Genomic DNA, 72,089 nt, shown 5'->3' with positions numbered 1-72,089 from the left:
TGATTAATTGAAATGGACAAGGTTCTAGGTGAAATGCGACATATTTCCTGTTACATAGATGTTATTCCCTCAAAGATAATCTTTGAGAACAAAAGATTGTTCTTGCCATTTCTGGTGCGATTTGTTAATGCATATTTCTCTCACAAATATGTTTGGATGCGATAAAAGACGTTTCGGCCACCCATTCATTGAAAAAAGCAGGGTTGAATCCAAATGATGCCAAGAACCTTAGGCTAATAACTAATACCTTTTCCCTGTTGAAAATAATAAACAGGGCCAGCTCCAAGAGCATCTTGATTCTGCCTGCATACTACACACTAGGCAATCTGGTTTTCGACCGAGTCACAGTTAATGTTAATGTTAAAGGACATTTGTACTGCGCACTATCACCACCGGAGTGGTCCCCTGGCGCTCTGCCGGCTCTGAAAGTGGAAGGGAGGGGGGGTTAGTGGAAGGAAGCTGGTAAAGTGCGAGAGAGCAGTGATGTGCTGTTGGCAGCCTCAGCCCGGTGGGTCCGTTGGCTGGGCTTGGGGTGTTTGCGGCCGGTAGTCGTTGTGTACTGTTGTGCGAGTCTATGTGTGTTTTTGTTTTGTTGTTGCAATGTAGTGAAGTTTGAGCGGTTTGTTGTGCTGTAGGTTTGTGGTTGTGTTTGGTTTAGAATTTGAGAGGTGTATGCAGAGGGGGAAATTGTTAGTGCAATTGGTTAGTTGGCATCTTTATCCTGAATTCAGGCGCGGGGCTTCTGTAATCTCCCCAGGTGGGGTTCGGGTGCACCCTTGTGCCTCTGTCCTGATCTCGGCCGAAATTGATTTGCTAGATCTTCAGACACAGATGCTTAACATCCTGGCTAAAGGTACATCGGGGCTTTTGGTGTTCCTGGACTTATCAGCGGCCTTCGATCTCTTAGATCACAAGCAGTTCCTGAATACCCTTGTATCAGTGGGCAATTGCTCACAGAACACTGTGTGATGGATCCACTCGTTCCTAAGTGATCGAAGGACTTTGGTTCTCTGGTGTGACGCCACCTTTGACTCAGCCCTTATTTCCTGCAGAGTACCTTAGGGTGTCTCTCTATCACCTACACTATTTAATTTCTATATACAACCTTTATGTGATCTTCGAACTGAGACTGGAGTGTACCTAACCAACTACACTGATGACACACAGCTGGTCCTCGAGCTCGTTGGAGACTAGCAACTGATGTAGTCAATTTGCACTGTATCTATAAAACTGGCAAAGCTTGTGTCACGATCACACAGTTCCCTGGGGCAGGAGTGAATTTAACCAACCATCCCGCAGTGGTTTTGCAACCATTCGTGACCAGAGCTGGGAAGGAGGGTTAGGGTCTCATTGGTTGGATGGGTATGAGGGAGTTAGGGTAGCCGGAAACAGCGATAGGTAGAGACTATGGGTAGGACTGGGGAATTTAAAAGAAGATTCGATTCTTGCGCACCTTTTTACCACCTGCCAATCATGGTGGTTCTAACATTCCTTATGTACTACTACATTTCATAGAATTGCAACAAAAACAGAATTTGTTCACAAATGCTATACCAACAGAAATCTGGGCAAAATGCACTTAGCGCCAGTTAACACTCCACTGGCATTACTCATAATATGCATGTATACTTAGCTCTTGAGTAGTCCTAGTCCAATGATGTGGTCCCTGACCGTCTCCAGTCGAGGGCTGTCAGTCTTGTGCCATGTCGTTTGCATTATGAACAGGGTCCAAACTACAAAAGAAAAGTACAGAATTACTGTGTGCTCATAAAGTTTGTGGTCATTCTTCCTTCATGCCACACTCGTACACGCACACACACTCTCTTGGAATTACTATTAACGTGCGCTGCCGCAGGTGCTCTTTTACCCCAGTTTAATTTATCACCATGCGGGCCATTGTCCCTAGACCCATGCTGGCTTAATGCTGCTCAACAATGTCTGCACAAGCGTCCCTGTGCATGGCTTGCAGCACGTGTTTTGCCATTCTGTGCCGTTGGGGCTTGCGTTCATACAAGGCAGATAATACACGTGTCTACGTGTGTCTTAAAAAGTATCAGCTATAGTGCGGAACATACACCAAGCACACAACTGGTGCTCCGCCAAACGCGCAGCTACTTAGCTTTGCATGCAGGTGCAGGGGCTATTGAACAGGCAAACTTTGCCCCCCCCCGTGCTTCCCCAGCACCCCACTGCGATGCTGCAGCACTTATCTGTAGCGAACGAGGGGCCGGATTGCTGGTCTGGTGTGGTGGGGCCCCTCGCATGTGTTTTCGCCAGAGCTGCTCTGTGTGCATCCTTTCACCTTGGATTCTCTTCTTCTTCTTCTTCTTAATTATCGAACGCGTGGGCGGACCCACGCAGGCGCTTCCCCATCCTAAAGGTTGATGTGCACCATCCCCACCAATCAACACACAGGCCACACTTCCACACAAACCACCCGCAACCCCACCGCAAACAACCACACCCCACCAATCCAACACCAGCCACCCGCAATTCCACCGCAAACAACCACACCCCACCAATCCACACCAACAGACACAACACCCCAAACTCACACCACCCAGCGAGCCCAGAGACCAGCGCGCAGACCCGCGAGACCCCAGCCCGTACGCCTACACATGTGCTTCAGGCGAGGCACCGCGCGCTGCCGCTCACTCACCGCGACCAACCCGAGCAACACCCACACTACCACAAGAACCCCCAACCACCAAACCACAAACAACCACTACCCCCAATTCAACACCAGCCACCCGCAACCCCACCGCAAAACAACCACACCCCACCAATCCACACCAACAGACACAACACCCCAAACACACACCACCCAGCGAGCCCGGAGACCGGCACGCAGACCCGTGAGACCCCAGCCCGTACGCCTACACATGCGCTTCAGGCGAGGCACCGCGCGCTGCTGCCCACCCACCGCGACCAACCCGAGCGACACCCACACGAACCTCTAGCCACCAAACCACAAACAACCACTACCCCCAAATCAACACTAGCCACCTGCAACCCCACCGCAAACAACCACACCCCACCAATCCAACACCAGCCACCCGCAACCCCACCGCAAATAACCACACCCCGCCAACCCACACCAACAGACACAACACCCCAAACACTCACCACCCAGCGAGCCCGGAGACCGGCGCACAGACCCGCGAGACCCCAGCCCATACGCCTACACATGCACTTCAGGCGAGGCACTGCGCGCTGCCGCCCACCCACCGCGACCAACTCGAGCGACACCCACACTACCACACGCACCTCCAGCCACCAAACCACAAACAACCACCACCCCCAATCCAACACCACCAGCCACCCTACCACAAACCACACCCAACCAATCCACACCTACAGCTACCCTACCACAAACAAACGCCCCCCACCAACTCACACCCCGACCCCAGCTCCGCTACTCCCGCCACTACCAATCGCATCCGCCATCCGCGCAACACCTCTCAACAGCCCAACCACCGACCCGAAACATGCCGACCGCACTTCAACGTTCAGTCTCCAATCCCCCAGGGGCTCGCACTCCGTCTGCCGCCTCCGAAACCCAAGGCCTCGAAGCGCCACGGACTGCGTGCCTCTCTCCTCCCAAAACCTGGCGCCAGTGTCCGAGCAGAGGGGTCAGATGACTTAGCGCCCCCTTGGATTCTCGAGCACAAGTCCCGTGCCTCGGGACTTGCGCATGTGCGATAGCGCGCCCCAACCTTTCTGCTTCCTGATTGGCTGCTAACGCCCAAAGCATGCTGGGCATTGTAATTTCGGTGTGCTTTAAGCCTACAGAGAGAACAAAGCAGTCTCCTGTAAGGCAGTACGTCCTTCAACATAGGTTTCAAGACCTTAGCAGTGTTTTTGGTAAAAGCATGACTCAAAGTTCCTACAAATACTTTGCCTTTTACTGGTTTTAGATGTTTTTGTCCATTTCCTTTGCCCCTTTCCTGGTCCGCCCGTGACAACTTGGATGTCTGTACACTGGATGTGTGTGCATTGCTCCAAAACAGAGCTCCTAATATTTGGCTCTTCTTAAGCACATGCCAAATTAGATCCCAGGCACACTAGCTGGACCATCGGGGGCCACAACCTACAAACGCTCTCTAAGGTGAAAACCCTAGGTGCCCACTTGAAATCTTCTCTTGGGGCATAGGCACACAACAGTCAAATAGTCCAAAACTGTCAGTACCACCTCAGACTCCTCCGGCACAACTGACCTTTTCTGTCTGAGAGGAACTGTACCACAATTGCCCAAGCAATCATTCTACCAAGGATTGACTATTGCAATGCACTTTTGACTGGGCAAATAAAGACTGCATACATATACTGCAGGTCCTACAAAATGACACCATCCGCCTTGGGAATAATGTTCCCTACAGACCCCACATTTCCAACATTAGGAACGTTATCCACTGGCTGCAGGTGGATGCCTGAATACAATTTAAGGTGGCCGATCCGGTGCAAAAATATCTTCAAGGCAAAACCCCTCTTTATCTTCCGGAAAAGCTGGTCAAATTACGAGCCAGTAAGGGCCTTGCAATCCTGCAATACTAGACTCTTGTGCTGTCCCAGATTTAAACGGACCAAAGGAAAAGGTAGATCCTTCCCAATCTAGGCAGGCATAGTCTGGAATACAATCACACAATCAGGGAGTAATACCCCAAAATGATTGTTAAAAATTGTAACAAATAAATTCACGCTGTTCTAATGGAGACCCTCGGGAGTGAATTGATACAGAACAGAGCAGGGGTTACCCCAACTAACAGCTTGCAAGGCAATCGAAGGGAGACAAATAGAGCAAAAGTCTAACTAGCCCTACCAAGTGACCCTCTAGAACTAGGTTGCGCTGGTGTATCGCTTGTCTAAAAGTAGACAGGATACAGAATGGAAAGAAACCACAATTCTTAATATGCAGCTGATAATTCTTTGGAGAAGCTGGGGCAGCCTTCTGCTGGAGATAGGCGTCAGACACACTGCATAAGGCATGCAATGTGTGACATCATCAGCAATGTAAAACACACACACTTGGTTGGTCTACTTATGGCAACAACTACATTTTTAACAACCCGTAGGCCCAAACCGGTGTTTACTAGTGAATCTAAAAGAAGAACAAATAGATGGTCAGTCCTTCTAGGCAAAAATCAGCGTCTGCACTAACCCAAAACTTGCTGTATTTAGAACATTTGGCTTGTTCACACTGACATTTAAGTGATAAAAATTATGGGGAAGACGTAGAGTTGCTATCTCACACTCAAGGGAACCTCAAAGATAAGGTACTCAGGCACTGTGGAGAGCAGGAACCTGTAATTTCTGTTAGTTCGTGGTCTACCGGTTTCAGTGATTTATTAAGTAAATTTACCCACTTTCTTCAGGACAGTCTTCGTGTCACTATGAATGTGTTAGAGGATGTGGCATGGACAGGTGTCATGGTACTTCAGCCCTCCTCGCCACTCTTGCCATCAACTACATGAACATGTAGCTGATCCTCTGTTTGTCGACATGCAGGGGTTGACAGGACTTGGCTGCAACACTGGTTCATATTCGCATTGTAGTCTACGGAGTATGTAAATGATCCTGCTACGGTGCTGCATAAGGTAGGTAGTGGCTTGCGGGCGGGCTCTAGTGTGAGCAATCCCTGCCACGTCAGGGTCGAATCTCGTTGACCGCAGCACTCGCTGAACTAATTCGAGTTAGGCATTACCTCCAAACATAAGGCAGGAGGAAAATGTCTCCTCCTTCCGTACATTGCTGAAAACTGCACTTTTAAACTAATCCCTGCTATCCGTCACTCACAATGGGGCCTCTTCCTCTCCTTTGTCTTGTTTTTGATGTTTTTGCCTCATATGTTTTTGTGCCCCCTGATGCCTGCAGGCTATCGGCACGTTATGATTATATAAAAATGTTTTTTAAATGGAGTGCATTAAGCCAAGCATGGATATAGGAAAAAGAACACATTTTTCGAGTTCCAAGCAAAGGAGTTTTTGCCCTCCACGCTTTCAATCCCTCCTTCACAAGCTGAGTCGGGAGCTTCTGAAGAAGCCAAGTCCACTTGTCTCCAGTTATGTAAGAGCCTTAAAAAAGAAGCCATCCAGCAGGTCAGGGACTTTCTGACCAGGATTCCAACTCTGTTTAAGGTTTCCTCTCCTAGAACATCACTGAACTCCAGTAAAAGTCCAATTCCTAAGGTGGGTAAATAACAGCAAGGGTATGCAGTGTATTCTCAAAAACTGCTGCCCCCTACACAAGGCTCCAGCCACTCATTGCCTACTGATCCAACTTTGTTGTGCTCACACTCCAACATCACGTTCAAACTTGTGTTACAAACTTTGGTCAGACTATAAGATATTATTAGGTTGGAATCGAGAGAGCACTCACACCTATTGGAACAAATACTGTAAATTTTGAGTCTTAAGAGAGCAGTTGGACATACTAACGCAAAATCCTTACCTACGTCAATAGGCTCCTTGCGAGATGTCTGTGCTGAACGGGTTTCTTGATTGTGTAGTGCCTTCTGAGTAATCAGTTCAATGTGTAGATCTTTCAGATGGTTTATAGTCATAATCCCGAATTTAGAAATCCCGAAAAAAAAAATCTCGAATAAAAAAGGCCGAAAAAAAAAATATCGAATTTTTTTTAATTACATTTTTTGTTCGAAATGGGGGGGTTGGGGTTCCCCCCCCAACCCCCCTTTTTTTTTGTTTTTGTTTTGTTTTTACTTATTTTAATTATATAACTAGAGCCAAAAAAAAATATATGAAAATTCGATATTTTTTTTTTCGGCCTTTTTTATTCGAGATTTTTTTTTTCGGGATTCTGAATTCGGGTTTATGACTGACCACCCTTTCAGATTCATAGTAGGCAGATTCTGAGGTGACCCATTTGCCAAATAACCTTCTTCAGGGTTCTATTCAGTACCCTCCAGTAAGCTTATCTAAAGAGTTCTAAGTCGACATCACAAAAACAGAAGTCAAAAAAGTCTGTCCAGATATGAAGCTGAAAAAATAAGCTCTTGTAAATGTTTAAGATCTTTGGACCCTAAATAAAATTGCATACGTATTATTGCCAGGAGAAGACAATCACGACAAATTGGAGAAATCTATGAGTTCTAATAGAGTAAAGGAAAAACATAATTAAAAAAGGCAACAAAAAATATCAAGCACTCTCCAACCTTATAAATAATGCAAACATTGAGTTATCTAAAGAACCATATGTTTGTAGTATTTTACCCTTTTTGATTCATTTGAAGTGAAAGCGAAAGAATAAGTCAGTAACCTATCAGGGTCCTGCAGCCACGGCCCTAGCAGATGTCTCGTCAAGGGCATAATGTACTGGCAACACCATTGGAGATGGGAATGGCAGCAAAGATATCTCAATTGAAACAGATTCAGTGATAGATGTATGTTCTCCACCTTGGAGTTATCCAGCCAACATTCGAGGGGCAAACTCTTCAATGTCCAATATTATATAATTGAAATGTTGTTGTCGCCATATTTGCGGGAAAACATACTCCTGAGGAACAAACTGAAATCCATTCCTGAAAGACTTAGGATTCTATTCGAACAGATGGTTAAGGAAATTTCCCTAAATCGCTCTACCCATTTATCTGTATTTTCTATGTTTCCAATTTTGGAACGTCTTGAAGCTCAGGACTTCGGGCAGGTCAAATGTATTGAAGAGACTTGTTTGGATTTGGTACTCGATCATGTGCACCCTGAGGCCTATGGTTATTGGGCGATTAATGAGAAATAAAATAAATTTGTTAATAAATGTGAAGTCGAAACTTATCTTAATCTCGTTTTAAGTGAAACTGATGGATTCCTTTCTTTAGGCTTTGATGTTTTCCATTTAGATAGTTTGTGAATGTTGGTAAAGCAAGGGGGATTACAACAGCACACACAAGAGCATAGAATGTATCCAGTAGCTCTGTGGGACTCGCACATATTGGTAAGCTACAATGTATGATTGAAATCAGGGGTTTCCATAAGGTACACAAATCTAACCGTACTGCTATTCGTGGAGAAAGGGGACTGGTTTTGCTTACCGGCTTTGTTGAAGTCTAAAGACACATGTGTTTCAAAGCCTCACCATCTTTGATAGCAAGGCTATCAGCCTTATCTATCTCCAGGAAGCCAAAAGGTCATTGCAGTTTCCTATACTTTCATTCTGAATTTTCGGATCTTTGAAATGTTGGTATTTTTGTGTTACAAGAGGTATGCTGATTGGCACTCCTCAATTAGACGGTTGTATAATCTTTATAAAAAGAGCGATCAAATTCTCTAAAGGTCATCCTTCCAGCAGTCTAATCATTGGAATGGAATTGATAATGCTGTGGGACTCATTAAAAGAATGGAATTTAGGGGCTGAATATATTATAGCAGTGAGCCTAAGCTGGAATAATGGCATTGAGAGTAATAAGCATCAGTTATTGCTGATTATTATAGTTAATATATAGTGGAAGCCAATTAGAGTACATGAGGAGGTACTCCATTTTATCAATGGTGATCTCCTCTCCACATGGTATAATCTAATAAATTCAGATTATATTATTACAGATGTGGTCCTAAAATTGTTAATGTCCAAATGTTTCACAAATGGATGAAATGCAAACAAATGAGGGAAGTCTCTTAAAACAGAGAGGATCACGTTGGGTAGAACTTAATGAACTGCCGGCAATTGCATACATTGCAAGGTAACATAAAAGGTGCCATTCCGAGTCATCCCACCTGGCAGTGTCAGTCCAACTCAACTATTAATGATATCCTCTGTTCTACTCCCTGTGGGAATCAGAGGGTGAGACAATGTTATAGTGAAAATAAAAGGTGTCCTTTAATTTCAGGAAAACAGCTTTTCAGGTCAGTTTAGACAACAACAAAAAAACAGAATCAAAATGTGTTTAATTGTTTTCCTCCAGGAAGTTAAGTCCTCCTGAGACCATAGGGTCTCACTCTCCTTCTCCTGATGTGTTCTGGGTAGTCCCGAATAGGCTCAATGAAATTCTCTCTTCCATCTCTCTGTGCATGTCCTGCAGGTAGCAGAAACAGAATGACACATTTTATCTACTTTGCCATGGTTTATAGTGAGTGCTTCCCCTGTTGTCCAATCAGTTTTGGGAAGGCACGTACATTCAGAACGTAAAGAGTGTTTAGCCCCAACCCCCCTGGTTTGGACTCCTGGTCCATGGCCACCATAGCTCTGGCTAGTTGCCATCCTGTTCCCCTCTGAAGACCTCCTGTGGTACACCTGCGCCTCGCAGAGCACCAGAGGACTGCTCCTGCTAGTAAGAGGCAGTGTGGCATTCGAGCCGTCCAAAGTCCTGACCCCCTCTCGGTTTTAGGGAATCGTGACAGGTCTGGGGTCCTCTGTTGGAGGTCGACACCGCTGCATCCGTGCATGTCTCTGCGGCCGTCAACCAAGCTGCCATCCGAACCGCGCCCCAGCCCCCAGAAGTGCTACTGGTTCCCATAGCTGCAACTCCATCTCTCCCTGCAGAGCCTCCCGGGGGCCCCAGGCAGCTCCCTGCATTCTGGCCGCCATTGCCGGTCCTGCTGTCGCGGCAATACAGTAAGTCAAGGTGCTTGGTTCGCTGCTGCTGGGACATACTCCCACACTGCCACATCAAAATATGAACATTAGAATTTTAAAGTATGTGGAATGAAAGTTAAGTGAGCACGCCTGTTTGCTCTCAACTATAGAATTGCTCATATTCAAATTACCAATAGCCATGGGGCTTTCCTCCCTTCAATCTTATAATGCTGCTAGCCAAATATTTTGATCTTTGTATAACTTGGCTACAAATAATGACTTTATGCAGAAATATCTAAAGTAGATCTGTGGTTACGGTATATTTGAGAATCTCTCAATTTCCAAATTTAAGGAGTTGACTGATCAAGTTGTTGATATTAGTACACCTCATATATTAAACTCCAATAAAGGGAATTTATTAAATCGCATGCTTTTGATCCTTAAGCAAAACTGAGTATTGTACGTGTGCAGAACTAAGGGTCGGACACAAAGGTGGCATGATTTTGGTTATACGACTTTATTAACCAGGAAAAGGATTGGGAAAACGGACTCTATGATCCTAAAGCTAAGAGGGGTTTCCCTGCCACAGAGAAATCTAAGGAAAGCATCTGTTGTGTCCCAAAACCCTACTTATAAACCTAACACTAATAACCTAAATATAATATGCAAGAGGGATTTCTTCCCAACATAAAGTGATAATTACATGTCTTGTCAACAGAAAAGTTCCCAATGTCTGGGGTGCTCAAAATAACAAAGGAAATGCTCAACAAGGTATTGCTCCAATGATTGGGGGTTTGCTCCTTTCCCCTGGATTCTTTCTGGTTCTGCTTTAGGAGTTTGTCTCCTCCTTATTTAGTTTCTGTTCCTTCTCTTAACTCCTTCTGTTCCAGACTCCTTACCTTCTTAAATTAACTTCACTGTATTCTTAGATTTTCATATGGGTGCAAGCCCCAGACTCGCATTGCTTTGTTATGCCAGCTTGGTGTACTCTCCTGTCAAGCACAGGTTTTCGTCCAATCTTCTAATCAATCTCTTTTTGCTTTCTGGGTCCCAGGCCCTCTTATTCTCATGTGAGAATGTGGGTGCGGGTCCCAGACTCGCAATGCGTGGTTGCAATAACCTGTTTTACTCTACTGCCAAGTATATAGCCTTCTTTCGTACTGTCTGTGTTTCTCTAAGGGCCCCAGACCCTCTTGTTCTCTGGCTTTTATATGGGTGTGGATCCCAGACCCACAATGCACTTCTGGTTTACTCTACTGCCAGGCATATGCTTCTTTCTACACTGTCTCTGTTTCTCTCAGGGTCCCAGACCCTCTTATATTGGGTCTCATATCGGTGCAGGTCCCTGACCCTCTTATTTTGTGGTCTGTTGCTGTTCTCCACTTACTTCCAGACCTCCAGCACCTGTTGGCCTGTCCGCGTACCTCTTCCGAGCACCGATGCTTCCCTCTGAGGCTACGGCAGCGTTCATGCGTTCTCTGCCGTCAGCGGCATTCCTGCCGGTCAACGTTCAGTTACTCTTCTCGTTGGCAGTCGCTCCACCAGTCTCTGCTCACTTCTTGGGATGGAATTATGCTTTCGAGCGGCTTGCCGGACTTAGGGGCACACAGAGGTTTTTTCAGGCAGTGAGCAAAGTATCTCCTTTTCCTTGGCCTACCTTCTCACTTCGGTACCCCTCTGTGCTCAGCGTCTCCCGCTGTGCTCCCCTGTTCACTGGGGCGGCGCCTCCCAGCTTCCTCGTCAGAGAATGGATCTCTCCATGTTGGTATCGCTCTGATGTTTTGTATTTCCTTGAACCAATGAAATGCTTGGTTCTCCAGAGTGATCTGCTGTTAGGCTCACCTGGCTCCCACAGGGGCGTCGATCGGACCCGGAGAGCTGCGACCTCCTCCAACGTGAAGCGCAGTGCAGAGATGACAGACTGGACTGGACCGCCTAATCTTTTCTGCTTGACCCGTAGAAGTATTCTCCTGCAAGTGGAGAAAGGGATTTAGCCACCCGTGGATTCTAGTAATGGCACCCCACTGTTCTCCCCACTAATCACCACCGATATTCACTTTCAGTAAGCTAACCCTATGTTTTTAAATGATGAGCTCTCCATCCTGCGTGGAACGCAGGGGCGCGTAGATACCAGTTACTTCACTGGTTTGAAGGCGTTGGAAGAGTTCCGGATGAATATTGACTCCGAGGTTCCAGGCGAGAACCCGTAAGTATAAAGTTCAAAGAGTTCAATATGTCCGATGTTCACTCTTGTACATTCCTTTCTTGTGTTGCAGCTGGATCCAAGGGAAGATTGTCTTGTGGCAGCTGATGGTGTTCAGGTAAGAGTCTGTATTACCCAACACTGTCCGGTAAAAGATGTGTGTATTTAAATTGCTGGTTTCTCTCTCCTTACAGGTGCGGGGTAAGAAGTTGTGGTTTGTTACAGAATAATGCTTCCGGTTGTTAATCAGGTAAGTCTATGGTGGAGAGGTTGTATTTCTTGGCTCTCTCGGCTCACCTTATGTTTCTTTTGTCCCCTAGATGGTGGAATTCGGCGAAGAAAATGATGGAGGCTGCGCCGGATCGAAAAATGCTGTGAGGACTGGTGAGTATGGTGCGGAGCTGCAGCTGGTGATGCGACGCTTGTAAAATAATGTCCTTTTCAAGTTCGAAGACGTGATGGATCCGGAATTCAGATAAGGATTGAAATAATATCTGTATTCTAACCTTTCCTTCTTCTTTCTTCTATTGCTAGGAGCTCTGAATTCGAGACGGGCGTGGCTGAAGACTGGATGCTGACTGCAGGCACGGTGAGTGTTATGCTGCTGGATGCAGAATAACACGAAGCATGTGCTGCTGTTCGGGCGTGGTTTAAATAGCCTCCAAAGTAGTTCTAGGTAAGAAGTCCCTAGAACCACACCCGAGTAAAAAATAGTCCCTGTAGTAAAATAGTCCCATCCCGGTCTCACGTTGGCTTGGATTCATTTGCAGCATGGTCTGCATGAGGTAAGTAAAGTCTATGAGCCTGGCGCCTATGGCGCCAGGACTGATTTCTATTATGAGCCTGGCGCCTAAGGTGCCAGGACTGAAGCCAGACAGCCCCCAGCCGGGGCTGCTGGGATTTTATTAAATATCTGGATGCCTGCTCCCAGCGCTGATGGGCTTGATCCGGATGCCCGGGGGTAGGCATCATGACATCTGCATACTCATGGTGATTTTTTTCTTCACGGTACTTGTAGTGGAGCTATATGAAAGGCGATTTGTATTTTTAGGGTCACTAGTCTGGTCTAACATATTAGGTTGATTAATGTTACAATAGCAGACATTGGCACTGGTGGACAAGAGGCAAGAAGAATTTGGCTTGGGGAAAGATGGAGGGTTTAACAAGGCGGTGGTATACTGCATTCACTGGGAGTGGTCGTCCCTAATCCCATGAGGGGCCTCCTCTCCCATGCTATCCTCCCTCGGTGCCCCAAGCCCATGGGGATTATTGTACCGTGGATGCACCGCCCTGGCCCCATGGGAAAGGTCTCTCCTTAGGGGAGAAGGGACGGCATCCAAAGATTCGTCACTGTATTGGAAACCTATCAGGATGGTAATGAAGGAGCCAGAATGTCCAAAATTGGATATTGCCAATGAGAATCAGAAGCTAAAACAAACATATAAAAATTGCATTAGATCCCACATTACAGTCGACTTATGCCGAGAAATGTTTGGAATTGTATTTATAATCTTGAAAATCCTTAAAAAGAACTTTCTGACATATCCATTCTCGAAAGCAACCTGGAAGAGACATTTTTCTCAAAAATGTATTACATCTTTGAATAATGTAAGTTCTGTCAAATTTGAGAATCTCCCACTGTGGAAGGGTTGGTCTTTTTAGAGTCGACATGGAGCAAAAAATCTTACAATCAAAAAGGTCTAGAGCAGGGTTGTCCAACTCTATGGCTCGAAGGCCGGAAACATGTCAGATTTTCAGGATACCCCTCATTAATATTCATACGTAAAATTTGCATACAATAATTCTAAATGTATGCAAATTGTTTTTCATGAATATTAATGAGATATATCCTGAAAATTCATCAGGATGCCGGCCCTCGATGCCTGGAGTTGGACAACCCTGCTCTAGAACTACACGCACAGATGGTCTGCCTAATCTAGTGATGAAAGATAATCCTTCACTATGGGCAAAACTATGTATTGCAAAACTGTTTGAAGAAGTAATAAATAGATGTGTTTTACTTGTTACCTGACTCCAAAGTCACGTTCTTCTAATATACAATAAAGAGACCATACTGACCCACACAATTATCTCCCGATTGCACTTTTGGATTCCACAAGGAAAATATTTGCCTCCTTCCTGCTTGATTAATTAGAACAGTGGGCCATTTTGTCAGGGTGATTGGCAAAGTACCAAACAGATTTTAGAAAAAGTATTAGGTCTGTTGTTTATGGCTTCCACAGTCAATACAGTCACAGGCTTGGATGATTAGAATGCCCCACTCTATCCAGCTTGTGTGGAGTTAACCTCTGCCTTTTACTGGGTAGATCAGCAAAGGCTGAAGAATAAATTATGGTTATGGGGCATCCCAAAATGCCTCTCGAAGCTGATAATAGAACTACATAGGAACACTACCATTCAGGTGAGAATGTACTGGGGTCCTTATCTGTGGACACAAAAATATATACAGTTCTATGTCAGGGTTGCTTTTTGGCACTTTGCCTCCTTAACCTATATTTGCCTGATCTACATGACGAAATTGGAAAACTAAAATGTGTCCTCTTCTAGCGAATTACTAACCTTTGCAGATTATATTATTTTATTTGATAATGCACAGATGTGCCTCCAGTTTCCTTGGCTGGGATGAAATCCTACATTGAGGCAAAAACCTCAAAAATGAACCTTACAAAAATATGCTATCTTAATTTCCAAAAGTGACAAGAAAGCATGTAAATATAATTGGTTCATTGAAGGTGAATGTTTAAGTGTAACCCAACATCTAATATAACTAGGATTTCAATTGTATAATACGCCTAGAAAAACAAATATATTCTCTGAGTTAAAAATTAAGGTTACCCCCTTTGGGAATGAAATAACCAGGATATGTTTTTTGTACACTTTATTTCGGCAAACATGTGCCATAAAAGCCATTGCAATTACGCAACAAATTAAAACATTACATTCACTGAGGTTAAAACAGATACAATAAAAGAAATAACATAGAGACACAACAAAAAAGCATTCAGTCAAAGGCCTGAACCAACAATGGGCCTCATTACGAGTATGGAGGCAGCCATGCCCTTATTATGGGTATGGCTGACTCCATACCGGGCTCCAGTACCAGGTTCCTCCAATGAGTACTCACCTGGCTATTCCAACCATGGAGGACCTGGTAAATCCTCATTGGAAAAACCCATCCCCATTCCCATTTGAGCCCCATGGGGCTCAATGGGAATGAGGAGGAAGCTAATAACGGGCCCGTTAATAACACACCCGTTATTAGCTTCTTGGTCCCCTCGCGGGACACGGAAAGGACGTCTGGTTTTACCAAACGTCTGTTCGGGGTCCCGCAAGGGAACCTCGTAATAGGGCATCCCGTAATGAAGGGTGCCGGTCCCGTACCGGCACCCTTCATTACGGGAGGGCCTATATTGTAATGATGCCCAAAATGTGCAAACAGTACTTGATCACTAATACAGAAACGATGGGCCTCATTACAAGTACGGCTGTAGGGGGTTAACGGCACCGGTAAGGATGCCGGTGCCTTTAACCCCCTACCGCCACATTCCGAGCTCCCTTAGCGGGAGCCGCTAAGGGACCAGGGAGCTAATAACGGGCACGCTATTTGCAGGCCCGTTATTAGCGCCTTCCCCATTCCCATTGAGCCCTATGGGGGCTCGAATGGGAATGGGGAATTGTTTTCAGAATGGGGACTTACCGGGTCCTCCAAGGTCGGAATGACCCGGTAAATCCCCATTCTGACTACCCGGACCCGGACACGGATTTGGAGGCAGCCATGGCGCTAATAGCACCATGGCTACCTCCAAACTCGCAATGAGGCCCGATGAGTCCACGTTAAGGTGCAAATTGCATAGTTCTTAGATGAATATCATTAAAAACAGCTAGTTTCTCGATCATTATACCAGCAAACACAGTGAACACAGAATAATAGCCAATCCCTAAACAAAATGCATGTAAAACATCACATCCAGACAACTCATACACAGAAAATCACCACACTCTCCTTTTTAAGCCTTAGGTATAGGAACTATATAGCAGCTCCTTAGGTTCCAAGCTCCCTTTAAAAAGGAAACCAATGCCCATGCCACATAGTGGTTATCTGCCTTTAAAAGGAAAATTAAGTCTGGCCGAAATTGCACAAAATTCATCCGTCGCGAAAAACTGGAAGGATTGTGCATTGCCTAATAAACAAAGAAAGAGTAAAACACATTACGAAGTGTAAAATGTCCTCTGTTGGATACCCACACAGAGGACATCTAGAGGTATCTGTATAGCCCTCCCAGTTTGCAGTAACTGTTCTCAGCAACAGCAATCTGAACAGGCTCTAGTTAGTGCCCAGCGATCATGGCTGGATGATATCTACCGAGCTAATCATAGCCAACCTCCTGTTAGCAGGGATGAGCAATGCACTGGCTTCACAATGTTCTTTAATGTTATTCGTGAAAGGTTTTTTCAGATTAGATGCCTGTTCAGTGCTTGCCAGGTTCATAGGCGGAAACAGTGAAGGAACATTGGACTGAAGCAACAAACCATTTAAGTACTTGATCCAATTAATTTTCTTCCAGCCTTCGACCCCCATAATGGCCATGAGAATATGCTGCACCTGGGCAGCCCTTGGGTTAGACCATACCCTTAGCCAAAAAGAAATGAGAGCCAAAACCAGTCATCCTCCAAAAACCCAAGCCCCAGTTCAGCAGGAATGGAATACATAGGGGCTGAGCTGGGTAATCCCAAGAACTCACTCAGAAATGTCTTCTCTCGCATTTGAAGAGCGGTAATCCTCTCAAAGCACCATAGGCACGCACCGTAGTTAGTAGCAGCCTGGGTTTGGGGATTTATATAACTTCAAGATCATATGCAAAGGCTGCCCAGTACACATGGCTTTGAAACGAGAAACCGCTTCCATAGATGGACCCATACGACCTACATGGCCTTTTCCAGTAACAGAAAAAGAGAAATGAATAACCGAGTAGTCAAATTCGTTCACTTTCGGGTTTACCAAACCATTGCTCAACACTGGGTGTATCTTTAAAGACTTCCTACCTGGGCCACATGCCATGACTGCTAATTTTGCTGTGTTACTCTTTAAGTCAAGAGAGTTGATAAATACTGTATATTCCAAGATCAGCCTCGGGAGTGCATTCGGGGCGTGGGCTATCAGAACATTGTCATCAGCATAGGCCAATACAGGCGATGCCGTACTGCCCACTGTCAGAAAGTTGCATCCCGTTGCCACCAAGGCATTATGCAATCTGTTGATGTACAACGTAACCAAAACAGGGGCCAGTACACAACCCTGATGCTCACCCACATTTACTTAAAAAAGGGGGCGTCGCTCCCCAAACCGAACACATTCTCTATTGCTCAAATGTATGCGTCTAAGAATAGTTATGATCTCCATGGAACAATTCATGGACCCGATCACTGTCCACAACATCGCTTCATTGACCTTGTCAAAGGTGGTGCACAGAACCATGAAAGCCAAAAAGACAATCTCCCTGTCACAAAAACTGACTTGGCCAGTAGTACAAACACATTTATGGCCTGTTCCGCAGTGCCCCCTCCAGGTCTAAGGCCCAACTGGATGTCCAACAAAATATTATTTGATGAGATCCACTGCTCAAGGTGAACTAGCAGGACTTGCCCAAAGATCTTAAAGCACGTTTCCACTCATGGTATCAGTTTAAAAGCCATTGGATAAGCCCAATTACCCTCTTTAAAAATGGGAAAAATAATAGCCAGTCTCGAAGAGGGGAAGGTTCCCAATTGCCAACATTGCATACAACTCTGGGTAAACAATAATGCTCACAGCTCATCGCATGCTTGGAAAAAGTCTGCAGGAAGAGCTTAAGGACCAGGAGCACGATTATGAGATTGATTACAAACAGCTGTCAGCTCCTCCTTCCAAGAAAAGGAACGGGGAGTACATAGGGAATGGGTTTCCTCAGACTTTGAGGGACCATAATACAAAGAAGAAAAGTGCTCAACCGAGGCAGCGGCCTGTACATGGCACTCGATTCCTTTTCTTATGAACTTATATTTTGGCCCTGGACTACAAAATCTCAGAAGTCCCTGACATAATTTGCCTCTACAGACCTCAACAGGGAATTCCAGGCCTCTTCTTCTAGTTCCCTCTTCCTAAGCTCAAGAGCCAACCGATACTCTGAAAGAGACTTTATAACTACACCTTTAGACCTTTCTGCAGAATACAAAATCGATAAGAGAGCTCCCTTGCAAGCTCTTCCGCGTTCGTTAAACCAACCTTTACGTGTCTGCCCCTTATCAATAAATTGACTCTGAAAGGAGTTTGGCACCATGGCCATAAACTCAAGAAAGTTTGCTACTAGCTCGGACGGAATAGTGTCTGCCTTCAATATGTTCAACATCCGTGCAGAACACAGAGGACCCAAACTTTTGTAGAAAGTGCCAGGATACATTTTCTCCCATTTAACCTTGTATTTTTGGTGTGAGTTGATCGATACACCCTCAATATTTTTAAGTCTTATGGCGGGAGTAGAGTCAAACTGACAGAGGATTTTCAGGCAAATCGGAAAATGGTCACTATGGGGCTCTGAGAGTACTTCAAAATCGTGTATCAGGTACCAATGGTTAACCTCCATGTGATCATAATCAATTCTGGAAGAACCTAGGTGATTGCTGAACGTTCTCTTACCCAGGACATCCAGACACACACAGGCATTTACAGCGCCGAGACCCCACCTTATGAGCCAAGATCCTAGCTGTAATCCTCTGGGACAAGTAGGGGGGTCCAACATTCTTGAGGGAAGAATCCCTAAGACCTCATCTTCCGTCCAAGATAAATACATAATAATGCAATTTCATCACGTTTCCCTTTCTACAACAGAGAACTTATACCATCCTTTGTATACAGTCTAGAGGTAGTACACCTCCCCGGATTGGGATACAATTAATTTTACTGAAGGACTCATGTGGAAGAAAGTCCCAAACGTACCCCTTTCCTTAACCATAGCCATGATAGGACTTGAACTGGGTGTACAATCTATACGCTCTATTATTTCTTGCAAAAGAATTAATGCCATTTCATAAATTCTGAATTCTCCCAAATCATTGTTATATCACTGTTATATCAAGATCTCAATTAAATCTTAAGGGGAAGCACGTCTAAAATCCTGGATGAATGTTTTGCAGGAGGCAATGATATACTAAATGAAATTAGTTGTAGTCAATTGATCTTGCAAGAAAATCCGGGAAAGGTAAGAATTAAAAAAGGGAAGCATGATAGGTATCTACAACATACACTGATTTATAAATATCTATTACATTTTGAATTTACAACAATCCTAAGGTGTTACAATAGATCTGTGTGAATTAATCTAGGCGGAAAATAACATAGCATAAAAGTGCAAAGTGAAAAGCTTTGAAATGCCAACAATTTCGAGTTGTGTTTTTTCAAATGATGACGATGTTATATTAAAAGGACTGCTTACATTTATTAAAATAATGATTGTTTTGAAAGAAAGAAATTGTAAAATGAGTATATGCATATACCCTTACTTTAGAAATGGTGTTCTTTGGGTTACTTTCGTTTTGCCAAATCTTGCAACAGATCGCGCGGGAACAGAAAAAGTAAGTGAAATAAATATAGCTTCTTATTTTTACTCAATAAATTGAAATCGGTTTCCATTGCGCAGCAATTAATGAATTAATGTGCGAGTATACACATGAATATGAAAAAGAATGTTGTTTCCATGACTGAAATAGACAATAATTGCACAAGGAATCACCTGCAGTAAAACTGCTAATGAGAGGGCACTAAAGAAAAAAAATAAAAGGGCGCGAACATGTAGGGAAGGTTGATAAAGAATTGAATGAGCAAAATACTGAACGTTCGATATTATCTGATACAGCATTTTAGTAGGGGCTTAATTCGAAAAAAAAGTCCATTCCTTTTTTTTTATTCAACATTTTCGTTACATATTTGCTTACATATTTATTCTCTTTTCCATATGGGAAATAGTCGATTCAGGGAAATAATGTGCGCCGAAAATTCCCGCTCAGAGGTGCCAAAACGTGCGAATCGCAGTGCAAGTGCGAAAATCGCAGTGCAAGTGTGAAAATCGCCGGGATACCAGCACACAGCGATTCATGGAAGTCCGTGCGCGAGAAAAACATTGGATGTGCGCTAAAAATGTGTGCCGCGCAGGCCGGCGCACAGGTCATCCGACAGCGTGCGCCACGGCCACTGCGAAATCGCACATAGCGCGGCGCACATCACAAAAGTAGGCGGAACGCGGGGCGTAACACTCGGAATGGGGAACAGCGCGTGAAAATATGGGCGTCACGGGGGAAGTACGGGAGGCAAGTGCGCGGAACGCCCACACGCTCGCCTACAACCCGTATTCATGGAATCGAATAGGGCAAACCAGCGCACGGTCAAAGACGCGCACAGGGCCAAACAAGTACGCCACAAGAAAGCAGGCGGTAGCGCACCTGCGACTTAAAAAAATGTGCGCCAAAATGTGCGCTAACAAAAAGCACACATATACAGCCATGATGAATGGGCCATACAGTGGCCCTCTAGGACAAATGAGGTGCAAAGGGGCACCGACAAACACGGACACCCGCTGTGTGAAAAATAGCATGTGCGCGTGTTCCTGGGTGCACGGGAAGTTCCACACGCGATTGGCCTGGGTACGTGTACTTCGGGTGCGCAGGAAGTTCCACATGCGATTAGCCTGGGTACGTGTACTTCGGGGTGCGCGGGAAGTTCCACACGCGATTGGCCTGGGTAGGTGGGGCTGCGCGGGAAGTTCCACACGCGATTGGCCTGGGTAGGTGGGGGTGCGCGGGAACTTCCACACGCGATTGGCCTGGGTACGTATACTTCGGGGTGCGCGGGAAGTTCCACACGCGATTGGCCAGGGTACGTGTATTCCGAGGTGCGCGGGAAGATTCACACGCGTTTTCAGCAGGGTACATGTATTTCGGTGGTGCCGGGGAATGCTACACGTGATTTGGCCATGTGGGTCCTCCCAGGTGTTCCCTCTACACCCTCCAGGGCCCCTGCAGGCAGCCCACACCACAGGGTACTACCCTGCACCCCTGCTCATGTCCCACAGGCAACCCATCCACCATGGCCATGCCCACCAGCCAACCCACATGTCACCTTGCACTACTGATCACCAACACATGTCTCCCATCACTCCACCCCCCAGCCACCAGGGGCAGCCTCCACCAGGCCCCCACTCATGTCCCCTATCACCCCCACCCACCAGCAGTGCAGGGGCAGCCTCCACCAGGCCCCCGCTCATGTCCCCTATCACCCCCACCCCCCAGCAGTGCAGGGGCAGCCTCCACCAGGCCCCCACCCCTGTCTACAACCACCCCCACCCCCCAGCAGTGCAGGGGCAGCCTCCACCAGGCCACCACTCATGTCTCCCATCACCCCCACCCCCCAGCAGTGCAGGGGCAGCCTCCACCAGGCCCCACCCATGTCTCCCATCACCCCCACCCCCCAGCAGTGCAGGGGCAGCCTCCACCAGGCCCCCACTCATGTCTCCCATCACCCCCACCCCCCAGCAGTGCAGGGGCAGCCTCCACCAGCCCCCCACCCATGTTTACCTCCACCCCCAACCCCCAGCAGTGCAGGGGCAGCCTCCACCAGGCCCCCACCCATGTCTACCACCACCTCCACCTCCCAGCCACCAGGGGCAGCCTCCACCAGGCTCCCAAACATGTCCCCTTGCACCCCCAGCCACCAGGGGCAGCCTCCACCAGGCCCCCACTCATGTCCCCTATCACCCCCACCCCCCAGCCACCAGGGGCAGCCTCCACCAGGCTCCCACACATGTCTCCCTGCACCCAAACCCCCCAGCCACCAGGGGCAGCCTCCACCAGGCCCCCACTCATGTCCCCTATCACCCCAAGCCCCCAGCAGTGCAGGGGCAGCCTCCACCAGGCCCCCACTCATGTCTACCACCACCCCACCCCCCAGGAGTGCAGGGGCAGCCTCCACCAGGCCCCCACTCATGTCTCCCATCACCCCCACCCCCCAGCAGTGCAGGGGCAGCCTCCACCAGGCCCCCACCCATGTCTACCCCCACCCCCCAGCCACCAGGGGCAGGCTCCAGCAGGCTCCCACACATGTCCCCCTGCACCCCGCCCCCAGCCACCAGGGGCAGCCTCCACCAGACTCCCACACATGTCCCCCTGCACCCCCACACCCTAGCCACCAGGGGCAGCCTCCACCAGGCTCCCACACATGTCCCCCTGCACCCCCACCCCCCACCAGGCCCCCACTCATGTCTACCACCACCCCCACCCCCCAGCAGTGCAGGGGCAGCCTCCACCAGGCCCCCACCAATGTCTACCACCACCCCCACCCCCCAGCAGTGCAGGGGCAGCCTCCACCAGGCCCCCACCCATGTCTAACACCACCCCCACCCCCAGCCACCAGGGGCAGCCTCCACCAGGCTCCCACACATGTCCCCCTGCACCCCCACCCCCCACCCACCAGGGGAAGCCTCCACTAGGCCCCCACTCATGTCTACCACCACCCCCACCCCAAAATAGCATGTGCGCGTGTTCCTGGGTGCGTGCGAATTTCCACACGCGATTGGCCTGGGTACGTGTACTTCGGGGTGCGCGGGAAGTTCCACACGCGATTGGCCTGGGTAGGTGGGGCTGTGTGGGAAGTTCCACACGCGATTGGCCTGGGTACGTGTACTACGGGGTGCACGGGAAGTTCCACACGCGATTGGCCTGGGTAGGTGGGGGTGCGCGGGAAGTTCCACACGCGATTGGCCTGGGTACATGTACTTCGGGGTGCGCGGGAAGTTCCACACGCGATTGGCCTGGGTACGTGTATTCCGAGGTGCGCGGGAAGATTCACACGCAATTTCAGCAGGGTACGTGTATTTCGGTGGTGCCGGGGAATGCTACACGTGATTTGGCCATGTGGGTCCTCCCAGGTGTTCCCTCTACACCCTCCACAGCCCCTGCAGGCAGCCCACACCACAGGGTACTACCCTGCACCCCTGCTCATGTCCCACAGGCAACCCATCCACCATGGCCATGCCCACCAGCCAACCCACATGTCACCTTGCACTACTGATCACCAACACATGTCTCCCATCACTCCACCCCCCAGCCACTAGGGGCAGCCTCCACCAGGCCCCCACTCATGTCCCCTATCACCCCCACCCCCCAGCAGTGCAGGGGCAGCCTCCACCAGGCCCCCGCTCATGTCCCCTATCACCCCCACCCCCCAGCAGTGCAGGGGCAGCCTCCACCAGGCCCCCACCCATGTCTACGACCACCCCCACCCCCCAGCAGTGCAGGGGCAGCCTCCACCAGGCCCCCACTCATGTCTCCCATCACCCCCACCCCCCAGCAGTGCAGGGGCAGCCTCCACCAGGCCCCCCTCCATGTCTACCACCACCCCCACCCCCAGCCACCAGGGGCAGCCTCCACCAGGCCCCCACACATGTCCCCCTGCACCCCCACCCCCCAGCCACCAGGGGCAGCCTCCACCAGGCCCCCACTCATGTCCCCTATCGCCCCCATCCCCCAGCAGTGCAGCGGCAGCCTCCACAAGGCCCCCACTCATGTCTACCACCACCCCACCCCCCAGCAGTGCAGGGGCAGCCTCCACCAGGCCCCCACTCATGTCTACCACCACCCCCACCCCCCAGCAGTGCAGGGGCAGCCTCCACCAGGCCCCACTCATGTCTACCACCACCCCCACCCCCCAGCAGTGCAGGGGCAGCCTCCACCAGGCTCCCACACATGTCCCCCTGCACCCCCACCCCCAGCCACCAGGGGCAGCCTCCACCAGGCTCCCACACATGTCCCCCTGCACCCCACCCCCCAGCCACCAGGAGCAGCCTCCACCAGGCCCCCACTCATGTCCCCTATCACCCCCACCCCCCAGCCACCAGGGGCAGCCTCCACCATGCTCCCACACATGTCCCCCTGCACCCCCACCCCCCAGCCACCAGGGGCAGCCTCCACCAGGCCCCCACCCATGTCCCCTATCACCACCACCCCCCAGCAGTGCAGGGGCAGCCTCCACCAGACCCCCACCCATGTCTACCACCACCCCCACCCCCCAACAGTGCAGGGGCAGCCTCCACCAGGCCCCCACTCATGTCTCCCATCACCCCCACCCCCCAGCAGCGCAGGGGCAGCCTCCACCAGGCCCCCACCCATGTCTACCACCACCCCCACCCCAGAGCAGTGCAGGGGCAGCCTCCACCAGGCTTCCACACATGTCCCCCTGCACCCCCACCCCCCAGCCACCAGGGGCAGCCTCCACCAGGCCCCACACATGTCCCCCTGCACCCCCACCCCCCAGCCACCAGGGGCAGCCTCCACCAGGCCCCACTCATGTCCCCTATCACCCCCACCCCCCAGCAGTGCAGGGGCAGCCTCCACCAGGCACTCACCCATGTCTACCACCACCCCCACCCCCCAGCAGTGCAGGGGCAGCCTCCACCAGGCCCCCACTCATGTCTCCCATCACCCCCACCCCCCAGCCACCAGGGGCAGCCTCCACCAGGCCCCACTCATGTCCCCTATCACCCCCACCGCCCAGCAGTGCAGGGACAGCCTCCACCAGGCACTCACCCATGTCTACCACCACCCCCACCCCCCAGCAGTGCAGGGGCAGCCTCCACCAGGCTCCCACACATGTCTCCCTGCACCCCCACCCCCAGCCACCAGGGGCAGCCTCCACCAGGCCCCCACTCATTTCCCCTATCACCCCCACCTCCCAGCCACCAGGGGCAGCCTCCACCAGGCTCCCACACATGTCCCCCTGCACCCCCACCCCCCAGCCACCAGGGGCAGCCTCACCCAGGCCCCCACTCATGTCCCCTATCACCCCCACCCCCAGCCACCAGGGGCAGCCTCCACCATGCTCCCACACATGTCCCCCATCACCCCCACCCCCCAGCCACCAGGCGCAGCCTCCACCAGGCCCCCACTCATGTCCCCTATCACCCCCACCCCCAGCAGTGCAGGGGCAGCCTCCACCAGACTCCCACCCATGTCTACCACCACCCCCACCCCCAACAGTGCAGGGGCAGCCTCCACCAGGCCCCCACTCATGGCTACCACCACCCCCACCCCCAGCAGTGCAGGGGCAGCCTCCACCAGGCCCCCACCCATGTCTACCACCACCCCCACCCCCCAGCCACCAGGGGCAGCCTCCACCAGGCTCCCACACATGTCCCCCTGCACCCCCACCCCCCAGCCACCAGGGGCCGCCTCCACCAGGCCCCCACTCATGTCCCCTATCACCCCCACCCCCCAGCAGTGCAGGGGCAGCCTCCACCAGGCCCCCACCCATGTCTACCACCACCCCCAGCCCCCAGCCACCAGGGGCAGCCTCCACCAGGCTCCCACGCATGTCCCCCTGCACCCCCAGACCCCAGCCACCAAGGGTAGCCTCCACCAGGCCCCCACTCATGTCCCCTATCACCCCCACCCCCCAGCCACCAGGGGCAGCCTCCACCCGGCTCCTACACATGTCCCCCTGCACCCCCACCCCCCAGCCACCAGGGGCAGCCACCACCAGGCCCCCACTCATGTCCCCTATCACCCCCACCCCCCAGCAGTGCAGGGGCAGCCTCCACCAGGCCCCCACCCATGTCTACCACCACCCCACCCCCCAGCAGTGCAGGGACAGCCTCCACCAGGCCCCCACTCATGTCTCCCATCACCCCCACCCCCAGCAGTGCAGGGGCAGCCTCCACCAGGCCCCCACCCATGTCTACCACCACCCCCACCCCACAGCAGTGCGGGGCAGCCTCCACCAGGCCCCCACCCATGTCTACCACCACCCCCACCCCCCAGCCACCAGGGGCAGCCTCCACCAGGCTCCCACACATGTCCCCCTGCACCCCCACCCCCCAGCTACCAGGGGCAGCCTCCACCAGGCCCCCACTCATATCTACCACCACCCCAGCCCCCAGCAGTGCAGGGGCAGCCTCCACCAGGCTCCCACACATGTCCCTGTGCACCCCCACCCCCCAGCCACCAGGGGCAGCCTCCACCAGGCCCCCACCTATGTCTACCACCACCCCCACCCCCCAGCAGTGCAGGGGCAGCCTCCACCAGGCCCCCACTCATGTCTCCCATCACCCCCACCCCCCAGCAGTGCAGTGGCAGCCTCCATCAGGCCCCCACTCATGTCTCCCATCACCCCCACCCCACAGCCACCAGGGGCAGCCTCTACCAGGCCCCCACTCATGTCCCATATCACCCCCACCCCCCAGCAGTGCAGGGGCAGCCTCCACCAGGCCCCCACCCATGTCTACCACCACCCCCACCCCCCAGCCACCAGGGGCAGCCTCCACCAGGCTCCCACACATGTCCCCCTACACCTCCACCCCCCAGCCACCAGGGGCAGCCTCCAACAAGCCCCCACCCATGTCTCCCATCATCCCGACCCCCCAGCCACCAGGGGCAGCCTCCACCAGGCCCCCACTCATGTCCCTCATCACCCCCACCCCCAGAAGTGCAGGGGCAGCCTTCACCAGGCTCCCACTCATGTCTACCACCACCCCCACCCCCCAGCAGTGCAGGGGCAGCCTCCACCAGGCCCCCACTCATGTCTACCACCACCCCCACCCCCCAGCAGTGCAGGGGCAGCCTCCACCAGGCCCCCACCCATGTCTACCACCACCCCCCAGCCACCAGGGGCAGCCTCCACCAGGCTCCCACACATGTCCCCCTGCACCCCCACCCCCCAACCATCAGGGGCAGCCTCCACCAGGCCCCCACTCATGTCCCCTATCACCCCACCCCCCAGCAGTGCAGGGGCAGCCTCCACCAGGCCTCCACTCATGTCTACCACCACCCCACCCCCCAGCAGTGCAGGGGCAGCCTCCACCAGGCCCCCATCCATGTCTACCACCACTCCCACCCCCCAGCAGTGCAGGGGCAGCCTCCACCAGGTCCCCACCCATGTCTACCACCACCCTCACCCCCCAGCCACCAGGGGCAGCCTCCACCAGGCCCCCACCCATGTCTACCACCACCCCCACCCCCCAGCAGTGCAGGGGCAGCCTCCACCAGGCCCCCACCCATGTCTACCACCACCCCCACCCCCCAGCAGTGCAGGGGCAGCCTCCACCAGGCCCCCACTCATGTCTACCACCACCCCCATCCTCCAGCAGTGCAGGGACAGCCTCCACCAGGCCCCCACTCACGTCTCCCGTCACCCCCTCCCCCCAGCCACCAGGGGCAGCCTCCACCAGGCTCCCACACATGTCCCCCTGCACCCCCACCCCCCAGCCACCAGGGGCAGCCTCCACCAGGCTCCCACACATGTCCCCCTGCACCCCCACCCCCCAGCCGTGCAATTTGCCTGGGCACGTGTACTTTGGGGTGCGCGGGAAGTTCCACACGCGATTGGCCTGGGTACGTGTACTTCAGGGTGCGCCGGAAGTCCCACACGCGATTGGCCTGGGTAAGTGTACTTCGGAGTGCGCGGGAAGTTCCACACGCGATTGGCCTGGGTACGTGTACTACAGGGTGCGCGGGAAGTCCCACACGCAATTGGCCTGGGTACGTTTACTTCGGGGTGCGCGTGAACTTCCACACACGATTGGCCTGGGTACGTGTACTTCGGGGTGCACGGGAAGTCCCACACGCGATTGGCCTGGGTACATGTACTACGGGGTGCGCGTGCACTTCCACACTCGACTGGACCTGTGAGAGTGGGGTACATGTATTCCAGGGGTGGGCGGGAATATTTACCCGCGACTGGGCCTGGGAGAGCGTGCTACGTGTATTCCTGGGGTGGGTGGGAAGATTCACATGTTCGCCTACGACGTGCCGATAAATAAATGGTCCAATCCTGAGACACGTACGCCAGCCTGAAGCAGGCGTACGTCGACCCGCGCAGGATAAAAGTGCGCGCAAACAACAAATAAGCTCATACGCCAGGATGAATATACCATTCCTAGCAGCAGTGGCCGTGGGTTACCAAAGGAGGAGGAGGAGGATAGTGAGGGCCCGAATTTTCACTCCCAGAACCAGCCTTTTTGGTATGCCTGATGACCAGGTGTATGGGAGGTACATGTTTCCCCCACACATAATACTGGACCTGGTCAGTGAGTGGGAGGATGACCTCACATCACCCACCCTGTGCTCCCAAGCACTCAGCCCCCTGGAGAAGGTCCTCAATGTACTGCACTTCTTGGCCACAGGATCATTTCAGCTGACAAGTGCGATAGTGGGTGGGGTGTCACAGGCCACGCAGTCACGCTGCCTACACCAGGTCTTGAACATCATCACTGCACGCCCATCAGTCTGTAGGCACATATACCTGCCCAGGACACCTGCAGAAAGGCAGGCTGCCACCCTCGATTTCTACGGTGTGGCACAATTCCCAAAAGTGCTAGGTGCCATTGACTGCACCCATGTGGCACTACGTCCCCCCAGGGCATCTGAGCACATCTATAGGAACCGCAAGCACTGGCATTCCATCAACGTGCAGGTAGTATATAATGCTAAGGGAATCATCACCTCAGTATATGCCAACTATCCAGGGTCCACCCACGACAGCTTCAATTACCGAATGTCTACCCTAAGCCGGGACCTAGAAGCTGCGCGGCATGGCGATACATGGCTGCTTGGTGAGTATGAATGCCACTGTACATGCATGCATGTCAGATACAGAGTTATGTCACTACCCCACTAATGATACCCATCACCTCCTCACCAGGGGACAGTGCTTACCCTCTGAGAACCCACATGATGACGCCAATTCGGAACCCCATCACGCCTCCAGAGGTAAAATACAACACAGCCCATATTGCAACCCGGGGCATAGTGGAGCGCACATTCGGAGTGCTCAAGTCACGCTTTCGCTCCCTTGACCGTTCTGGCGGGCAGCTGTTATATGCGCCCCCAGTAGTGTGCAGGATCATAGTGGCAGCATGTGTCCTGCACAATGTTGCAACACACCGTGGCCTGGCTGTGGACATGGTGGTGCCCCCACATCCCCAACCACATGCACGGCCGCTGCGCATGGGAGGGGAGAGGGCACGGGGTGAGGCAGCCCGTACGCAGCTGCTGGCTAATTACTTCACATAGAAATCACACCCCAGTGGAGTGCACACAGGCCTGGCACATACCATCTGATAAGCAATGATGACTCGACCTGACAATTAAGACGAACAAAGGGACTGTCAACTGTCAGAACCATAGCAGGCTGAGATTGTTCATGTGGAAGTGTCACAATGTGTGCATCCCTACCTACACAAACACCACCAATGCAGTGTCATGAAAAGACACTTCCATGCTGCAGAAATGAATACCCACTCGCAAAATACTACATGAAAACAGTGCCATGTCACCCACCCCCTCCCCGGCACGGCTACACAACACACCATGGCATGTCATGCAATGTGAGAGGAAAGAAATTAATCCCCACAACATGCCCCAAGTGTCACCAGCTACAGTGTCCCTAATGGAAACCTGTCCACACATGAAATGCTCACAGTAATGCAGGACCTACAACCCACATTACCAAATATTTACCAAGAATACCAATCACCTACACAACCTCCAACCTACCTTAAACATGACATTACAGACTTAAAAATTAGCTAGCCTCACCACCTGATGATGACAGCCCTCCGAACACTTCCAAGTATACAGTGTTAGCGCCACGCAAGAGTGTAGGTGCACTGCTTACAACATGGACTCCAGTTCCAAGGTGGACCGCATTGTGAAGACATGAGGAATCAACCTGCAAATATGGAGGATGAGATGGATGCAGAGGCACATATCAATACACCATGCAGTGTACAATACAACAACAATATGTACTATGAATGTATACACAGTATTGACTACAGACTGCCCACACAGCTCATGGGAGTCCAATGTCGCCATGTACGTCAATGTCACTTGGGCACACCCTTTGCAAGCCCATGGAAACGGGAAAAACCCAAGCATCTGAACCAAATCCATGACAAGCCTGCATGTGCCCAGCCACAATGCAGCGTATGCCCACGGGAGCCACACAAGGCAACACACTGTCCCAAAAAAAAAAGAAAATCAAAAATGGCCATTAATGGGCCTAGTGGGTGTGGGGGAGGCCACCCAGGAGGTCCGAGGACAGGGTGCACACCAAAACCCACCTGTGTGGATCTTGCGAAAAAAAACACCTCCATGGGCTCATGGCCTACACGGCTACCCTATTGTGGGAGTTTCACTGCTGTCGCTATCCTCACCCTCTGCAGCTGCATCAGGAGGTGGTGGCACTATGGGAGGCAGCCCATGCAAAGCCCTAGTCTGTTCCTCCATGGCTGCAAGCATGCGGGTGTGGTAGGTCTCAATCTGGAGGATAAGTGTGCGGAGGTCCCCATGCAACAACTCACGGGATGCCCGGACCTCCGCTCTAGTTGCCTGCATCTCAGCTGAGAGCGTACGGGTCAGACGCTCCATCTGCTGTTCTGTCCTTCGGTTTGTTGAAGCCTCAAGCTCAACAAGAGTCGTCCTGAGGTGAAGGAGTTCCAGCCTCAGGGCTTCCCTGTGGCCCTGGGACTCTATGGAGATGGCTTCCTGCAGAGTCGCCAGTGCCGCCCGCCTGTCCCTGTCGGACGCCAACATGTCCTCCCTGTGTGACTGGCAGATGGAGTCGGTTGCCTGCTGTAGTCGCTCCATCAGCCTTTCGGGGGGGACAATGGAAGTGGCCACCCTATCCATGGCCTGAGCCATCATCTCTGATGATGCTGCCTGTTGGGTTGCCATACCGTAAATGGATTGCTCCCATGCGGTATTGCCAGGTGGCGTACGGCCACCACGTCGGCGGGCACCACACCTGTCTGGGGCAAGGCGAACTGCGCCTTGCTGTGCCGGCACTGCCTGAGGCTGCAGGACTGCATTCCCCCTCTGATCTGCTGGCCCAGGAACAGGATCAGATGTCGCGGAGTGTGACCCTGCATCCGTAACCACCAAAGGCGTACCTGCCAACACTGACATCCCCATTGAGGGTTCTAACCCTGGTGCAGGTGGGTCGGACAGAACAGAATCCCTCCCAGGAACACTCACCTGCGACGGCACGTAGGTCTCATCATCCGAATCGACACCTGAATACAGCTCGGGGGAGGCGCAGCCAGAGACACCCCTTGAGAGCACGACCTGCAGCAGTTGTGGGTTCTCACCCACCACCACACCACGTCCCTCACTGGTGGTCGGTCGGCCCTCAGACCCCTCCTGGGTCTGCACCATCTCCACAACCCCAGCAGTATCAAGTGCGTCTTCCCCTGCAAAGACATAAAAGAAAACAAATGGAAACAGGCATTAGCACTATGGCACACAATTAGGGCTGAGAGGCTACAGAAACAGTACTTGATTGACACATGTCCCACATGACTAAAACACTCCCATGCATGCACCGTCATTGCGTGTGATGGGGAGGCAGATGGCACACATTGATGACACCAAGATGGAAGATGAACACATTTGCTACATGCTGCCTAGCAGTGGCATCACACATTGGCCAGTGATTGGCAGGTCAAATGCACATGCCATCACACAGATGGCATGTACCCTAGCCATGAAATGAAGAGGGAGAGGAGGTCACCAATTGTTCATTCAGTCCAGTTTGCTCATATAATTGATTATTTTCATTGTAATGGTTCAAATGTTTAACCTGCAGCTGCCAGTCAAAAATGGTCCTATAGCACAGGGACATGTCTAAACTAATCATGTCCAGGAAACTGAGCCAGTCCACTGTACCATAGCCATGTCAGACATGTGACAATAGGACTGAGAAATCCTGAGTAAAAGTGGTGGTATGCAAACAATCTGCCTGAATAAACAGAGGTAAATAAGCAACAGTGTTGTGGGCAACTGGCGTGGTGTTGGGCTGGATGTCTAATGTTGGCCGAAGGGATGCTGCTATACCCAAATGCTGGTGCCAAGAATGTATAGGAAGAGGCACATGGGTGACCCAAACCACTCAGGCACAAACACCCTCCCCTGGCACCCAAACAGAAGCCCTCCCACACACACCATGCACATGGATGACACACACATGCATGTGCACTCACCGGACAATGCCTCGTAATCTGCCAGTTCTCCCACGCCTTGGATCTGTTCCTCCGTGACGTAGGTCCCAGCAACCTGCTCATGTGGAGTGAGTTCTATGTCGTCTGCTGGAGACCCACCTCCAGTCACTAGAGTTGCGGCATGACTTGAGGCCAGCTTATTCTTTGCCCTGCGCTTCAGGTCATTCCAGCGCTTATAGCATTCATTAGCTGTGCGCCTCACGATTCCAAGGGGACTTATGATGTCCGCAATGGTCTGCCAGTGTGCCTGACGTTGTGCAGGTGTGGTCTTGGATCCTGCAACAATCACCATTTTGAGGTCATGTGCGGACACATACTCTACAAGTGCATTCAGTTTGGCCTCATTGAAGCTGGGCTTCCTTGATGGGCCGGACTGTGTAGCCGTGTCTGGGGCATCAGCCTCTACTGGACGAGCACTCTTCCTCTTCTGCTTGGAAGGTGGTGGGGATCCTGAGTGTCCTACGCCGCTCTGGACACTAGGGGCAGGAGCGTGGGATTGCACACTCAGCATGGGACTTGGTGCAGGCATTAGCTCAAGTGTGATGGTGTCAGGGGGAATGTCAGCATGATGGACTTGGACCGACACTGTCCTGGACGGGTGTGTGAGAGGTGGGGTGGATGGAGCCGCAGCTGCCCCTGCAGCCTCCCCAGCCTGCCTACGCGGGCAGCAGATGACCTAGCTGCCCCTGATCCACGTGGCCTGATGACACCAACGTTCACCGGCGCACGTGGCCTAGACCTGCTGACCTGGAAATCAGCCATGGAGTCACCCTGTGCCAGGTCTGGTTCCACAGTGGGCTGGTCCAACAAGGGCTGAGCATGGATGGTGTCAGCCACGGTAACCTCAACCAGGGGGGGGGCATGGGTGTCCCTGACTGCTCCTCCACACATGGGCGGCTAGGGGCACCCTGCAAGTCACGGCCACGTCCCCTACTGGATCCACCACGGCCACCACTTGGGGCTCGGCCACCTTTGCCACCCTTACGGCTTGGTCGCCTCCCAGCCATGGCACTGATGTTATTGTGTGTATGGGAGTCGATGTGAACTATTGTCCTGGGCAATTGGGGGTCAAAGGGGTTGGGTACCAGATGTAAATCGTACCATAGTGCTCTAGCAAGGCTGTATGTCACCCCTGGGGAAAGATGACGGGTCACGCAACGCACAGGCACCCCAAAAAAGCGAAGTAAGGTGCACGCAACCTCTCCTAGACCACGTGCGTGGAAAAATAAACCTGCACTACGCTGCGGCACCCAGAAACACAAGAATGAACGTATGCGTGTCACACGCAGCCTAGAATGACCTCTGAAGGGGTACGCGACACACGGGGCAAGCACAGATGTTAAATACGTGCGCGACTCACCGTCTGCCAGGAACAAAAGCGTGAAAAATATGCGCGTGTGCGCGTTGGCAACACCCCCGCCAAAAGAAGAATTGTACGCTGTCTGAGGAGACAGGACAACAGTAGAAGGGAACGCTGTTTGAGGAAACAGGCCCAGGAAAAAGAGGAAAAGAGAAAAAGCTGTCAGAGGTAACAGGGAGTACGAACTGGAAATGCCGTGAAGTAAATCGCGTGTGAACCGACAAGAAGTGCAGAATTCACCCACTCGCTCTCCACGAAAAGCACGTACAAGGAAATGGCGTTCTACATGTACCTTTTATACCCACGTCACAGACGCGCATACACGATGAGGACATTTCCACCAATTACGCGCTTTGACACTCGGACGTGTATCTCTTCATTTTTACACGCGCCATTCTCTACGGCCATGCGCGTGACGTCACAGCTGCGCATGGTGGCCTTTGGGCCAATGAAATTGCATATGCGAGCACACGTGGTAAAACTGCACGTCCGAGTGTCATCGTGTGTAATCGGAGGGAAGTGAGCGTACACGCGATTGGCCTGGGTACGTGTATTTCTGGGGTGCGCAGGAAGTTCCACACGCGATTGGTGGAAATCCACGTGTGCTCTGTCATCACGTGTAATGAGGGAAACACCCGTGCGCGTCATGTCACAGACGCGCTTACGCGCTAAGGGCCTTTGGTCCAATGAAATCGCATATGCGTGCTGACGTGCATACGCGCTAAGGGCCTTTCCTCGATTCACACGCAGACGTGCAGGAATTTCACGTGCCAAATCACTCCGTATCAAGCTGGCCACGTGTAAGCACACGGAAGACCACGCTCCTGCCCAGAAGGCCGAATTACTGCCCCCCAGAACCCCGAGCACGCTCCCTCCTGCCATCTGCTGCTGCCTGACTGCCTGCTGCCGACGTGCCCTGCCATTTGCTGCCTGCACATCAGCCAGGGGTGCTGTTGCTATGACCACCCCTGCTGGAACCGAAGACTCCCGACTGGGATTCCATTGCTCCACAGCCTAGCCCCAGGACCCAGTTGCCCACCCACTCCTGCATCTGGGGTTGTCATGTCGGGCACTGCAACATCTGGCACCACTGACAACCCCCGGCCAGAGAGGCAGAGGGGCACCAGCTTCAGTGCCAGGGAAGTTGGTGTCCTGGTGGAGCAAGTCCTGGGGCAGTATGATGCCCTCTACGGAAGTGTGCGCGCCGACAAGGAAGGACAGACTCGGATCTGGACGGACATCGTGACTGCCATCAACGCAGAGGGGGTGGCAGTCCGCAACTTCCAACATGTCAAGAAGCGCTGGGAGGACTTCAGGTCCAGGACCCTGAACAAGGCCCGGCGCCACTTGAAGGCAGTGGATGCTAAGGGGCGCCGGGGCCACTTGTCGGAAGATCAGATGATGGTCCTGGAATGCATATCCCCAGCGCTCCACGTCCAGGTCCTTGAGAGGCAGACCCATCTGGAGTCGAGCGGTAAGTGTACATGCATCATGATTGTAAGCTGTGCATGTGGTGATGTGCCAGTAGTGTGCCGGTTGCACATCTGTTTGTATGGGGCCGAGTATGGGTGGGGGTATACAGGGCTGTGAGGCTAACACATGCGAGGGCTGTCATGTGTGAGACATGGATGGTGCTTGTTTGTGTAGGCTTGCATGCCAAATGCAGTTGTGTGGGCACACATGTTTGGATGAATGTGTATGTAAGTGGGCATGTTCGTGATGTCCCGCATGTATGTTGTTTTCAGCTGCATGTATCAGCACTGTGTACATGTGCATGTGTGTGTATTTGACAAGGGTGCAACAGTGATGCAACATGGATGCATGTGACAGCGGGATGTGGAAGCCTGATTGGCGATGGATGCCCATCGGAACACTGCGACAGTTGACTGAGGTGTACACATGCATGCAAGTGTGGTGGTGTGCATGCATGTGTAGTGCACTCCCTGTGTTGCATGTGATGTCTGGCTCACCTTTGCCTGCTCATTCTGTTGTATGTGTATGGATGGCAGTTGGGATGTGGCTGTGGTATGGCTCATGTGTGCAAGTTGAACTGACATGTGTGTTGCCGATTGTGATGCCACGTCTGAGGTTTGCCAATGCCACTCATGTGCAACTGTCATGTGTGTATGTGTCCATTGTACAGTGCCCTGATGCCTGTGTTTAATTTCTCCCTGTCTGCAGCGTCAACTGATGAAGAGGGCGGAGAAGGTGCTGTGGAGCACAGCGGCGGGGATCGCACCGCCAGCCGGAGACGCAAGGCCCGGCTCCCCTCCCAGGTTGTGATCTTGTCGGGGAGTGAGGAGTCCGGTGCCGCGTCCCAGGCGGCAGCTGCCGGGGGGAGGTCCAAGAGGCGGAGGTCGGAGTTGGACTCCTCGGCAGCAGAAGGGGCAGCTGGGACCCCACAGGGCCCAACGGGGGAAGATGGCACGGAGTCATCCAGGTTGGTGGGGGGTTTGGTGGAGGAGGAGGTTGTGCAAGCAACAGAGACGGGGTCTGGAGGTGGGGATTCCACTGGTGCTAGTGGTGCAGTGCAGGACCAGGGACAGGAGGCAGCACAGGTTGCTGTGGATGTGCCTGTGTGCAATCCTGTCCCTGATCCTGTCACTGCATCATCTTGCACCAGCAGGGATGCCTACGTCCAGACCCGTTTTCAGGCAGGGGATGAGCTCACGACAACTGGCCTTCCTCTGCCTGCAGACGTGGCTATCTGGGTCCGGGTTGAGCCTGCCCTGACTGGTGTGGCATTGCGTCAACGGGCCATGCGAGGTGACCTGCAGTCTTTTCATGAGGAGACTGCACGTCATCTCGAATGGCTCGTTGACCGCGTCGGCCTACTGGGACAGGTCACCCAGGCCGGATTCCTCCGTTGGATGGGGCTTGCTACGACCCCCTCCTCAACTGAACCCCTTATGCGCCAGTCGTCCTCCGTGCCATCTTCCCACCCATCAGTCACCTGGGTGCCCTGTGGAGGTGCCTCTGACGGTGCAGCCAGGCTGGTGGAGGAGGCACCCCTGCCACAGTCGGGAGTCGGACGTCCAGCAGGGGTGGCCACATCAACGACTGCACCCCAGCCAGCGGAGGATGTGCAGGCAGCAGGAGGCAGTGCACGGGCAGAGGCGCAGCAGCAGCAAAGTGGTGGGAGCCATGATGGCTCGGGGCCTTCCACATCAGAGGGGCAGGCATCGGCCGGAGGGCAGGAGGACCCAGGAGGGTTAGTGTCTTCCGTGTGGCAGCGGTTGGGCCACGCCATAGATGCGGAGCGGCAGCGGACGGAAGAGGCACGGCTCACGATGGTCAGGGCGGAGAACTCCATGCAGAGGGCCCTGAGGCGTGCCGAGTGCCTCGAGGCAATCCGCAGGGAGTTTGGGGGGAACATGTGGACGGCCCTGCGGACCCTCGGGGCCGTGGAGGAGGAGCGCCTCCGGGACATTGAGCAGCAGTTCGATGATGCCCTGGCCCGGAACATCCCGAAGTGAGCCGTCGGACTAGCCCGCTGCCCTTGTAAATAGTTATATAGTTAGTGTTAGGTTTCCTTTGGTTTGGCTTTATTTTTGGACCTTTTGGACAATGGGCCACATTTTTGTATATAGTTATTTTTTTTAGGTAGTGTTATTAGATAGGTTTCATTTCTTCGGTTGGGATCATGACCCTGGATAGTTATCTGTACATAGTTGACTTTTGGATTTTCAATTTTTATTATGATTTCGCCATGGAGCAATGGTTTTCGATTTTAATTTGTGACTTTGGACACCTTTCCTTTGCATTATGATTTGTGGTTTAGCATTTTTTCACGGGCCTGCTGTTTTTTTTTTTTTGTTAAATTTCTATTATTGTTTGTTTATTTTTGATTTAATTTATGTTGCTTTTAATACATATTTTTTCTTCAAAGTTCAATGTGTAGTATCATCTCATTGGTTTAATGCATATCATGATATGGGTTTTGACATTCACTGACACCTATTTGGTGTATGTGAGGGACATGTGTTCATTTCAAAACTTGCAATTGGGCTTCTGTCATGTTTTTGCAATTTCTAAGTGGGTGTAAGCAATACTCGGGTGGGTGTTTGCCATTTGGAGGCTGACCATAAGGGCCAGGGATCTACATTGTGGTGACATGTTGGCTGGGAGACGTGAGTGGGGGCCTGGTGGAGGCTGCCCCTGCACTGCTGGGGGGTGGGGGTGATGGGAGACATGGGTGGGGGCCTGGTGGAGGCTGCCCCTGGTGGCTGGGGGGTGGAGGTGCAGGGAGACATGAGTTGGACATGAGTGGGGGCCTGGTGGAGGCTGCCCCTGGTGACTGGGGGGAGGGATGCAGGGAGACATGAGTTGGACATGAGTGGGGGCTTGGTGGAGGCTGCCCCTGCACTGCTGGGGGGTGGGGGTGATGGGAGACATGAGTGGGGGCCTGGAGGAGGCTGCCCCTGCACTGCTGGGGGGTGGCGGTGGTGGTAGACATGGGTGGGGGCCTGGTGGAGGCTGTCCCTGCACTGCTGGGGGGTGGGGGTGATAGGGGACATGAGTGGGGGCCTGGTGGAGGCTGCCCCTGGTGGCTGGGGGGTGGAGGTGCAGGGAGACATGAGTTGGACATGAGTGGGGGCCTGGTGGAGGCTGCCCCTGGTGGCTGGGGGGGTGGGGGTGCAGGGGAACATTTGTGGGAGCCTGGTGGAGGCTGCCCCTGCACTGCTGGGGGGTGGGGGTGGTGGTAGACATGAGTGGGGGCCTGGTGGAGGCTGCCCCTGCACTGCTGGGGGTGGGGGTGATGGGAGACATGAGTGGGGGCCTGGTGGAGGCTGCCCCTGCACTGCTGGGGGTTGGGGGTGATGGGAGACATGAGTGGGGGCCTGGTGGAGGCTGCTCCTGGTGGCTGTGGGGTGGGGGTGATGGGAGACATGAGTGGTGGCCTGGTGGAGGCTGCCCCTGCACTGCTGGGGGGTGGGGGGGATGGGAGACATGGGTGGGGGCCTGGTGGAGGCTTCCCCTGGTGGCTGGGGGATGGAGGTGCAGGGAGACATGAGTTGGACATGAGTGGGGGCCTGGTGGAGGCTGCCCCTGCACTGCTGGGGAGTGGCGGTGATAGGGGACATGAGTGGGGGCCTGGTGGAGGCTGCCCCTGCACTGCTGGGGGTGGGGGTGATGGGAGACATGAGTGGGGGCCTGGTGGAGGCTGCCCCTGGTGGCTGGGGGACGGAGGTGCAGGGAGACATGAGTTGGACATGAGTGGGGGCCTGGTGGAGGCTGCCCCTGCACTGCTGGGGGGTGGCGGTGGTGGTAGACATGGGTGGGGGCCTGGTGGAGGCTGCCCCTGCACTGCTGGGGGTGGGGGTGATGGGAGACATGAGTGGGGGCCTGGTGGAGGCTGCCCCTGGTGGCTGGGGGGGGGTGATGGGAGACATGAGTGGGGGCCTGGTGGAGGCTGCCCCTGCACTGCTGGGGGGTGGGGGTGATGGGAGACATGGGTGGGGGCCTGGTGGAGGCTGCCCCTGCACTGCTGGGGGGTGGGGGTGATGGGAGACATGAGTGGGGGCCTAGTGGAGGCTGCCCCTGCACTGCTGGGGGGTGGGGGTGATGGGAGACATGAGTGGGGGCCTGGTGGAGGCTGCCCCTGCACTGCTGGGGGGTGGCGGTGGTGGTAGACATGGGTGGGGGCCTGGTGGAGGCTGCCCCTGGTGGCTGGGGGGTGGAGGTGATAGGGGACATGAGTGGGGGCCTGGTGGAGGCTGCCCCTGGTGGCTGGGGGGTGGAGGTGCAGGGAGACATGAGTTGGACATGAGTGGGGGCCTGGTGGAGGCTGCCCCTGGTGGCTGGGTGGTGGTGGTGCAGGGAGACATGAGTTGGACATGAGTGGGGGCCTGGTGGAGGCTGCCCCTGCACTGCTGGGGGTGGGGGTAATAGGGGACATGAGTGGGGGCCTGGTGGAGGCTGCCCCTGGTGGCTGGGGGGTGGGGGTGATGGGAGACATGAGTGGGGGCCTGGTGGAGGCTGCCCCTGCACTGCTGGTGGGTGGTGGTGGTGGTAGACATGGGTGGGGGCCTGGTGGAGGCTGCCCCTGCACTGCTGGGGGGTGGGGGTGATGGGAGACATGAGTGGGGGCCTGGTGGAGGCTGCCCCTGCACTGCTGGGGGGTGGGGGTGATGGGAGACATGAGTGGGGGCCTGGTGGAGGCTGCCCCTGGTGGCTGGGGGGTGGGGGTGATGGGAGACATGAGTGGGGGCCTGGTGGAGGCTGCCCCTGCACTGCTGAGGGGTGGGGGTGATGGGAGACATGGGTGGGGGCCTGGTGGAGGCTACCCCTGGTGGCTGGGGGGTGGAGGTGCAGGGAGACATGAGTTGGACATGAGTGGGGGCCTGGTGGAGGCTGCCCCTGCACTGCTGGGGGGTGGCGGTGGTGGTAGACATGGGTGGGGGCCTGGTGGAGGCTGCCCCTGCACTGCTGGGGGTGGGGGTGATGGGAGACATGAGTGGGGGCCTGGTGGAGGCTGCCCCCGCACTGCTGGGGGTAGGGGTGATGTGAGACATGAGTGGGGGCCTGGTGGAGGCTGCCCCTGCACTGCTGGGGGGTGGCGGTGGTGGTAGACATGGGTAGGGGCCTGGTGGAGGCTGCCCCTGGTGGCTGGGGGTGGGGGTGATAGGGGACATGAGTGGGGGCCTGTGGAGGCTGCCCCTGGTGGCTGGGGGGTGGAGGTGCAGGGAGGCATGAGTTGGACATGAGTGGGGGCCTGGTGGAGGCTGCCCCTGGTGGCTGGGGGTGGGGGTGCAGGGGGACATGTGTGGGAGCCTGGTGGAGGCTGCCCCTGCACTGCTGGGGGGTGGGGGTGGTGGTAGACATGAGTGGGGGCCTGGTGGAGGCTGCCCCCTGCACTGCTGAGGGGTGGGGGTAATAGGGGACATGAGTGGGGGCCTGGTGGAGGCTGCCCCTGGTGGCTGGGGGGTGGGGGTGATGGGAGACATGGGTGGGGGCCTCGTGGAGGCTGCCCCTGCACTGCTGGGGGGTGGCAGTGGTGGTAGACATGAGTGGGGGCCTGGTGGAGGCTGCCCCTGGTGGCTGGGGGGTGGGGGCGATAGGGGACATGAGTGGGGGCCTGGTGGAGGCTGCCCCTGGTGGCTGGGGGGTGGGGGTGATGGGAGACATGAGTGGGGGCCTGGTGGAGGCTGCCCCTGCACTGCTGGGGGGTGGCGGTGATAGGGGACATGAGTGGGGGCCTGGTGGAGGCTGCCCCTGGTGGCTGGGGGGTGGGGGTGATAGGGGACATGAGTGGGGGCCTGGTGGAGGCTGCCCCTGGTGGCTGGGGGGTGGAGGTGCAGGGAGACATGAGTTGGACATGAGTGGGTCCTGGTGGAGGCTGCCCCTGCACTGCTGGGGGGTGGCGGTGGTGGTAGACATGGGTGGGGGCCTGGTGGAGGCTGCCCCTGCACTGCTGGGGGTGGGGGTGATGGGAGACATGAGTGGGGGCCTGGTGGAGGCTGCCCCTGCACTGCTGGGGGGTGGGGGTGATGGGAGACATGAGTGGGGGCCTGGTGGAGGCTTGTTAGGCGATCCTCTGCACACCAGGCCACGACACATCAGAACACTGCCCACATTCCCCCAACATCGCCTCCCAAGCTTCGAGGCTCAAGTGATTCGGTGAACCCACAGAACCGAAAACTCCGTACCAGTGTACGGGCTCGATTGCAACCCTTTCTGCATTGGCAACTGCCTTGGAGAACGTATAGCAGAAAGGGCGGCCTTACGTCCTCACGTCAGTCACGTGATACACTACGGCGTTCCCCATGTGATCTTGGTGGACGTCACATGATCCAGAGAAGTCACGTGACCCAGGGGCGATCAGTATAAAGGTCTGAGAGACAGAACGCTCATTGCTTCTCAGCTGGCTTCGGACACTGTTTGGCGTTACAACTTGCTCCTTGTTACCTTGATCACGGAACTCTATCTCGGACTCCCTCGGACACCCCTTGGTACTTTTGCTTGGAACTCTTTACCTGTTGCCGGATATTTGGACTGCACCTCGACTTGTCTTTGGATCATCCCTTGGTACCTTGCTGATCTTCTACGCCTTTTTCCCTACTGGGGATTCAAGTCAAGCCCTGACTCCCACAGGTGGCTACTCTTCATCCACGCTGAACCTGCGGTTCTACCATTCCAGGGATCGCCGCATCTAATGAGCCTCGAACCTCCCCACTAGGTCACCTGGGTCTCCATTACACCAGATAGGTAAGACACTTTAGTTACTTGTTTTCCTCATTGTATTGTGCTTGCCTGGTACTTAACCTCATTCCCTCTTGACAGCAGCATCGGTGTTCCAAGAGGCTCCGTGGATCCGAGAAGACATCTCTCACCTGTGGCCTCAAAGGTCGTACAGCGGGTTTCTATTTAGTTCCCCTGTGCGTCACTTGGGGACGGAGGTCTCATCGATCTACACGACACTCAAGTCAGAACAGACTGAGAAGCCGTATAGTCGTGTCAGACGATGCAGGGATCCACGGATGAACCCATAGCTGCTTTGGTTCAGGCAATTACAATATTAAGGGCAGATATGGCCGCCGCAAACACTGTGATCCATCAAAGGTTAGATTCCATACAAAGTGTTCAACATTCCCTTCCTGCAGACCCTGAGTTTGGCGATACCAGCTCCTCCACTACACCCTCTCCCGTTACTGCTCCTGTAGTCCCAACTCCGATGATACTCCCAGCCCCTTCCCCCCTAGCTGCTCCTGAACGCTATCAAGGGGATCCCAAGAAGTTCAGAACCTTTATTAATCAGTGCAAGTTACATTTCCTATGCAGACCTTTGGCTTTTTCCACCACCACTGCTAAAGCTGCCTTCGCCCTTTCCCATTTGGCCGGAACAGCAGCTGCTTGGGCTAATCCCCTGTTGGAGAACAACAGCCCAGTTCTTTATGACTTTGATTTGTTGGTCCTAGAAATGGCCCGAGTATTCGATACCCGACACAAGGCACAGTCTAGGGATTTGGAGTTGTTGGAATTGACTCAGGGTAAAAGGCCTCTGATAGATTACATCACCCGATTCAATCAGCTAGTTGCGGAAACATCATGGCCAGAAAACAAGAGGGCGGTGGTTTTCTATAGGGGGTTGAGTAACACCATGAAAGATGCATTAGCAGTGATCCCTTCTATGCCTACTCAGTATCAGGAATTGGTTGATCTGGTCTTGCAGGTAGATGCACGACGATCGGAGCGTAGAGCTGAATTGGGGGCCACTTCCTCTCCCACTCTTGTTGGCACTCCTGCTTCCAGTACCGAAGAACCTATGCAAGTGGGAGGGTTACGTAGCCCTATTACAACATCTGAGAGAGAACGTAGAAGGGTGGATAATGCATGCTTTTATTGTGGTACCACTGGACATTTCGTGAAAGAGTGTCCTCGACGGCCCAGGAAGAGTCAGGTTTTTCGGACGGCTCGACCTTAGAACCGGAGAACAGGTCGAGTGTTCCGTCGTCTTCTCCGGGTACCTCCCTTGCCTTTACTCGTGTTCAACCCATTTCTGTAAAGGCTACCCTATGTCCCTCTACAGGCCTTCTTCATGCAGTCAATATCATTATTGATTCAGGTGCCACTGGTAATTACATAGATATTGATTTGGCCCATTCCCTCAACCTACCTTTAGTGGTGAAAACTCGACCGGAACATGTCCAAGCCGTAGACGGCTCTGCACTGGTTTCTGGTCCTGTCAGACAGCAAACCGCACCCCTCTTGTTAACCATACAAGAAGTACACACCGAAACCCTGAGTTTTGATTTGATCACCACACCCCAATTCGGCATCATCCTAGGGATTCCATGGTTGCATGAACATAATCCATTGATCAATTGGCAGTCAGGTACTGTAGTCTTTGAGTCTGATATCTGTCAGAATTATTGTCTTCCGGTCCATCAAGCCCCTGACACGCCTTCCCGGGCCTTGGGGGCCTTAGCCCAACTCACACTGACTGTCGACGATCCGGAGCTTGTGCATACACATACTGTTGGGGGGTTGGTATCCGGGATTCCGCCAGAATACAGTGAATTCGAATCAGTGTTCGACCGGGGCTCGTCTGAGGTACTCCCTCCACACAGACCATATGACTGCCCAATCGAACTGCTTCCCGATTCCAATATTCCTTCGGGCAGGATCTATTCTTTGTCCCCTTCGGAGGAACTGGCGTTGAAAGACTATGTACAGAACGCCCTACGATTAGGACACATCCGCCCCTCCACTTCACCCGCAGCAAGTCCTATCTTCTTTGTACCCAAGAAGGAGGGGGATTTACGCCCTTGTGTAGATTATCGGCGTCTTAACGCTATCACTAAAAAGGATAGGTATCCCATCCCGTTAATCACTCCACTTCTAGACCATTTAACACACGCTTCCGTTTTCACTAAGCTTGACCTACGCGGCGCATACAACTTAGTACGCGTCCGCGAGGGAGACGAGTGGAAGACCGCTTTCTGCACTCGGTATGGCTTGTACGAATATCTGGTCATGCCCTTTGGCCTATGTAACGCCCCGGCCACTTTCCAACGATTCATGAACGACATATTCAGGGATATACTGGATGTATATATGGTTGTGTACTTGGACGATATCCTAATCTTTTCTCGTGATCTTGATGAACACGTGAATCATGTCCGAGAAATATTGACCCGTTTGAGAGAACATTCCTTGTTTGCCAAACCTGAGAAATGTCAGTTCCATAAGACAACTGTCGAGTTTTTGGGTTTTCACATCACCCCTGGGGCGTTATCCATGAATGAATCTAAGGTCAAAGCAGTATTAGATTGGCCAGTACCTCGTACACTCAAATCCTTGCAGGCTTTTTTAGGGTTCGCCAACTTTTACAGACGTTTCATTTCTTCCTTTTCCACAATTGTAGCCCCGCTTACGGCCCTGACTAGTCCTCAGGTATCTTATCAATGGCAGAGAGAACAGCAGGAAGCTTTTGAGGCTTTGAAAACCGCCTTTACTACCGCACCGGTACTCCAACATCCTAATCCTGATCTACCGTTCATAGTAGAGGCGGATGCCTCTTCCTTTGCCCTCGGTGCAGTATTATCACAAACATGTCCAAATACAGGCAAATTACATCCAGTTGCATATCATTCCCGTAAGTTTTCCAGTACTGAGTCTCATTATACCGTCACGGAGAAAGAACTCTTGGCTGTCATGGATGCTTTCCGTGTCTGGCGTCATCATCTTCTGGGGGCTAGGCATCCCGTCACGGTATACTCCGATCATCGGAACCTACAGGATCTGGCTTCTTTGAAATGCATCAATAGCAGACAGGTCCGATGGCATCTTTTCTTTTCCGCCTTTGATTTCCATATCATGCACCGTCCTGGCACTTCACATGGGAAGGCGGATGCCTTGTCACGTTCTCCGGGAGGGGTCCAGTTGCCTACATTCCCTGACACTGTTCTCGGTAAAAGCCATGTGATTTGTCTCTGTACACCCTCATTGTCACTATTAGATTCGGTCCGGTCCTGGACTAGCAATCATTCTGACCAGTTGCGAGAATGGGATCCTGTATATTCTGATGGTTTACCTTTCGTACATGAACGCCTGTTTCTTCCTACACCTGATACACGTAATCTAGCCCTTGAGTGGTCTCATGACGCTCCCTTTAATGCCCATCCCGGACAAGAGCGCACTTTAGATCTTCTCAAGCGTTGGTGTTGGTGGCCTTCTATGAAGCGCGATGTAGAGTGTTATGTCAGATCTTGTGCGGTATGTGCTCAGGCTAAACATCAAAGGGGTCGACCGGTTGGATTGTTGCTTCCACTTCCGGTACCTCCCAGGCCCTGGCATACGTTAACAATGGATTTCGTTACCGACCTCCCCAAGTCCAAAGGCTTTGACACCGTCTGGGTAGTGGTGGACACGTTCACTAAAATGGCCCGTTTTGTTCCTTGTAGGGGTATCCCTTCGGCCCCTGTCTTGGCGGACTTGTTTTTTGAACATGTGTTTATGCTATTCGGCCTCCCTTCGGTCATTGTTTCCGATCGAGGTTCACAGTTCACCTCTCGGTTTTGGAGGTCCTTGACGAAACTGTTGGGCATCGATACGAGGTATTCTTCGGCCTATCATCCGGAGACCGATGGCCAGACCGAAAGGACGAATCAATCGATGGAACAATACCTTCGTTGCCTCATATTGCAACATCAGTCCTCTTGGTTGGCCGTTTTGCGGCTTGCGGAGTTCGCGTATAACAACGCGGCTCATTCAGCTACTGGCTATTCTCCTTTTTACGCCCTCTATGGTCAACATCCCAAGGTTTTGCCGGTCCCTGATGCCTCTGGTTCTTTGAATCCTGCGGCCACGACATGCCTTAGGGATCTTTCGGCTATTCATGCAAGTACAGTGGTTCATCTCACTGAAGCAAAGGCCTCTATGAAGGCCCATGTGGATGGCAAGCGTCGTGCTGCTCCCCCTCTGGTGGTGGGTTCTAGGGTCTGGTTATCTTCCCGGCATCTTCGCCTAGTGGGTTGCCGGAAGTTGCTGCCTCGCTTTGTCGGGCCGTATGTGATCTCACAGGTTGTTAATCCGGTGGCTTTCCGTTTAGTACTCCCCAGCTCTTGGCGTATCCATCCTGTGTTTCATGTCTCCCTCCTCAAACCCTGTCCCGACTCAGTCCGTCTTCGTACCCCTGTTGCGCCGGTGTCCTTGACCTCTCCTGATGTTTTTGAGGTGTCGGCCATTTTGGGTTCTAGGTGGTTTAGGGGTAGGCTCCAGTATCTGGTGGATTGGACGGGTTACGGCCCGGAGGAGCGTTCGTGGGTTTCCGCATCTGATTTGAACGCCCCGCGGTTGGTAGCCCGCTTCCATAGGGATCATCCGTCCTGCCCACGGGGTCGTGGGCCATTGGGGGGGGGCTATGTTAGGCGATCCTCTGCACACCAGGCCACGACACATCAGAACACTGCCCACATTCCCCCAACATCGCCTCCCAAGCTTCGAGGCTCAAGTGATTCGGTGAACCCACAGAACCGAAAACTCCGTACCAGTGTACGGGCTCGATTGCAACCCTTTCTGCATTGGCAACTGCCTTGGAGAACGTATAGCAGAAAGGGCGGCCTTACGTCCTCACGTCAGTCACGTGATACACTACGGCGTTCCCCATGTGATCTTGGTGGACGTCACATGATCCAGAGAAGTCACGTGACCCAGGGGCGATCAGTATAAAGGTCTGAGAGACAGAACGCTCATTGCTTCTCAGCTGGCTTCGGACACTGTTTGGCGTTACAACTTGCTCCTTGTTACCTTGATCACGGAACTCTATCTCGGACTCCCTCGGACACCCCTTGGTACTTTTGCTTGGAACTCTTTACCTGTTGCCGGATATTTGGACTGCACCTCGACTTGTCTTTGGATCATCCCTTGGTACCTTGCTGATCTTCTACGCCTTTTTCCCTACTGGGGATTCAAGTCAAGCCCTGACTCCCACAGGTGGCTACTCTTCATCCACGCTGAACCTGCGGTTCTACCATTCCAGGGATCGCCGCATCTAATGAGCCTCGAACCTCCCCACTAGGTCACCTGGGTCTCCATTACACCAGATAGGTAAGACACTTTAGTTACTTGTTTTCCTCATTGTATTGTGCTTGCCTGGTACTTAACCTCATTCCCTCTTGACAGCAGCATCGGTGTTCCAAGAGGCTCCGTGGATCCGAGAAGACATCTCTCACCTGTGGCCTCAAAGGTCGTACAGCGGGTTTCTATTTAGTTCCCCTGTGCGTCACTTGGGGACGGAGGTCTCATCGATCTACACGACACTCAAGTCAGAACAAGGCTGCCCCTGCACTGCTGGGGAGTGGCGGTGGTGGTAGACATGGGTAGGGGCCTGGTGGAGGCTGCCCCTGGTGGCTGGGGGGTGGGGGTGATAGGGGACATGAGTGGGGGCCTGTGGAGGCTGCCCCTGGTGGCTGGGGGGTGGAGGTGCAGGGAGACATGAGTTGGACATGAGTGGGGGCCTGGTGGAGGCTACCCCTGGTGGCTGGGGGATTGGGGTGCAGGGGGACATGTGTGGGAGCCTGGTGGAGGCTGCCCCTCGTGGCTGGGGGGTGGGGGTGATAGGGGACATGAGTGGGGGCCTGGTGGAGGCTGCCCCTGGTGGCTGGGGAGTGGGGGTAATGGGAGACACGAGTGGGGGCCTGGTGGAGGCTGCCCCTGCACTGCTGGGGGGTGGCGGTGATAGCGGACATGAGTGGGGGCCTGGTGGAGGCTGCCCCTGGTGGCTGGGGGGTGGGGGTGATAGGGGACATGAGTGGGGGCCTGGTGGAGGCTGCCCCTGCACTGCTGGGGGGTGGAGGTGATGGGAGACATGGGTGGGGGCCTGGTGGAGGCTGCCCCTGGTGGCTGGGGGTGCAGGGGGAAATGCGTTGGTGGGCAGTAGTGCAAGGTGACATGTGGGTTGGCTGGGGGGGCATGGCCATGGTGGATGGGTGCCTGCAGGACATGTGCAGGGTAGGCCCCTGTGGTGTGAGCCACCTGCAGGGGCCGTGGAGGGTGTAGAGGGAACACCTGGGAGGACCCACACATGCAATTCACGTGTGGTGCTCCCCGCACACTCCTGTAATACACGTACCCTGATGGAATCGCGTGTGATACTTCCCGTGCATCCCTGGAATACACTTACCCTGCTGTTTTTGCATGTGATACTTCCCGCGCACCCCTGGAATACACGTACCCTGATGGGATTGCGTGTGATACTTCCCGCGCACCCCTGAAATACACGTACCCTGCTGTTTTTGCATGTGATACTTCCCGCGCACCCCTGAAATACACGTACCCTGCTGTTTTTGCGTGTGATGCTTCCCACGCACCCCTGGAATACACGTACCCTGATGGAATCGCATGTGATACTTCCCGCGCACCCCTGAGATACACATACCCTGCTGCTTTTGCGTGTGATACTTTCCGTGCACACCTGGAATACACGTACCCTGCTGTTTTTGCGTGTGATACTTCCCGTGCACCCCTGGAATACACGTACCCTGATGGAATCGCGTGTGATACTTCCCGCGCACCCCTGAGATACACGTACCCTGCTGCTTTTGCGTGTGATACTTCCCGCGCACCCCTGAAATACACCTACCCTGCTGCTTTTGCGTGTGATACTTCCGGCGCACCCCTGAAATACACGTACCCTGCTGCTTTTGCGTGTGATACTTCCCGCGCACCCGTGGAATACACGTACCCTGCTGCTTTTGCGTGTGTTACTTCCCACGCACCCCTGATGCACACGTACACAGGACAATCGCGTGTGGAACTTCCCGCGAACCACTGAAATACACGTTCCCCGCTTGGCGTTTGCTGTTTGCCAGCCCTGTGAACTAGTCCAGGGTTGGCGCAGCCCTTTGCGATTATTTGGGGATTTTGAAGGCTTTTCCTTGCGTGAGGGCGTTCTTGGGGGCGTAACTGGCGCTGCTGCAGGGTCGCTGCGCCACGCTGCGCCACGGCTGGTTTTGGATGTGAAAATCCATGAATACGCTGTGCGCGGAAATCGATTTTAGCGCACGCGGCTGGCGCAGACATTCGCACGGGCACGCTGTGCGCCAGCCGCGTGCGCCACTTTTGTGCAAATTTCTATGAATTACCCTGATAGTTTCATGTGCTTCTTTGTTTACCAGATTGGCACTTTTGAAAGGCTGGGCCTTCGTCGAGGCATGTCCAAAGAAAATAGAAGCTGTCTTTTGTGACTGATTCCCATTTGCTCTGAAACATTAAAACATCTCATGGCAAGTGAGAATAGACCTATCATCTTAGAATTTTCCTATTTGAGAAGTTTCTTTATGAACCTTGTTTTATTAATACAAGTGAGTTTTGGCAAAGAATTTTAAATGCAAATCAAGAATCGCAAAACATAGCATTGGTTATATGTAGCTTGGGTATACATTAATTATTTGCTGGAAACATTTTATACATTTTATTGAATTTGTGTTTCTTTATTTTTGACATTTATAGCAGCGCACTAAACTCTTGAGCATCAGGGCGCTAGTTACAGAAAGTGCGAAGTGACAATCTTAAGATATACAGACAGTCAGGTAAATGCATGACTGGCAAAGCCACACATTTCTTTATGTGTATTAGCTGTGATGATATGTGGAATTCTTTATTTTTTGTTAAGGTTTTAATAAAAAATATCACATAATAAAGAAATAGATCAGTCAGCACTGGGGCAGAACGATGTATTACTATGCAGCCTTGTGATCTTGGGCAAAAAGTACATTCACCGATCTTGTATCCTAACAATGGCACTTGGTGGGGTGGAGGGGACATCAGGGGAGGTGGGAGTGGAGGGATTCAATATAGTTCAGCCAATGTGATCTTTGGCAAATTATACTCAGGAGCTCATATTGGGCTTGTTGTAATGGAAATAAAATGTGTAAAATCCTTGCGTATCTCCCTTCACTTCTGCTTCCTCCAGCTCCACATTTTTCCTCCCCAACCCCTTCCCATACTTGCCAAAATACCCAATGTCATTTGGAAAAATCTCAGTGGGTCTTGGTTTTCCATAGCATTCTGAAACTTGTGGTCCTGGATTTATAATGGGAAAAGCAAAACTACAAAGCTTAAGAATGCAACAAAAATAGACTGGGAGAGCCTCTCCCCAATGACATGCATATATTCAGTGAAAACACTTTGTTAAGGGACTTTATGGTTACATTGCACTAATAAAAACCTACAGAATTCAGTGAAAAGACTTTGTTAAAGGGACGTTATGGTTATAAGTAAAACCAAACAACCCTTGAAATGTGCCAGTTATGGTAAGCTAAGCAACCATAGCTTAAGACCCCACCATGCCCTGCTAAGACTAACACCCAGGCCATCAAAGATGACATCACAAATGTATTTTAAAATATATATGAAAGAACAATAAACCTCCTTTAAAAAAACATATTTTTCTGTCCGGTAAAAGTTGCATGAGTTTAACTTGGTGTTTTCTCTCCCTTTATAGGTGCGGCATAGGAAAATGCGGCGAATTAAAGAATAATACATCCGGTGGTAAAGCAGGTAAGCCTACGGTGGCAAAGAGATTGTCTTTGTCGGTTTTCTCGGCTCACCTTGTTATTCCTTTTGTTTTCCCCCCAGTTGCTTGATTTCGACAAAGAAAATGATGGAAGCAGTGCCGAGTCGAAAGATGCGGTGGACTGATGAGTATAACGCGGCGCTGCTGCTGGCGAAGCGACGCGTGCTGAAATAATCCTTTCCAGGCTCGGAGATGTGCTGGGTCCGGAATCAGGTAAAGAATCAAATAATGTCTGTGATCTAACCTCTTCTCCTTTCTTTTCCTTTTGTCTAGGAGCTACGGATTCGAGGTGGGCGTGGCAGAAGACTGGATGCTGACTTGCAGACACGGTGAGCGTTACGCTGCTGGATGCAGAATAACGCGAGGCATGGGCTGCTGTTCGGGCGTGGTTTAAATAGCCTGCAAAGTAGTCCCAGGTAAGTGGTTCCCCAGAACCACACCAGAGTGAAAAATAGTCCCTGTAATAAAATAGTCCCATCCAGGCCTCACGTTGGCTTGGACTCATTTGCAGCATGGTCTGCATAAGGTAAGTAAAGTCTATGAGCCTGGCGCATATGGCGCCAGGACTGATTTCTATGATGAGCCTGGCGCCTAAGGCGCCAGGACTGAATCCAAACAGCCCCCAGCCGGGGCTGTTGGGGCTTTAATGAGTATCTGGATGCCTGCTCCCGGGGCTGATGGACTCGATCCGGATGCCCGGGGGTAGGCATCATGACAGGTGTCCACTATGCCCTAATAGTGTGCCCAATGGTCAGTGCTCATGGCTTGCAACTATGGCCAGTCACCAAATCCATGGGGCTTGGAATTCGGCCACATTCCTCAATAAGCAAATCAGAGTACACATGTGTGTTTGCCGAGGGCCAGATCCACTACCCAGACACTACATTTATATCACTAGTTTTTCTACTTACATTCTGACAATTTGGAAAAATAAAACACAAGACACCTTTCCAAAACATGCTTTTCGGTCCTTGCTGATACTCGTTGTGCAAGTTTGTTGTAATCTAGTCCAGCACTTTAGGATGTAACCGCAAGCAGAATATGTTTTCCCATTCAAACTTACGGCTTCGGCCATGCCGCATGCCCCAATAAGCAAATTACAGTACACATTTCTCCTTGCTGAGGCCCAGGCCCATTGCCCAGGCACCAAAGTTATATCACTGTGTTGTGTACTTACATTTTGACACTTTCTAAAAAATGTAGAGACCGCCCTCTGCTTTTGCCCCTCTTGACAAAATACCACCAAACTGTGCAAAAAAATTGACATCTGGGTCCAAAATCAATTTGTAATTGTTTGTGCAGATTCGTCAAACACCCTCCAAATGTATAAGCCTTTGAAATATTTTCTAACCCCCCTCTAATATTGCCCCCTCTGGCAAAACAGCATCAAACTTAGAAGAACCATTCAGTGTTGGGTCTAAAATCATATTGCGAAACTGCATGCAGTTTCAGTGAGTGGCGCTAAAATGATAAGCTATCCAAAATGCATATATATGAATGAATGTCCCCAGACATCTGATATGTTTGCGGACATCGGAGAAGAGAAAACACCTGATTTTTGGCTTTTTTTACCGTCTATCCACATCACCCCTCGCCACTCCCCAGACAGTTTCATTAGGTTGACAAGTGAAATGTTGTGTTTTTTAATGTTTTTACTGCGATGTCCATGCACTATGGGCGCAGTTCACGAATCTAACATGAGGTTAATTTCCAAATATCGGACGAACCTCATGCTTTTCACCATCCAATCAGCGCGTGTGCCTGATGTCCATCTAAGTTCACGGACCGAACCCAGATATCACTAATTTTGTGTACCTACTTCTTGACCGTTTTTAGAGAAACTACTCGACAGATTTACATAAAATTTATAAAAGCACGCTTTCTGAGCCAAGGTGCCGCTCCTGCCACAAGTTTGGTAAAAATTCGTCCAGCAGTTTAGGCTGTAGATGTGAGCACATTTCTTTTCCACTGCGTCTATGAAGTTTTCCACAAATTTTGGGAACCCCCTATGAATTTGCCCCCGTCCACAAAACTGCACCAAAGTTCGCAGAATCATTCCGAGTGGACATATACTTTCTTTCAAAGTTTGGTGAGGATTTGTCCAGGGGGGGCAAAGTTATAAGCCACCCAAAGAGTGCTCTTCCTACGTTACTGTAGATTTTATCAAATACCATTTCACCAAATGAGATTCCACCGAATTTATTTAACGAAAATGTGTAATGCATAATAGATGGGGTATGGGGTAAGAGTAAAAGTTAGGGTAGGGAGGGGTGATGGGGTGGCGGTGGGTATCCACCCGCATTATATAAAAAAAGTTTAAAAAGTTAAAAGTTAATTCCGTTTTTCAGTGAAATGGATTCAGTGAAATCTCCATTAGGTGAAATATTTTCGAAGAAATCACATTCATCCCTCTTCCTATTGGTTAAGCAACTTAACCATAACTACAGGGTTGCTACCGCAGGCCCTGTAATAACTTCCTCTCTCCCTCCCCACTCTTCCATATCTCCTTCTCACCCATGTCAAACTCTTTTCCCTGTCCATCCCACTTTTCCTCATAACCTTTTACTATTCCTCCTACACCCTAACACTTGTACCTTCCTTCTTTCCCAATCTCTCAATTTTGCTTTGTCCTCTGCAACTCCCTTGGCCCTTCCAGCTCACCCTTCGTGTTTGGTCTAAAGCCTCACTAGTAGCCACTCTATGGCCGTGGCTTGAAATGACCAGACAGAAGCAGCTTCTGACAAAATAGATAAAAGGAACAGTGGCAGCACTTTTCAGTACACTGTAGTGTGACCAGACAGAGTTCTGAGATCTGTTGCTTCTGAATGTTCATGTAGAATAGGAGGTACATTTCCTCAGAATCCTAGAGTTTCAATGCCTCCTGCCCCGTAGACCCAGATGACAGCAAAGAATTCCAGAGACTCTCGGGCAACTGCAGGGAGTAGGCAGCTTTGTCCATCAACTGTTCTGTTTGTATTACCACATCTTGATCTGAATCTCAAATATATGACTATATATTTGAATACTAGGTGAAGTGACCATGAAAGTTGAACAACAATGGGAAAGGAAGGAAAGCTGAGGGAAGGCTCAAGAAGAAATGTGGCCCATGCACCAGAAAAACGTGGACGGCACTTGACACTTGTAGTTTCCTACTTTTCAAAACAAACTGTTTTATTTATACCTGCGGTTGCAATTTTGGGGACATTTGTAGCAAATGGTGTACTTTAAACAAAATGGGGCCATTGACATTTGTCAAAAGAACCAACATCAAAGTAAGCTTTATGATCAAAGTGGCCACCACTGACCGTCATCAATGCCCCACTTTGCCTCTCAGGCAAACCCTCTGGGTATTGATCTATGTCCAGGACTACTTGTAAGACAGAATTCCAATACATCAAGATTCTGGGTTCTCTACTGTAATACATTAATTTTGAGGCTGTTGCAGGTAAATTCTTCAACCAAGTCCAGATAGTTAACTGACCTTATCTCTTCATTCCCATTCCCACTAGACAAACGCTGTACTCCACTGCATGCCATATTTTGTCAATTCTCCACCAATGTTCCCTCTAATTTTTTTTTCTCCAAGTGCGGAAATGGTTGGCTTTCGTGCACACATTATTTTCCATGTGTGCAACTCACTAATGAGGTAAGCCACTTTGTGAGCATGCACAGTTAGTGAGCTATCATCCCCGAAGAAAGTTTGGAAGGGAACTCCCCACCCAACCATTGTAATCCTTTATAAAGAAGTGTAAAAAGGTGCATCCTAAACACTGTTCCCAAACATATAGGCCACATGTTAAGGATACCAATCGGGCGTCACACACCGGACCAGGACACTTGGTCTTATCCTGTGATGTGGCGCTCAATAGGAATGCTTTTTCTTTACTTTCAATAAATTCAAATTGAGCCGATACCCAACCCGTCTCGCACCCCCGTTTACAAATACCATGGGTCTCAATGGACCAGGAACCAGGACGGTTGGTGAAAAATATAATTATTTATTTTGAAAATTCACAAAAATCACACATTTTTATATTGGGCAGCAATCACCAATGGGGTGATATTTACAAGCGGAATGCAAGCAATGCACTTGGTTGACCTTCTAGTAGAACATATACAAAGCACAATTGAATAGGAACACTTTTTGAATTAGGATAGATAGCACCCAAGTTAAGGTTTCCCCCTGCAATGTTCCCTCAACCCACAAATAATAGAATTCTGAGTGGATATAAAGAAGCAGCAGGTAGTCGGGGATAAGAGACAGCAAACAGAATCAAAAACCGACCACCCCTTGCAAAGGCCTAAAATGACACTCGGAATTTGATAAATAATGAATTATGTTTTTTTAAATAATGCTGTGCATATGTTTTATCACAGAATCAGGGATGTTATATCACTAGCAACCATAAGGTAAGGCATCAGTTTACAAAACAGATTTGAAATTGAAATCCCAGTGCAGTCAAATCACACATTGGAAAGTTGCATTTTTACACAGAAGCAGTTTTAAATGCAAAAAAGGTTTTAAAAAAACTGGGTGAAAAACACTGAATTCAAATGCGGTTTTTGGTCTGGGCGATAGATGTATATCACAGGGACAATATAGAGGTGAAAGGAGGGATATAGGTGGTGAATAGAGAGATTTTAACTGGAAATAAGTTTGATCACTCAAAATATGACTAAGGGATTATGATGTACACCAGACCGAAATGAAAAGAGAGATGGCGCTCGGACTTGCAAAGTCAAGGGAAGGGTGCGTGGATAATTCTAACAGTTTTAACAAGTTACCAGGGTATGGATAGGATTGCTTAGAGAGTGGAATAAAGACAAAAAGGGTCAAGACGGGGAGACTATGGGCCTCATTACGAGTCCGGCGGTAACTGCGGTGGTAAAACCGCCTGGTTACCGCCAGACTCGTATTACCATTTCGCCTCCGTGATTCCCGGAATTACCGGGGCATTACAACCCTGGTTTTCCGGGAATCACAGAGGCGGAATGGTGTTAATCCCCATTCCCATCGAGTCCTATGGGATTCGATGGGAATGGGGATCATGGAAACACCGGCAGCATCTCGTAATGCTGCCGGTGTTTCCTCGTCCGCCTGTAGGCGGGCGATTTTAAACCCGCCAGGTCAGACCTGGCGGGAGTTGTGATCGCCTGGCATGGAAACAACGGTGGCGGCGGGTTTACCGCCACCGTTGTTTCCATACCGGGCGATTTGTAATGAGGCCCTATGTGTTTCTCTGGGATGAGGAGATACTCACATTCCACACTTGGGTTTGGAATTTTGGGACAGCCAACTGGGTCTGGTCACCACACGGCGGGCGCATCTTACAGCAAACAGCTGGGCAATTCTGCTCACTGGATGGCAAGTACAGCTGGGCAATAAGGTTCACTGGATGGCAGGGTGGCAGCGGGCATGCAGTTAGTGGGCAAAATCCAGGCTGGTTTCGGGATGCTTCCCAAAAAAATACCACAGCTTCTCCCTTTGGGTATTGGGATTTTTAGTAGGGTTTCAGGATTGAGGCCTTGCTGGGATGGCCAGCAATGCTTTGGCCTAGCTGGGATAGGATCAGCTATGCTCTGGCTTTTCAGTGGGATCTGGAGTCTGGCAAGAAGAATGTGGAAGATCAGGAACGCTGGCGCAGTAAATTCAGGAAGAGTGTGTAGAGTTCTGTCAACCACCCCTTATATAGAGCCTGGTGACATCACAGAATTATAGGTGGCCAGAACTGAGCTAAGCCTACCCCCAAGAAGCGGATAGGACAGCCTAAGTTAATCGCCTCCTCAAGGAGGAATCCCAGTTTATGAGGTTGCATTTTATGAGGTAAAAAGCCATCCCACAGTACTTTTGCCAAAATCCAGCTTTGCCACAAATGGCACATTTTTATAGTTGGGGCATCTTAACAAATTACATAAGCAGGTTACATATTTTATGCACAACATATCAGTCCAACTCTGCAGTGTGTGAAACATTGTTTCGCCCTTCTAATGATCTTTGGTCATTTTTAATGTGAAACATTTGGCCTAAAATTCTATAACTTTAGGTGTGTTTACATACTATCATGGGGCCTGTTTCTGTGAATTTTTAACATTCCATCATATGTCCTTCTCCCATGATTCACATTCTTGTGGTGCTTGTGTCCCATCCATGCTATTGACAGCCAAGATATCTTATTTAAAAACCACGAAAATCATACTTAAACTGTAGAAATGTTACATTTTTGCGAAGTCCTGTTGCAAAGATAAAAGTCTTGCAAGTTTTAATTAAAAAAATAGTCTTTGAAACATCCTTTGTCCTTCACTGGAAGCATTTATTCTCTTCAGCTACCCACAACTGTCAGTTCAGCCCATTGTGGATGGGTTTGAATGAAGGTTTATGATTTCACAGGTTGGTGTCCCAGAAGTTTCATTGTAGGAGACTGGAGAACAGACCAAACAGACTGGAAAGGTAGCAATTATCACTTATGTGTTAGGCTCTACTGTAAATGGCCTTCTGTTGCTAGCATACCCCCCACCTCCACAAGCAGAAACCTGTCTTGGGCTGGTTTCTCCCAGGTTGCCAATGCAGTTAAATTTATTTTATTTTTGTTCTGAATTAGAAGAAAACCTGCTGAATAAAACCATCTCATACATGTATTTCACAGCACAATCCCCTTTCACATTGCTAGGCAAGGATAAGTTTTTGTTCAACATAGTACTTTTAAAATGGGCATTTTCTTCTTTGGTTTGCAAAAGCCAATTTTTGACACATGGTGACGGCTGCTAGCATTTTCCTTTCAAATTTGTTTTTTCCATCTGACTTCCCAATACTGTTCTGTAGCTGTAGCCAGCTTCTTTTACACAACAGTCCGTACAAGGCAAAGGTCTCCATGAAATTGACATGTGCACAGAAAGTTAAAATTTATATTCAAGCAGTGATTTTTGACATTTTGTAGCAAACGTTTAAGCGTTTTTCCGGGCAGCTGAAGTAAAGCTTTTGTTGCTTTTCTCAGATTTGGCTGGCACAGATCCTGTCATTCAGGGATCATGCTTTCTTCTGCTGAAGCACCATGTGGATATGGATGGGCATGGCAAGGCCTTATTCATAAAAGTAGTTTGATGAAATGCAGATAAAAATAGCATCAGAGCAACCTCCTTCTTAATGTGGAATATTCCCTTTTTAAATTTGGCCTTGCAGCAAAGCAGCGCTGCTTTTTCACTCCTCTTATTTTGTACATGTAAGCAACACACTGGCAGGCTTTTTCAGTGTGCCCCCTTGTTCCATCCTGCCCAATATGTGCTTGGCAAGGTGGTGCAGCCATCTTTTTGATGTTGCAAAACGCAGTTTTGGTGTGAGGCAATGGTGCTTACATGAGCCAGCGCAGCCATTTTGCTGTTTCTGCTGAAGTGCAGCTTGGTTATGTGGGGAATTACTGCTGAGTAGGTAAATATATCCCGCACACAGAACCTAGAAAAAGTACTCCAATGTAGAGAAAAATAAGTGTACAAAAAAGCCTTGTATGCTCAGTATAAACAATTGGTTTAGTTGTGGCTATTCATTTGTCGACACTGCTCAGAGATGATGCAGAATTTTGTTTGTCAGTGGGGAAAAACCCTCATGTATTACAATTAACAAACTGAGGTGGCTGGCAAAAAATTCATACAGGATGCAATGTTTGCAAAAGGAATAACGACAAATAAAAGGAATATGTTAGAAAACATGTCAGTAGGAGTTCATGTGCCACTTTAATGAAGTAATTCAAGAGCCAGGAGAACTAGCCTCTCATAATTATTCTAAGGATGATAACTAAATCAGAATAACTGCTCCACAGAATATTACGATCAGAAATCCTCGTTTCTCTGCTAACCATCAACATTATTTTGTTCTGTGAACAGAGCTGTGAGAACACTTACTCAAAATCAGCCTTTCAGCTAAGAGGCATATATACACCATCCCTTTCTTTTTGCTCCATGAAAACAGAATCGTGAACAAAGACGCCAAACAATGGACATAAAGGACTCTACAACCTGCTTCTACCCACAAAGCTCCATTGATATTTTCTAATCGGGGACCAGCATAGCAGTTGCCTAGGAAGGAACTCTAATAATATGACTGCCCAATATCAAGAGGCATTTTAAGGGGAAAGAATGTTTAAGAAGCATCAAGTATCCATACTGGCAAAGCTAGTTACTTTGTTACTCCACGAAAAAATCATTTGATTCCAAGTTGGTAGTACAATATTCTCAGAGCCCAACTTGTAAGCCTGACATAGGAAGTGAAATGGCATGGCACATATTACAGCCTATAGGGTTGGCCACCCTTCCTCACCACAGCCTACACAAACTTCATCAAGAACCTGGGGCATTGAAGAAAATGACATATATTTGCAGTTTATAGCAGCAATGCTCAGAGATGCATCACATTGAGTGCCGCCTTCTGTAACTAGGGACCCCTCTTCTGCAATTCACTGTTATCAATTAAACCAGATGCAAGGGAATGCTCAAGGCAATAAACAGAGAACACATGATTATACTGGAAAGCCCTAAACTGCTGAGCAATAATAAACAGAAGCTGCCATGTCATAGATGGTTACTAGAGTTTCATTTAGTTTAGCAAACAAACACATTTCCTTCACAGTGCTATACTGCCAAAGTGTCTGACTTGGTTTTTGAAAGTTGCTAATTTCTTCTTCTTTCTCCCCTTCTACGCATACCTCTCCCCGGCTCTTGGGCTAGCCTTCAAAACTGGTTGACAGGGCTTTGTAAAAAGTGAGGAATTGTAGCAGTAAAACACTGACTGGGATGTTTTCACGACCACAATACTTTGCAATCAAAACATATTTAAAGCCTCACCATGATATTATGTGCAGTTTGACAAAATGTAACAATTCTGAATGTACGCAATTATTTTGTTTACAACATACCCTGCCCTAATATTGTTCTGCAGGATTATACAAGTGCTCAGTGAAACCGTTTTTCTATAGCAACGAGTTAGCATATGATTTGTTATGGTCTATGCTCAATGCAAGTCTGAAAACTTGGAAAGGATGCAGATTGTGTGAAATGCATTCTAGCTACCTGAATATCCGCTGTTCGAATACTATTTGCGAGTAATGCCAGGCATAGTCCATACACTTTGTCCCTTGAAGGCCAAGCAAATGATATTATAATCTTGCTCTCCAACTATAGGGTAATGTTAGCAGTGCTAAAGTGGGAGACACTGAGCATGTCATTGGCCTACTCAAAATCCTTAAAAGGCAAATTATTATTTGAGTTTTATATTGCGTTGCAAAGGTACTGCTTCAAAGCCTGTGTGTGACATATGTACAAAAGCATTGGAAGCATGGGATGAGGTTACACATCTAAATAGCCTTCTTACTTTCAGTCAGTATCCAATATTTGAGCTAACAGTTCGTTTAAATAGAGTTGATGATACTTTTGCTAAGGATCATGAGTAACAGAAATTCTGGTGCTTGATTGTTATTCATATTATAACAAACATAAGACAGATGGATGTAGGTACAAGTCTGGTAACCTTTCTCAGAGCCACAGAAGTCCGATTCAAGGTTGTCTGGTAATATCTAAAGAGGACATAGGCAGAAGTTGGAGTCATAAGGTACAAGTCTGGTAGAGTCAAGTATAGGAGTTATGGGAGGAGAGGGAAGGTGCTTTGATTAATGTGTGCAGGCATATCATAGTAAGATCTTATGTTCAAAGAGCTACTTTTTCATACTTTTTTGATGGTGTATTCTCCATTTCAAGTTTTTTAAGGCCACGCTTGCGTAGTAGGGTAATGTAAATAGGCTGGACCACAATATCAAGACTAGTTAGTACAATTTAGCTTTATTTTGAGAGAAAGAAAATTTCAGGTAACTGCTGTGGATTGTACCATATTAATTCTTGAGAAGGTGGGAATTGTCTGTGTGCGCAGCTAAAATTCTTCTTAGCGGCACCCAGAAGGAAGCTAGGCAAGCGCACATGCCCACAGCTTAGAGGGAACACTGGTCTCCACTCTATTTCCTCATTTATTGCAAAGGGTTTTGCCCTCTACTTCAAATCAAAGTAGACACTAACTACTCTCCTCTCCCTTCATCCTCCTTTGCTGTCATCCCTCCCAATCCTCAGTCCTTCCTCCATTGGTTCCTTAACCTTCCCATGCAAGCCAACTTCTCCTTTTCCCCAGTCGATTTGTTTGAGCCCCAAATGATAAAGACACAGGGACCTTTTGTCTGACCCTACCTCGTCTCTGTTCCGAATACGTCCTGGAAACAGAAATCCTCCCTGCCTGCCTCAAAGTCGCCACAGTCCTACACATCCTAAAAAGCCCTTTGCTGGGCTTAGCAACCCTGATAACTATCGTCCTGTCTCCCATCTTCCCCACTATGCCAAAGTCCTGGAATGTGTGGTCTTAAACTGGATCACTAACTTACCTTGAAACTTGAATCAACCGTGACAAGTTCTCCAAACATTTGCAATCTGGTTTCCTTAACTATCATTCCAGAGAAATAGGACTGACCCAAACCTTTAACTTTCTTACCACTGTCACCACGCCAAACTCTCTATCCATATCCTTCTAGAACTGCTGTCAACCTAGGCATGGTGCATCACCTCTCACTCCTCGGCTTCCAAGACCTTGCTCCTTCCTGTAATTTCCTCACTCTTCCTGGCTTCCCCTTCTCTATCTCCTGGAAACCGAATACCTCTGGTATCACCCCCCTTCCAGTGGTAGTCCCCCAAAGGCTACCGTCCTGGGTCCACTGCCATTTGTCCCTTCCTATTTGCTCTCATATTAATCCCACTACCTCCTTGGCCTTCTTCTATCATCTGTTCATTACGGTGATGTAATACCTAAAACTTGGGGTGGAGTTGGTAATACCCCCAAATGGCGTCCATGAGAGGGGAAGACTAATGTCTGTACATAGGGAATGAGAATTCAGCCACTTTTGGCATAGCTGTGACATAGGCCAGCAGGATCACGGCAGCTCAGAGGCCATGGAGGACAGCTCTTGCTGTCACTAACTGCCCTCCCCCCTTAGCATTTGTTGTCCACAAGCCACATGAAATGCCTATTTTGCTTTTAAAGGGCAGAGTTTTAAAGATTGAGTCTTCAATGTGCCTTGTTTGTTGGTGGGTGCAAGAGAAAGTGCTCCTGACTTATGATGGCACAGCTCGCCCATTTAAGGCACACTTGAATTTGCATGTCAGAATGGAAAACAGCACTATCAGCTCTAGGCCATCCTATGCACCACTTAACATGCTCACAAGAGTATGATAAATACTGTAACCAAGTAACAGTTGCCGTCTCCTTTGTATACCTTGTAAAGATTTACTTTGGGATCAGGAAGATGTGTATTCAAATGTAATGATTTGTATATTTTTTCACTAATGGATGAATGAAATGTTGATGAATTTTGATTATTTACATGTTTAGTCGCCACAATGACTACTGTCAGGCTACCAGAGCAGTGCCCTGCTGACTCCAGTGGCCGTCCATCTCAGAAAAACAGGTTTTTTTTAATTTTTTTTTACTACAGGGGGTCCTTAATTTTCACTGGGGTGGTGAAAGTGTCGGCACTGCTGTATCTCTCCAATTAAATGTGAACAATATCCCCTTCTGCACAGCCACTACATCAGTGGTGTGCTGTATTTCTATGGCCGAGGTGGTTTTGATGTCTTCATGCCTCTATATTTCTGCTGTGTTTAAATGCTTCTGAACATGTGTGTATGCTCAGTTACAACCTGCCAGTGCTTGTGGGTGTGGATGGCTGCGAATGACTTTATTTGTCTGTGTGTTCTTAAGTGCCTGCCACTTTGTCTGTATGGCTATGATTTGGCATACATGCGTGTGCCTTTATTGGCTCCTCTCAGTGTGTCTATATCTTTCTTTGATTTGTTTGTATCTCAACAGTGACTTTATGTATTTGCATTAATTTGAAGAACAGGGGTGTCAATTTCGATCACACATTTACAGGTGGCAGAGGCATTTCCCGCAAGGGTGCCTGTACGATAGCACAAAGATGAGACTATTGGCGAGCCACTTTATGAGGGCGTGCATAAAATGGACCATAGACCAGAGACAAAACAGAACAAAAAACATTTATGAGAAACAAGTGACTTGCAAAGGTAGCATTAATCTTGATAGCAGGGGCGTTGCTAAGGGGAGGTCTGGGGGGGGCTATAGACTTTTGGTTGTAGCCCCGGATAGAAGCTCATAACCTACAACCAAAAGGCTAGCTAGCCCCAAGTCCCGGCAGTCCCAAAATTAGTGTAGCCTCGGATCTTTCCCAGACTTAGCAACATCCCTGCTTTGGGGTAAGCGACTAAAGACGAGCACTGCATGAATATATACAATTACAATTTTAAGTGGCACTGCAGGGAATGGTGGGGTCAGGTAGGGAGGATGGAGGAGAGGGCAGTGGGAGCTCCATCTTTAGCAAGTAAGTGAAGTTAAAGCCAAGCTTTGAAGAGATCCTCTGTTTGGCTGGCTTTGATTGTGATAGGGCAGCGGGTTCAATGGAACACAGATACCCCATAGTGTTCTTAGAGCCACCCTTTCTAGACAGAGGAAATGCTATGTTGAGTTCTACAAAAGGCATATTGCCAGCATTATTCATTACAACCGTGCAATACCCTAATCTACCTGGCCTAATGCTTGTTCCATTATGCTCGAAAGTGGGATGGGGATGCGTCCACTAGCTCCTTATTGAAAAAAAAGTGCTATTACCATTGAGAAACATTGCAGTGCCATATTGTTAACCCAAAAGCGAACTTCCAGCAATGTACTAAATGTTTCAGTGCGGGGACGACAGAAGCGGAGGGCTCGCATTCATATGCCCTATTTACTACGTGTATATTTACCTTTACAATTTACCAAATAAATACTTATGATTACAATCATATAACATGTGTGAGACAACACTTCAAGTGGCGACGAGGGGCTTACTAAATTCGGTGCAATCTGAACGCATGGCTTAGCATCTTGCAATCCTGGCATCCTAGTAAGCAGTGGCTGAAAGCTGTCTCATAAGGTGAGAGCGGCAGGCGCTGTGCCTTTACCGAAGGCTGCACTACGTTTTCGGAGATCCCGGGACAACAGAAAATGAAGGGTAAGTCATTGGAAGAAAGGAGCTAGCAACGTGAGAATCACTCACACGATGGACGGCCATCTTGTATGGGCAGGCGCCCTGAACTGTACCAGCACAGGGGATAGGCCTCAACAGGGCCTCCTCCTCGTCCCAGTATAAATAATGAAAACTTGTTTTTTTCAGGGTTGTTCCCCCTTGCCTCAATTTTACCAAGGAAAGGTCAGAGTGTGTATCAAATTAAGAGAACTCAACAAATGTGTGATTCCCTTAACTAATATACAATAATTGCTTTAAACAATAGGGCCAGCAAGGCTTTTTTAGACACTCGACCTTAGAGCTGCGTATCATCAAGTTAAATTTCATAAGGAATCTAGGCATTTGACTGCATTCATTACACCGGAAGGACTGTTCCAATATCGCAGAATGCCGTTCGGACTTATATTTGCAGCATCTGTGTTTCAGAAGATCATGTATAGAATCTTTGATGGAGAAGATGATATTTTAGTATATGCTGAGAATAAAAAGGAACATGATAGAAGATTGGCGAGAGACTTCAAGAAGCTGCATGATGTAAGAATGACTCTCAGTAGAGAGAAATCAGAAATTAACAGAAAAGAGATTGAGCATTTGGGACATGAGATCTCTAAGGAACGAATTTCACCAAAGAAGGATCGGATTGGTGCAATTGAACATATGATCACTATAAATTGCAAGGAACAGGTCAGAACATTTTTAGGCATGACAGAATACTATTCAAAGTTTATTCAAACATTTGCTGATCAAACTGTGGCTTTGAGAGGAATGATGAAGATAAACAAGAAATGTGCATGGGATGATAGTTTAGAAAATGAATTTCAATATGTATTTATTTATTTATTCATTTATTTATTTCTCACACGTCCAAGGGCCCGCAGGCATTGGGGCGTGACACAGACACAAAAGGACAAACAGAAGAGACGGGACAGGATCACTGATCAGTCGAGTGGGGCTTACCTAAATAGCAAGGTTTTTAGGGATTTTCTTAAAGTCCAAGGATTGCGGTCTGCGGTCACTGTTGCGGGGAGTGAATACCAGAATTTCGCAGCTTTGACATGGAATGATCTGCCTAGGCCCATCTCCCATTTGAACCTGGCACAATCAATCTGTATTTTGTTAAAGGGACTTAGTACTCTGGCCAGGCAATACAGTGGAACCAGCATCTTCAGGTAAGAGGGGAGCTTCTCCAAACACACATCTGTGAATAATAGTATCCACTTTGAAGTTAATGCAGTCATGAAAGGGTAGCCAATGTAGCGCCTTCTGTGAGCCGAAATGTGCTCCCACCTTGTAAGGTTATTATCAGTGCACACAGCACTATTTTGCAGCACTTGACATTTCCTGAGATTTTTGGATGAGGCTGCTATCAGTAGGGCGTTACAGTAGTCCAGTCTTGTGAGAATCATGGCTCGGGCAATGGTTGTAGTGTTGTCTCTGCAAATTAATGGGTGTATGTTTTTTTAGAAGATGGAGGGTGTGGTTACACATTTTTGTCAAGAGTTTGACATGAGCATCAAAATTAAGGGAGCCCTCTAGGAAGATGCCCATGGTTTTCACCTTGCTAAGGACAGGGATGCTACTTACACCAATTTGAAAGCTGGAGTAGGCAAGGCTTTAATTGGCCCATGCTGCCTTTGAGCCAAAAATCAGTAAGTCAGTCTTGATACAAGTTAGGCAGAGCCAGTTGGATGACATCCAGTCATCGATATGGTGACCGATTGTAGACAGGGCTGTGGAGTCTGCCAGGTAGTCTCCTGTAACCTCTAGGACCAGCTGTGTATCATCTGCGTACTTGGCAAAAAACGCACCCAGGTTGTTTAGAAGGGTACAAAGAGGCTGGATGTACAGATTGAACAAAATAGGTGACAGGCTAGCTCCCTGCGGTACTCCACCCCAGATAGATTTGGTGGTTGAGCTTGCCTGGCCCCACTAAATGCCTAAATCACGATCTAATAAGGAGAGAAACCAGTCGACTGCGATGTCCGAGCATTGCCCAAGGTGGCGTAGAGTCTGGTTCAGGGTGCCATGGTCCACCAGATAGAAGGCAGCGGATAAGTCCAGCAAGTCCAGAATGCCTAATTCTGCCATCTTCAAACATGTGGAGCATGTGCGCTTGAAGATCCTCTAGGGCAGTCTCTGTGCTGTAGTGTGGTATAAAGCCAGATTGTCTGGGTGTAGAATACTAATGGCTTCAATAAAGCTTTGAAACTGCTTATAGGCAGCCTTGTCCAAGACATTGAGCAAGAAATTGCAATTAGTGATAGGTCTAAGGTTATTGGGGTCCTTTGGATCGGGGTTGGGCTTTTTTGGTAGCAGGGTGACAGTGACAGTTTTTATGGATGTAGGCACTTTTCCTTCAAGGAAGGAGGCATTAACAAACCTTGTGAGAAAAGGGGCGAAGAGCACTGCATGTTCCAAGATGATTTTGGGCACAATAGTATTTTCTGAGCAGGCTGTAGGATTCATGGCCATTAGCAGCAGCACCAACATTACAAAACTACAAGAGAGGAAGACGTACAGTGATTATGACTGATGCAAGTAATGTCAGATTGCGAGCGGTTTTAATGCAAATCGATGAAGGAAAATAGTATGTAATATCGGTTGCGTCACGATTGCTGAAATGTTCGGAGAAGACATATGCAACCATTGAAAAGGAAACTCTGGCTCTCAGATGGGCTGCAGACAAGTTCAGGAGCATTGTCTGCGGAACGAGATTTGAGTCATATACTGATCATAACCATTGGTTGAAGTGTTTTTGATGAAGGGCCTGGACAAAGTATTGGGTAGAATAAGAGGATGGGTGTCCAAGTTACAAGAATTTGACTTACAAATTACATTACAAATTACTCCAGGAATGTATGCAATAACATACATTCCTGGAGTGAGGAACTATGCCGCTGATTGTCTAACTCAAATGACGACAAATGTGGAGACCAAGGATGAGATGAGGGTCAAGAGGTGATTTGTGAAGTATCTAAATCTACAAAAACAAAGCAAGAATGGTGTGAAGAAATGGCAAAGATACTAAGATGATGATCATCGTCAGAGACTTAATGGGGGGTGGATTAAATAAATATACTGGGCAAAGATTAGGAATGGAAGGTTTATTGGAACGCGTGGTGACTATACACAGAATAATGAATAGCTATTGGTGGCCGGTGTGTGACACTCAAATTGAAAGGATCGTCAGGAATTGTATCCTTTGTATCAACTGTGATAAAGTGTGTGTGAGTGAGAAATGTCCAATGGCTCTCACCAATATACCAGGTAGAGCATGGAAGAAACTAGCGATTGATGTGATAGGGCCTATATGGAGAGGTGGATGTCAGACGTATTGTATTGTGGTTGTTGATGTGTTGACTAGATGGGCAGAGTTGTTGATGACCCTGCATGTTTTGACCAGAAGGGTAATTGAGGTTTTGGAGGAAATTTGTGGCCGTGAGGGTTATCCTGAGGTAATTTTGACTGACAATGGTTCTCAATTCAAGTCAAGGGAAATGGAAGAATACCTTAAAAAAAGAGCCATTATTCACAAGACCAGTGCCATATATCGTCGACAAACAAATGGAGTTGTGGAGAGATATAACAGGGTGGTTAAAGAGGCCATTAGATGGGCGTGGTCTAATGGGAGTGATTGGAAGGATGCTGTGAAGAGAACGGTTGTGGCTCATAGGTTCACGCTGCACAGCCCAACTGGAGTTTCTATTTTTGATCATAGCAGAGGGAGAAAACCCAGCACAAAATTATTTCCAGGTTGGATGGGTGATGTGACCGGTATGGAAGGGGAGTTGGGTGACATGAAGGGCAACATCAGAAAGAGACAGCTGAGAAAACACTGCAAGATAATAGACATTTAAAGAAATCCAAGGTCCCACAATTGGGAGGCTGGGTTAGGATCAAATTACTGGTGGGGTTGAGAGGACATGGTTGTGAGTGGTCCAGACCAACTGAGGGGATTGAGGTGTTCAAACATGCTGTGAGGATGAATGATGGTAGAGTGTGGAACTTGGAGAAAGTGATGGTTCTGGGATCAAGGAGTGATGACAACATGAGTGGAAAAAAAGTATGTGAAGGTGAACAAGTTAGACAGTGGTGGGTTTTCCTTGTCCGAAGGAACATATGTTTCACCGACAACATCAAGATTTGAAGGAGGGTACCAAAGGTTGAGATATCTGGACGACTGTGCTCAGTATTGAGGAAGTCAGAAGAAGAGCTGGTGTGAAGGAAGGGGGTGTGTAGTATCATGCCTGGAGAATGCAGGGACATGATGAGATTCTAGAATGGAGCCTCAGTGAGAGGGAGAGCATGAGAAGGGGGGCCCAGGAGGGGTGACAACAGATGCGGAGGGCTGTCATTCCTATCCCCTATTTACTACGTTTATATTTACCTTTATAATTTACCAAATAAATACTTATGATTACAATCATATAACGTGTGTGAGGCAACAATTCAAGTAAGTTTAGAGTAAAATGTCTCCCAAGGAGTAAAGATGCATAAAAACTGGGAATTTCCATTAGCTGAAGAAATCAACAACTTCTTCTAGAAACCTGATGTTGTTTTCAGAGACTGTCCAGCACCATTGGAAAACTGGTTCTGACCAGCCTCAAACGGATGTCAGTTGTTGACCTCAGACTATAAAAGGCTGGTTTCACAGCACATTTTGGACCATTGATTCCAACAAACATTATGGAAAAGCCCACAGAAAGAGAAACCACATGATCAAAATCACGACAAAGGACAATCTGTTAAAGAGAATCATAACCATAAATAAGGCTACTGGTTTTGTGGTATTCATTTTTTAAGGTTTCAGATTATATTTCCGTCTGTATTTATCTATATTTTATTTGTCATTTTATTTACATTTATCTAAATTTATTTTTTTGCTCTTTTAAAAAAATGAATTGCAGCTAATATTTTCCATATTTATTCAAGTGGAAAATTAACATTAACACTTGGAATCTTGTAGTGGGAGCCTCTTAAAGCTGAGTTCTTGTGCATCAGGCCATAATCTATTTTTGTCTTAAAAGCCAGTGGTGCCGTTGACCTACGCCAAATCTCTTTAGCCGCTTCAACAACATCAAAGAGAAATCAACTAATTTTGTAATGCCTCTGGCATATCAGTTCGGACAGCTATTGCACTGTGCAAAATAACTGTCTGATTGACAACTTAAAGAGCCAAGCAAAGAATTGGATGTTGGTCTGTTTTATTGATGTTAGGCAAAAGTGATTTTGTCTGTCTGTATGTTTGCTTTCAAAACTATTTAAAAAAAAAACAAGGAACATCAATCATAAAGAAGGAACGCTGCTGGGAAGAAGCTGAAGAAGGAGGAAAGTTTGAACCACTGAAACATGGCAGAAAGACAAACCATAACTAACTAAAACGGCAAGACAGAGGCTGACTGACCTTCAGTCTAATCTGTACCACCCAGAAACCAGTAACAAGCCAGAATCAGCATCAGATGTACAAGAACACCTACTAGCTACACCCCTTGAGAAAAAAAGAGACTTGCAAACAGAGAAAAAAACTGTTAAACCTTTTTTCTCTGCCCTCAGCCCATCAGCAGTGTGCTCTGGAAGCCTAATCCATCGGGTCCATGTACCCCTTCAGCCTTCGGCCCGGAGTTGAAGTTGCTAGAACAAGCACCCTTCGTCCAGGGGGATTCACTGTCATTACCAGAATTGCTTCGTCAAGAGCGACAGACATCATTGCCTGGCGACTTAAAGGTACACCGGAATGGGGGTATTTGAAAGACCTGTTCACTTTGAATGAATGCTGGAGGCCAAACTTCACAATACTGAATGAAGAATAAGTAGTTGCCATTTTGGAAAGACAATCCCATAATCGTTTACAGGCACAAACACACATACAAGAATTAAGAAAAGCAGACATTTCAGAAATCGAGCTGAAAATGCAGAGAAGTCACAAAGCAGAGCGACTGCGAAGTAACAGTGGAAGCACTAAAACCTAGAGCCGACATCCAAGCCACACCCCAAACATGGGAAGGCAAGCTCAGCAGTACTTCAAGTACATTGCAATCCAAAAGAGAGAACTGAGAACTGATCTGACATTCTGGGATGGAACCTGACCGTGTCCTGTACAGAAAGGGAGGAATGTGTGAGTCAGAACAGACTGTAGTGTCAATAAGGATGCACTTACAAGGAAGCCTGTCCCTAGTGACATTTTGTCAATTTTATCCCAATTTCAAACCCGGATATCTAAGGCTATTCTATGTTTATTGCATTGGTTTTACCCCTGCTTATCAATGTAACATGACTTGCATGGTCTTCCATGTGTGCACATTTAGTGCCCTTGTACTATATTTATTCCATGTTGCACTGTACATTATATACATGGAAAGTCACAGGGCTTTCCTAGTCTTGACCTGTCACAATGGGGAGAGAGAAAAGGGTTTACCTTATGGCTGTGTGCATTTCTGTCTTAGTCTTGCATGTATGCCGCTGTGCTGTCTTTGAGGGTCACTGCTGCCTCTGTGCATTAGTGCCAGTTTGCCATTAGTGCTGCCTGTAAGCCTCAGTGGTGAGTGAATGTCTCAGTGTTATCTATCATTGTGTCTCAGGACTATCTTTATGTTTTAATACCGTTAAGTGGTAGGGCTGTCTGTAAACCTTGGTGGTGATTGTATATCTTAATGCTATCTTTATGTGTTAAAACCTTTAGTGATATCTGTAAACCTCAGTGGTAACTGTATGTCTCAGTTCTAGTTATCATTGTGTCTGAGTGCTACCTTTATGTTTTATTAGTACCCGACAAGAGTCAACCAAATTGTAAAACACATTCTGATTGGCTCTGATTGGCTCTCGCTGGGAATCCCTCGGTCGGAATTCAACGGCCATTGTTCCCGGTGGGGGGCGTGGCAGCCCCTCAGCCAATGACCAGGCTTGAAGCGGGGCTATCCCCGCTCCGAGCCTCCACACGGCTGGGAAGCTGGCATAGGCCCCCGCCAGGGACTCAGGTATGTTTTCTTTTTTTTTCCTATCCTCTGCTCTCCCAACCCCACTTACCTTCTGATTTCTCCTTTTTCTCGAGCAAACGCGCTGGGAACACTTCTGTTCCCAGCGTGTCTGCTCCCGAATGCCTCCATGGAAAGGGAAAACGGACTGCGTTTTCCCTTTCCCGGTAGCTATTTTCCTTATTTTTAAAAGTAAAATGCTTTTAGTACCCCGGTCTTGCAGGCCGGGGTACTAATAGCAATTTGCCCATCGCAGCGGGGGCATTACCATATCTGGTAATGCACCGGGCCCTTCATTAACTATAGGCTCCGGGGCATTACCTGATTCAGTAATGCCCCCGCCACTCGGGGCATATTGCTTAAGTATACTTTGGGCATTGATGCTCTCTGTACGCCACAGTGGTGATTGGATGTCTCATTGCTACATTTATGTTAGTGCTGTCTATAAGCCTCAGCAGTGATTGTATGTCTCATTGTTATCTATCGTTGCGTCTCAGTGTTATCTTTATGTTTTAGTATAGTTGGTTTATGTTTTAGTATAGTTGGGCATTGATGCTCTCAGTAAGCCGCAGTGGTGATTGCATGTCTTCACTCTGAGTCTGTTGGATGTCTCCATGAACATCAATCTGGCTTCAGAGCTGCCAGAAGCACAGAAACTGCTCTCCTGAACATCCGTGAAGACCTGCTCTCCAACCTTGTGTAGAGGAGGAGCCAAGCACCCCACTCCACCTGCCTCCCCTACATTACCTGAAGTGTATGAACCGAAATATGTGACGTATACTGAACAGGTGAACCAGCAAAGAGAAGAGCGCAGGCTCTGTTCAGTACCCATAAGAATACCTATGCCTAAGAGTATATGGGAGGTAAAGTACCCATTGAGAAAACCATACCTGCACACAAGACAATAGGATGGCCATTTGAACGAGATTCCTGATGAAACAAAGAAACTTAATGACCAGGATAAATGGTGACGTCATACAAAGTTGAATCGACACCCATATAGAAAGATAAATGGACCAGAGAGGCAGACGATTTATAAAGAACAAAGATATACCAAAGATAAGTGACATCTTGGGATCAAGATGAAGAAACGTATGCCACAAATCTGATGAAGAAACATAGTTAGTTTAAACGTGTACAGATGAAATGTAACGCAAGCAGCAAAATAATCATGAAGCTAGCAACCTGCTTTTAAATAGTTAGATTGCGGCAAGCACCAACATATACATATATACCTCATAGATATATATGGACAAGTAAAGGATGAATGTTTCCACTACGTATAAACAGTACTGAACAACAAAGAAGGCCTGATTCAGTGTTGCAGTCAAGAAAAGCCATTGAATTTAACAGAATAAAAGTGCAGCTAAGGAGTTCATTGAGCCAAGAAGGCCAAGGTGTTATCAAACTGGAATTGGCTGACATTAGATACAATTAACATGAAAGAACAGAAGCACCTGTTCAGGAAGGTCAAGCAAAAACAAAAGACATCAGAGAACTGTTGGAGAGTAAAATCAAATACATGAAAAGGCTCATGGTGTCCAGTCATGTGATGGAAGAAAGTTGGACGAGCAAGATGATCGCACCTACGCACGGAAGCCGGATAGTGCCCATACTCCTTAAAAATTCTCAAGATAAGTACAGACTCAAGGCCAACTTCAAAGTACTAATTGACACTGGACCATTGAGGTGTTGATGGATGATATTTTTTAATTGGTGGGAAGCTGGTATCAAGACAAGTTCACCCGCACCTGGTTGTTCGGTCTGCGTTCTGCTCACGTAGGTGGAAAATTACTGACGGGGGTTAGTAGCCAACC

Source organism: Ambystoma mexicanum, chromosome 2p (genome assembly GCF_040938575.1).
Source record: "Ambystoma mexicanum isolate Mex_15411 chromosome 2p, UKY_AmexF1_1, whole genome shotgun sequence".
Taxonomy (NCBI): Eukaryota; Metazoa; Chordata; class Amphibia; order Caudata; family Ambystomatidae; genus Ambystoma; species Ambystoma mexicanum.
Note: the sequence above shows the minus strand (reverse complement) of the source record.